The sequence below is a fragment of the Rhinolophus sinicus genome, chromosome 2 (assembly GCF_057876585.1).
Source record: "Rhinolophus sinicus isolate RSI-liver-muscle chromosome 2, RSI-T2T, whole genome shotgun sequence".
Taxonomy (NCBI): Eukaryota; Metazoa; Chordata; class Mammalia; order Chiroptera; family Rhinolophidae; genus Rhinolophus; species Rhinolophus sinicus.
The window spans coordinates 94,867,756-94,939,130 of record NC_142502.1 but is presented as its reverse complement, the minus strand read 5'-3'; the positions used below and the strand labels follow the sequence as shown (position 1 = coordinate 94,939,130).

At 50.3% G+C, this 71,375-nt stretch overlaps 2 long non-coding RNA genes across 2 annotated transcripts; both read right to left on the bottom strand.

Annotated features, from left to right (window-relative positions):
* Nucleotides 1-35,299: 35,299 nt before the first annotated feature.
* On the bottom strand, nt 35,300-37,505 carry LOC141571869 (uncharacterized). Its single transcript, XR_012496922.2, has 2 exons — nt 37,194-37,505; nt 35,300-35,553 (listed from the first exon to the last, which is right to left on the bottom strand). It is a non-coding gene; the product is annotated as an uncharacterized LOC141571869 (long non-coding RNA).
* Nucleotides 37,506-58,626: 21,121 nt separating this feature from the next.
* Nucleotides 58,627-64,482, bottom strand: LOC141571657 (uncharacterized). The gene is made up of 3 exons (XR_012496617.2): nt 64,417-64,482; nt 63,332-63,450; nt 58,627-61,321 (listed from the first exon to the last, which is right to left on the bottom strand). It is a non-coding gene; the product is annotated as an uncharacterized LOC141571657 (long non-coding RNA).
* Nucleotides 64,483-71,375: the final 6,893 nt, after the last annotated feature.

Sequence of the window (71,375 nt, the reverse complement as noted above, 5' to 3'; positions counted from 1 at the left end):
ATGTTAAGGCCAACATTGCAGCTAGCCTGAGGTAGAATACTAGTTGGGGCAAGTAACAAAATCAGCAGAACAACAAGATATTTAACAGGGATATCCGGAATGAGCAAGCCCTAGTGAGCCCTGGTAAGCTGCCACATATCCCTGGGGGTGTGGAAGGCTGTGTGCCCACTAAGAGGAGACTGGAGAGGGCCTTAGCCATCTGCTTGTCCCTGGCTCAGCATATAGAGAGTAAAAGTTGGGGCAAATTTGTAAAATGCCTGAATCTTGAATGTGTTCCCCAACCCACACACAGATGCATTGGCAGAGGGTAGAAGCCTTACTGGATCAAAGTATTTAAGGACAATTTCTGACTTACCATTGGCAGAACACTAAGCTATGCTGACCCAGGGTAATGCTTAGGAAGCCGGGCTTAAAAATAAAAACAAATATTTAAAAAAGAAACTGCGTAGATACATAAGTGGCCTCACACTGTGAGGAAGACCAGACTCCATAGAATGAGTCTAGGCAAGCACCAAACAAACAACAAACACTAAACTAAGCAACAGCACTCCTGGTAGTGGTGGTGGTCGCGCGGTGAATCAGGCTTTAAAATTGCTACAATGTATTATCTAAAATGTCCAGTTTTCAACAAAAAGTGCAAGAGGTGCAAAGAAACAGGAAAGTGTGATCCATTCAGAGCAGAAAAAGCAATCAGTAGAAGCTGTCTCTGAGGGGGTCCAGATGTTGTACTTCGCAGACAAAGACTTCAAAGCAGCTTTTATAAATGTGTTCAGAGAAATAAAGGGAGCCATATATAAATAATTAAAGGAAAGACTCATCAAATGACTCATCAAATAGACAATATCAATCAAGACATAAAAATTATATATTTTAAAAAAGAACCAAATGGAAATTCTGGAGTTGAAATGTACAATAACTAAAATGAAAAATTCACTGAAGGGGTTCAACTGCATTTCTGATCTGGAAGAGTCCATAAACTTAAAGATAGATCAATTGAAATGATCCGATCTAAAGAACAGAAGAAAAAAAAAAGAATGAAGAAAAACTGAACAGAGCCTCAGAAACCTGTGGAATACCATCAAACATACCAATATGTATTTAATGGGAGTTCCAGAAGAAGAGGAGACAGAGAAAGAAGCGGGGGGGGGGGAAAGTTTGAAGAAATAATGGCCCCAAATTTCCCAAATTTGAGGAAAAACATTAATTTACATATCCAAATAAAGTCCAAGTAGGAGGAACACATAAACATCTATAGACATCATAGTAAAATTGTTGAAAGACAGAGCCAGAGAAAATCTTGAAAGCGGCAAGAGAAAAATGATGCCTCATGTAAGAGAACCACAATAAAATTAACAGCTGATTTCACATCAGAAATAATGACAGCCAGAAGGACGTGGGACGGCATACTCATAATGTTGGGAAACAAACAATCGTGTCAACCAAGAAGTTTATGTCCAGTCAAAGTATCCTTCAAAAATGAAGGTGAAATTAAAGGCACTCCTCAAAAAAGATTGAGAATTTGTTGCTAGCACATATACCTTATAAGAAATACTAAAATCATTCAGAGTGAAAGGAAATGACACCTGACAGTAACTTGAATCCACATGAAATAAAGAGCACCAGAAAAGGTTATTGTATAGGTAAATGTGAAGACACCATAAATATACTTTTCTCTTTCCTTCTCTTAACTGATTTAAAAGACAATTGCATAAAATAATAATTATAAAGCCATATAACATAAAAATTGTGTATATATATATATATATATATATATATATATATATATATATATATGCCAAAAATACATAATAGCACCAAGAAAAAAAAGGGGGAAATAGAGTTCTACTGGAGCAAGACAAAGACACCAGATGGTAACTTGAATCCACAGAAGAAAATGACATTATTAGTCATTAGAGAAATGCAAATTAAAACCACAGTGAAATACCACCTTAGACCCACTAATATGGCTATAATAAAAAAGACAGACGATAACAAGTGTTGGTGAGGAAGTAGAGAAATGGGAACTCTCATATATTGTTGGTGGGAATGTAAAATGGTGCAGCCACTTTGGAAAACATTTTAGCAGTTTCTTTAAAAGGTAAACATAAATTTCTCATATGATACAACAATCCCACTCCAAGGTATATATACCCAAGAGAAATGAAAACTTATGTCCACACAAAACTATAATGTTTATAGCATTATTTATAACAGCCAAAAAGTGGGAACCACTCAAATGATCATTGACTGATAAATAGATCAATAAATGTGGTATACACACACAACAGAACACTATTCCGCTATAAAAAGGAATGAAATACTAATACATATTAAAACATGAATGAATCTCAAAAACATTATGCTAAGTTAAAGAAACCAGACACAAAATACCAGACTTTGTATGATTCCATTTATATGAAATGCGCAGGAAAGGCAAATCTGTAAAGACACAAAGTAGTTTAATGGTGGCCTGAGATTGACTGCAAATGAGCAGGAGGGATCTCTTTGGGTGTGTGATGGAAATATTCTAAAACTGGATTGCCATGATGGTTGCACAACTATTATGTTTACTAAAAATCACTGAATTGTACATTTAAAATGGGTGAATTTATGGTATGTAAATCACACTCAATAAGGCTCTTTTAAAATTATATGTGTGTACCGCATATAAAATATACATTTACCCCCAAAAATAGAAATTTTAAAGGATGATATAAAATAAATATCTTAATTTCTAGCCATTTCTTCCTGAACTCTTTCCACTTTGAAAATCACTAAACTACAGGAGGGACGTGTTGCCTAATGGTTAGAGACGTAGGCTCTGGAGCCCGGCTGCCTGGGTTCAAATCTCAGCTCTGCCACCTACTAGTTAAATGACCTTAGGGAAGCAATGTAAGCTCTCTGGGGCTGTTTCTCTTTTTGTAAAATGGGAATAATGAGAATAGTAATAATTAAGCAAGATGTTCAGAGGCTTCTGGGAAGGGGCAATAAATAGGGAGGGACCACTCCCAACCCATCCTTGGGGTGACCACTGGACAGCAGGCCCATTACCCTTTAGGAATCTTCCTCATTCCAACTCCTGGGCAAGGCAGATTCACCAAACCAATCCATAAAGCACCTACTGTGTGCTTAACACCAAGCAGGCAGGTTTGAAGGCTAAAATTCCCCCATCCCAGGCACACATTATGCAGACTGCTTTATTGGTTCACTGAGTCTAATGAAAACTTATCTCTACTGTGAAGATGGGGAAACTGAGACCCAGAGAGAGGACACTAACTCTTTAGAATACCCACAGGACTCTCACTTCCCATGGCCAAAAAGAACTTTGACAAGGAAATGTCAAAGGTGCAATGGCAGCTCTGAGCAACCCAAGGAAGAGAGGGGGTGAGGGGAGCTGATAGGGAAGGGCGGTGCACTGAGGAACAGGGTGTGGATGTGGGTACTGGGCAGCTGTCAGGGCGCCACCAGCCTCTGCAGGGAGAACACAGACTGCCAGTGGGCAGGGCCCCCAACTCCCTGAGATCTCGTCGGTGCCCCTCATCCCTTGCCGGACCCTGGTCTGGAGCCCCATCTTCGCTCCAACAGACCTTGTCCAATCCGTGCTGGGCAGGAGAAGGTGCTGCTAACTCCGAGTTCGTTGACCAGGGGGTGTGGGGGGTGGGCGGGCACCGCCGGGATTAACCAAGGGGCGCGGCAACCCCTGCAGTCTGCAAACGGTTACGGGGCTGGTTGGGCTGACCCAACCTCTCCCAAGTCCTTGCTGAGACGCCGGGGGCCAAGGAGTCACCTGCCTTGCAAACCAGGAGAAAGTTGCACCTGCGTGGACTCTGGCCTGGTGCCCCCACTCTGCGGCAGGAACCCGGGGTGGGGTGGGGGTGCTTCCTGGCGTCTGACCTCTGCCCAGCTTGCAGCGCCCTCTCCAGGGAGCATTCGCAGGCTAAACTCATGATCGCCCTCTAAAAATCCCTTTTACCCCAAGTTAACTTCTAGAGGTCACCCCCTCAGAATTAGGGTTCCAGCCAGAGAATTTCAGACTCTGCCCCAACACAGCCTTCCATCCTGATAACTTCTCGTTCCTCCCAGCTAGCTCATTCTCTGTTCACTGCTCCCCACACCCCCCCAACTTTCCTTCATCTAACTCCCTTTTGGCCAGCTCACAGCCGGTATACGGCAGAGATTCAGGACCTGGTTTGAGTTTCCAGTTCTGCCCTTTATTGTTGTGAGATATTGGACAAGTTGTTTGACTTCTCTGTGCCTCCGTTTCTTCATCTAGGAAGTAGGGATAATAATAGTACCAATCTCTTGGGGTTATTGGGAAGACTGGGGGTGGGGGTGGCATTACTATTAATTCCTTACACACCCTCCCTCCCCCACATCCCCATTCAGCCTTCACCCTCTCCCTGCCCCCCAGTACATACACAAGAATTGCAGAGGGGTGAGACACGTATAAATAACATTTTATTAGAACCACCGCTTTTCTGAGACCTGAGGGCAGTAGTGTGTTGGAGTCAACTTGCTGGCTTGGGCAACTGTAATCCTCTCTTCCCAACTTCTCATTCCTTGATTTCAGGTTGAAATCAGACTGAAATTAACCATGGTGGGGGTATTTACACCACTGATACACTACAAATAAAGACTCCCCCTCCCCCCCCACACGCACAGCCCGTTGTTAAACAATTATCAGCACACACCACTGCCTGGAGAAGCCCTGGAAGGGGCTAGACTGTCCCTCCTCCTTCTTTCTCTCCTCCAGCCCCACTGCAGCCCTGTGCCTGGACCACTAGGGTAACCTGCTAACTAGGATCCTCATACCCACTCAACCCCTCCAATCTCTTTTCCACTAACCTGAAATACAAACCAACCCTAGACCATCAACCTTAGGATGAAGGCAGGACCCCCAGGCTTTGCCGGCTCTGACCCCTTTCCTCCTGCTCTCATCTGACTACTTCCCAACCTTACTTGTACTGCTTATTCCTGCCTCAGGGCCTTTGCACGTGTTGTTCCCTCTGCCTCTGCTGCTCTTCCCAGTTGCCACACCCATTTCTTAAGGCAAATTCCGAATGTGTCTTCAGATCTCCATGTTCCCAGGAAGACCTTCTCTGACCGTACCCCCAGGAACTCCATAAATATTTGCCAAATGGATGAACGAATGAATGAATGAATGAATGAAGTATTCCATTGGAACGCTGACTTTAGGGAGTACGAAACTGCTTTTAAATCCAGTGGGCGGGCTGCACTTGGAGTCATGGCCTGAGCACAGGCTCAGCGTCTAAGTCCCTGTCCCATCTTTGATTCGCTGTGTGACCTGGGAGCCTCCATGTTCTTTTCTGTACGACAAGATAATAAGAATGACAATTCCGTGCTGGGCATAACCCCAAGGTTGCTGTGACAGCAAATGAAACAATGGACAGGAGAGTCTCCTATGAGCTGAGCAGCCAAGTCTGCAGAGGGCTTAGGTTTGATCCCAGCACTGTTGCTTCATAGCTGGATCAGGTTGGAGAAAGCACTTGATGTCTTTGGGTGTCAGTGTCCTCAGCTGTGCAAGGCAATGCCTACCTCACAGGGCAGTGGGAGGGTCAATGGCTCAGCGCCACGTCTAGGACGTGGTCAGCCTGGAACTCAGTGGGTGGCCACTGGAACTATTTCCTTCAGCTCCAAACCCACTTTATACAGGAGCTGTATGGAATTGCTTATTGAGAACCCAAGAACAATTTTATAGTACATGGTTTTATGGTACATCTGGGCCAGAAGGATGGGTCAGAGTTTTGAGAGAGGCCTCCCTGGGCGTCTTTTCTACACAGACAGGGAGCAGCAGGCTGTCTAGTTCTGCCCTAGGTGGTTCCTTCACAGAAGCAGCTCGGGAAGAAGGTGAGACCAGCCACAGTGGGTGCATCTGGGGCAGGCCCTGGCCACAGGCAGGACCCTGGGGGAGTCAGGCCACAGGACGTTCAAGCAATGTGGTTGAACAGAAACAAGGCAATGACTGCTCAGAGCTCAGCTTCAGACCACAGGATAATAGGATTTCCCACTCGGATCGGCTGTGCTGAGCACTTGACCAGGGTTTTGGGAAGTACCATAATCTGAACACTTTCTACAGGCCACGCTCTGGCCTGGGCACTTCATACAGTATCAAAACCATCCTGCCAGTAGGTGTTACTAGCTCACTTTTCAAAAAGAGGAAACGGAGATTCAGAGTCGTGAGGTGACTTGCCCAAGGTCACAGAACCAAAATGTACTCAACTAGAACTCTAACCCTAAGCCAGCCGCTTTCCACTGTTCTATCCTGCCTCCCTGGGGAAAGGGGCTAAGCCCTGGGGGGACCTGTCCTTGGCTGTCTCCTGGAAGAGAAATGGCGTAACAGGTCCCAGGGCCCTGGACACTCCCCCCAAGTTTCTGCCACTTCCAAGTAGATGGGGACCTCTGTGTGCCTCTAGCAGAGTAATATTATTAAGAATATTATTAGCTATAATTTAATGAGAGGTTATTATGTGCCAGTGAGCTTTCATTAACTCAGTTACTCCTCAGAATAGCCCTGTGGCTGGGTCCCATGATATTCCCAATAACAGAGATGAGAAACTGAGGTCCAGAAAAGCTAGCATTGATTCCTCTGGTACCTCTTCCATTTTCTTGGGAAAGAAAAATGTGTTATTGGGGCACTTTGGAACATCAACCCAGAGTCACATAATGACTAAGGGAGAAATGAGTGAGTTGATTGGGAAGTCCCCCCTCATGTCTACCCGAGGTCCCCCAGGCTGCACTGAGAGCTCGACATTCCACAGCTTCTCTGGGCCACCCCCACCACTCAGCCTTGGCCCCTCCTCTGTTGGGGGCCAGGTGGGGGGTGGTTCTCCTTTGTTTCCCAGGCTTAGGGGGAGCATCCGTACCCCAGAGAGGCTGGCTGAGGTCATGGGTCTGTGCCCCCTCCCCAGGCCAGCTTTACCATGCTGGCAGCCCCGTCAGTCAGGAGCAGCCGGCTCAGCAGCCGGCCTTTTATTTCCTAAATTAAAAGGGCTTGTGATTCCTGATTGAATTAAAGGCGGGGAGGTCAGCTCTGAGAGCAGTGGGGAGATTTCAATCACAGGAGACCGGAGGCAGCCAGGGTGGCCCGGAGGGCGAGACACAGAGCAGACAAGGCTGGGGGCAAGCGTGGGGACGCCCCCCAGGACGCCACTGCTTCTCTCCCAGGCTAGACCTAGGCAAAGCATGGTGCTAGAATGGCTAGCCCTCAGCACCCACCCCCCACAAACCTTTTGAGCTTATTGGTTTGAATTAGAGAAATGTCATCCTCCCTCCTGCTCCTCGTGCAGTAGACAACCTGTACCACTGCACTAGGCAGCCTTGCTTGCCTATCTGTTAAATACCCTCAGAAAAGTGAATTCCATAGTGCTTCTCATTTCCTATGGGCAGTGAGTTCTTTCCGGCTTCTCTCCTAACTCCATTTGGACTTTCAGGAAACAAGAAGATGGGGTTTCTTGCTTTGGAGTCACAAAGGACAGTTGCCCAGTTGGCTTTTCCTGCACCTGGGACCCAGACTCTGGGATGCTACAACCCCACCCCCACCTCCCGTGCCTTCCTAAAAACGTGGAAAGACTGGAGACAGGACTGCAGTGAACATCAGGAGACAGACCTAGCTGTGTGCCCTGCGGAAAGCCCCCTGTTTTTTTCTCTGGGACTCAGTTTCCCCATCTGTACAACAGGCAGCATAGCCCTTACAGGGTTCACTAGAGGCCTCGCCTCTCTGCACAGCCAGCGTGAGATGTGCTTTCTTGCCTGGGCTGGCACTGAGTCTCCCTTGTGTAACCACGGGCCCCCTGCCAAGAGGCAAGTCAGGAGCGGTGAGGCCTTGATCCCTGTCTCTGCGGGGTGGATATGGAAGCCCTGGAGGAAGTGCCCCATGTCTCCCAAGGACAGGCAAGAAGAGACAGGCTTTACCCGCAGTAAGTGGGAGGGGACTTAGACATCAAGATGAACTGACACAGGTCATACAAGAGCCCTCTCCTCATCTCGCTACCCCCACCCGCTCGGCCCCTGTGGTATCTCCATGGGCAGCCTTAGATACAGCAATCACGCTGCAGCGGGTGGGACTGAGGCCAGACATGGGAAAGGACTTCCGCGTGGTGGGATAGCTAAGGCAGTGGCATACATCATCAAAGGAGGGGTGCTGTGGGCAAGTTTAAGAACCTCGGGAGTCAACGGCCCCACCAAGGCAGTGAAGGTGAGCCCTGGGTCTGAGTCCAGAGAGTGGGCTTCTCCTCTCATGCCTTCCTGGCCTTGAGCAGGTCCTTTCTGTCTTCTGCCGGAGGGAGGTGTCAATGCCATCGTAGCACACAAAGCAGGTATGGGCTGCCAAAGGCAAGGTGATGTGGGAGACCTCGTGGCGGGTGGCTTTTCTCTGTCGATATGAATGTTGCATGCCCTTCAACAATATCTTACTTTTAATAAACTGTGCCTTATTCTACCAGCAGGCTCACAGACACTTTCCATATACTAGATGCTGTCGCAAGTCCTTTATGCACATTTCATTCATTTAATCTTAGCGATTGTCGTTACCCCCACTTTAGAGAGGAAAGTGAAGCACAGAGAGGTCCTGTAACTTGCCTAAGCTTAGTGGTAGCAGAGCAGCCAGGTTCCAGAGACGTGCTGACACTTGAGCTGGAACTTTCTGGGATGACAGCAATGTTTTGTATCTGCACTGTCCCATCTGGGAGCCACTCGTCCCACGTGGCTTTCAAGGCACTTGGATCTGAATCATGCAACTGAGGAACTAAATTTTACTTTCACTTACTTTTTTCTTAACTTTCAATAGCCACATGGGCTATTTGGACAGCGCCACCCTGCAGAGCCACTAGGCAGGACAAGGGCCATCTAGATGTGTCCCTTTCATGCTCCATCTGCACTCCTCCTGGCCACTCCCAGCCCAGACTTCCAGGAAAGCTCTCTCTTTCTCCCCTGGGAGGGCTTCCGTGTCCTACCCATATCTGCCTCCATGTTCCCTACCTGTCTCCAGAGGTGTCCTGGAAGGCAGGGGCAGCCCCTCACAGGGGCTAGCGCTGGTCCTTGGGGTCTGAGGGAGCCCCCTGTGGGGTCTGGCCCTGTTAGTGATTGTCGTTACCCCCTCTTTAGAGAGGAAAGAGGGGGCACTGCCTCCCCCACAGAAGGGACCCAATGCTCCTTGGTGGACGCTTAGTGACCTGAGTCTGCGGGGGAGACATGTAAACAGGCTTCCCTCCCCAGGGCCTCAAGCTGGAGGACTCCTCTTAGGTCATACCCTTTCCTGGGGTCTGAGGTCCCCCGAGACTCTGATGGGATGTCCTGACAGACCTCCTGCTCCATCCCCAGGGCCCTGATATAGCTCTGGATGCTAGAACCACAAGGAGTCAAGCACAGGCCCCAGGGGTTCGTGGTGGATGAGTGGTTCCATTTCCCTGAAGTGAGCCCTGAGGAGGCCTCAGCGGAGCTCTGGAGGGCTGCACAGAAGAGATGGAATTCACAGCGGGCTTTGAAATTGGACAAGTTATCCACTAGGGCGGCAGGTAAAAAGAAGACATCGCCTGCAGAAGGAAAAAGCAAGGTCAGAGGTATAGAGAACTTTACGTTGGGCTGCATGGCCATGTGGGAAAGAGGCAAGGGGAGAAGTTGCAGGGAGCCTGGCGAGAGGGGACAGCTGGCTAATGCCACTAATACCCCTGTCCACTGAGGACGGCCTAGGCCCTATAGGCCAGCCCACTTCTAGACCCATCACACCTGTTATCTCATTTGGTTCTCACAACTGCCCTAGGGGTAGATACGCCTGACAAAAGGAAATGGAAGCTGCAAAAGGGAAAGTCACTTGCCTGGTCACATAGCGAGCCCGCAGGACGTGCACCCAGGCAGCCTGGCTTTCCCGATGTTACGCACACCTGGCCTCCTTCCTAAGACTCTCGGACTTTACTCTGCAAGCAGCTGGGTTTAAGGGGGGTCTGGCCAGGTTTGTGCCGGCTACTAGGATCATCGAGTGGAGGAAGAATAGGCATGGGCAAGGCAGGGGCAAGAGCGGCCGCATAATTGAGAAACAGGAGGCCTGCCCTGCAGTGCTTAGGAAGCCAAGTCAGCAGGGAGAGGGAGAGGCCTCTGGACTGTGGGGGCAGGGCAAGCAGAGCAATGGGTTAAGGAAGAAGGTGACGAGCTGAGTTTAAATCACGGTAAGTTTGAGGGGTCGTAATAGCTGCAAGAGTCTGGAGCTCAGGGAAAAAGACCTGAGAGAGAAAGGATTTGGAAGCCAGTATTGATGATTGAGGATTTAGATGGGTTCAGGGAGAAGGGAGGCCCGGATCTTACCCTGAGCACTTCTGACCTCTCTGGGACCTGCAGAGGTGGAAGCCATTCAAGGAGATGGAGAAGGAGACCCAGGGGAACAGGGCGTCCTGGGAACAGGGGAGGCTCTGTGCAGTCCAGGAAGATAACAACTCAACAGCACCCAGCAGATGAGTTGGCAGGTCCTGCAGAGAGCAGGAACCAGGGCTGGGCTGGGGGTGAGGAGGACATGGAAGGCAGGCCATGGAGGGGGCCATTTTCCAGGAAGAGGAGAAAGATGGGCAGTGGTTAGAGGGAAGGTAGGGGTGCACCTATGGGGGATCCCAGACATGCCCCACCATGTGTGTAGTCCCTAGGGCTTCAGGTCTGCCTGCCCAGGCTCCCCTGATGAGCGCCGCCTCTGACTTCCTCCCCCCACACCCTCTCCAGAGCACTCAGAAAAGTGCTGAGCCCACTACAGGCCCTGGGAAGGCTTTGCTGATTCACTGAGGTGGAGAGCCAAGCAACCAGAAGATGGCAGAGCTCCGCCCTGCCCCGGGGAGGCCAGCCTGGAGGATGTAAGAGACACAGCAGCACACCCACCATCCTTCACACACATTTTGTGCTGGCATAGAGGTGAGCAAGGGCAGGCCCCAAGAACCACGAATAGAGAGATCCACAGACAGACATCCCCTGAGGCTGAGGAGCAGAGAGGGCCTGATGAGCATTCCCAAGACAATAGTTCTCCAGGAGAGGGCACCATCCCTGCCAGATGGGGAATCGAGGAGGTCTCCATGGAGGAGGTGGCTTTAGCACTGGGCCCAGTGGAGATGGACCTTCCCAGCAGTAAGCAGGAAATCAAGAGGCCTTGTCATTGTCTGGCAAGGGACCTGAGTTGGCTAGCTCCTTGGGCGGGCAGCCATGACGTGTGGAGAGACATGAGACTAAAGGGGGCTGAGTTTCAGGTGGAGAGAGCTTTGAATGTCTAACTGGAGTTTGAACTTCGTGCTGTAGGCAATGAGGAGCTCTTGCAGGTTTTGCACCAGGAGAGACACCTGGGGCCGGGGTGGCTGTGAGAAGGCAACCTGGTCCTCACTGGGAGGAAGGAAGGAAATGTCCATCAGGGTCTCCCACACGGCAGGAACCCCAGCTCCACAATCCAACTCTCCCACAACAGCCAGGCTGGTAAAAATAGCTGGGAATCCCGCTGGGATAAAAATAGCTGTGGGCGGGGGAGTTCACCTGCACGGACAGGTAGGAAAAGTAGGTCATGGCTGAGGGCCACCAGGGAGGTGAGCATCGGGGAGCCGAATCTCTGTTCAGAGCTGGGTCTCCTCCTTCACCCATGAAGACCCAGCCCCACTGGGCAGCTCTGAGCAAGGTCCCCCAATGGATAGGGTTCTGGAGTCAGTCTTCCCAGGCCTGCAGGCCACCTGCTATCTCCCCCTCTGGGGGCAGTCCCATATCCCAGTCAGGGTAAGTCTGGTTTGGGGCATCTTCTGGCACCTTGCCTTCATTTCAGGAATCCACTTCCCAAAAGAATCTAGGGCTTGGTTTCTTGGTGACGTCACTTCCTGGACTCACTGAGTTCATAATTCATTTATTGCTTTATTACTACTGTTTGTATATTGTGCATTTATTAAGTTCTATGCAGTGTGCCAAGTTCTCCACACTCCATAGGCAACTTTTCTGAAATATGAGCTGGTTTCCCAAGAGCCAAGCATGTCTTAGAGCCCTTGTCTCTACTGTTCTTTCTTTTTTTTTTAAATTATCATCCAGTAAAATTTACTTTCTTTTCCTTCTGGTGTACAGTTCTATGAATTTCAACACATGTATAGATTCGTGTAACTGTCACCACAATCAGAACACAGAACCATTCCATCATCCCCAAAAAACTCCCGCATGCTAGACCTTTCTATAATAGTTACACCCTCACCACACCCATAACCCTGGCAACCACTAATCTGTTTTCATCACTATAATTTTATCTTTTCAAGACTGTCAAATAAATGGAGTCATCCAGTATGTAACTTTTTGACTAGCTTCTCTCGTTTAGTATAAATGTCTGAGATCTATCCAAATTGTTGTGTATATCACTATTGTTCCTTTTTTATGGCTGAGTAGTACTCCATTGTGTGGATGTACCACACTTGACTTAACCATTCACCCACTGAAGGACATTTGGATTGTTTCCAGCTTTCGGCTATTACAAATAAAGTTACTATGAACATTCTTGTACAGGTTTTCATGTGAAGGAAAATTTTCATTTCTTTAGGGTAAATATGTAAGAGTGGAATGGCTGGGTCATCTAGTAAATGTATGTTTAACTTTAAAGAAAGTAACAAATTGCTTTTCGAAGTGGCTGCATCATTTTACATTTCCACCAGCAGTATATGAGGGCCCCAATTCCTCAGCATTCTTATCAGCCCTTGGTTTTGTCAATATTTTTTCTTATCACTATTGTAATAGGCATGTGGGATGTTTCATCATGGTCGCTATTTGCATTTCCTTCCTGGTGAATGACGTTGAATATCTTTTCAGGTGTCATCCTTATGTCCTCTTTGGTGAAGTGTCTGTACCAGTCCTTTGCCTATTATTTAATCGGGTAGCTTGTTTTCTTGCTGTTGAGTTTTGAGAGTTCTTCACGTATTCCAAATAGAAATCCTTTGTTCGATATGTAGTTTGCAAATAATTTTTTCCCAGTCTATAGCATGTCTCTTTGTTCCCTTGAGAGTATCTTTGGCAGAGCAACCGTTTTTAATTTTGATGAAGTCCAATTTATCAATTTTTCCTTTTATGGATCATGCTTCTGATATCATTTATAAAGCCCTTCACCCAACCCCAGGTTTTCACAGATATTATTTTCTAAAAGTTTTATAGTTTTATGTTTCACATTTAGGTCTATGGTCCATTTTGAGTTAATCTTTGTGTTTAGGTCACATTTTTTGTTTTTGGTGGGTTGTTTTCTTTTATTTGGGTTTGTTTTGCATTTTTTTGTTTGTTTTGTTTTGTTTTTTGCTTACATGTGACCAGTTGTTCCAACACCATTTGTTGAAAAAACTACCCTTTCTCTATCAACATGACCTTGAACCTTTGTACATATTGATCACATTTGTGTGGAGCAATTTCTTGGATGTTCTATTCTGTCTCATTGATCTGTGTCTATCTCTTTGCCAATACCACACTGTCTTGATTACTATAGTTTTATATTAAGGTTAAAATTGAGTAGATGCCTCTCAATTTTTTTTTTCAAAATTGTTTTAGCTATTCTGGTTCCCTTACCTAATAATTTTTAGAATCTGCTTGTTAATCTCTATCCCCCCAAAAAAAATCCCTGCTGGTATTTTCATTGGTATTGCATCAAATCTACACTTCATTTTGGGAAATTGACATCTTCATGATGTTCAGTCTTCCAATCCATGGACATAGTATACTTTTCTATTTATTTAGATCTTCACTGATTTCTTGCAACAGCATTTGTCGTTTTCAGCATACAGATAACACATATCACACAACGACCTTTATTTGTTCAGCTAATACTGGCCTCCATCAGTTTATCAGCCCCATGAGTATAGAGACCACATCCATGCTGCACACCAGGCCACATGCTGCAGGCCCTCACTAACTGTTCTGAATGAATGACAACACTTCTGCATACATCATCTTATTTCATCTTCCTGCAATTCTTACATGGCAATGATTATACTCCTTAGGTCTTGGAGGAGAAAACCAAAGCTTAGACAGGAGCTGTAGTAGGCATTTTTCTAAGATGATCCCCAAGACCCCAACCCCCGTCACTTAAGTATGTGCTGGACCTATGAGTATGAGAGATTCCTGTGATTAGATCACATTCTACAGCAAAAATTAAGGGATTTTGCAGACGCAATTAAGGTCCTTAATCAGTTGACTTTGAGTTCATCACAAGAGAGATTTTCTTGGGTGGGCCTGACCTAATCAGGTGTGGCTTTTAAATGGGAGTCTAGAGGGCACAGATGGAAGAAGTCAGAAAGATTCACAGCAACAGAGATGCTCTTCTGTGGACATTGAAGAAGCAAACTGACATGTTGTGGAGAGGGTCATATGGCAGGGAACAGCAGTAGCATCTGCTTTGAGGCCCTCTGTCCCACAACGGCAAGGAACTTGGCAGAGGAGAGCCTCAGCTGAGATCATAGCCCCGGTCAACATTTTGAGGTCAGCCTGGTGAGCCCCTGAGCAGGGAACCCGGTTACGCTTCACACAGACTTCTGACCTACAGACACTGTAAGGGAACAAATGGGTGTGCTTTGAAGCTGCTGCATTTATGGTCATTTGTTATACAGCAATAGAAAACTAACACAGGGGCCTTTCTCAGGGTCCCAGAGCTGGCACCCATGGGCCCCCAGACGGCCAAGCTCTTGTTCGCCACCACTCAAGAGTTTCTTGATGCCTCCTCCTTTTGGGGGGCACGAGGACCTTCACAGTTCACCCAGTTCATGCCTTTGGTTTTGCTTTGTTTTCTTCTCCTGCTTGGACTCAAGCATTGAGAATCCTTGGTCTGTGACACTTGTTAATGTTCCAAGCACAGCCCACTTTTATTGACATTGCTTAGTTAATTGGTTTTAGTAATGCAATAAGCATCCATAAACCCACCACCCAGAACTATGGCTAGTTCCTCTCAACAACCACATCTAATCACGGCTTCCCATTCCCCTCCCTATCCCGCCACCTGTGGTAACTAGCGTCTGAATCCCATGCTCACCATTCCTTTACTTAATGCTTTCTAGAGTTTAAGTGCATCCATATGGAGTCCATGAAACTTTTTTTTATTTTAATGGTTTATGGGAAAAGTATCATGTGGTACATAATCTCTTGGGACCTTTTCATCTCAATTTTATGTTGCCAAGATTCCTGCATATTGTTGCATGGAGAGTAGGTCATTCATTTTGACTACTGTATAGTATTTCACCGGGTGACCACACAGCCACAACCCATTTATCCACTCTGGGGCTGATAGGTCTTTGGACAGTTTCCAGATTTTGCTATGGTCCGGAGCGCTGCTCTAAACATTCTCATACAAGTCTTCTGGTTCAGTAACTCACTTCTTTGAGTCCAATTCTGCCTAAATAAACTGAAGGGGTAGGATTTTGTTTCTTTGACATAAGAAAAATGAACCTAACAAAACTTCGGGCTACGGGCCACCCTTGACTAAATGCTCCACTGCACTCACCTCAAGAAGTGCTACTCCCAACAGATCCATCCGCGAGCCATCAGGCACAGGAACTCAGATGTGCGGCCACAAGCCCCCCTGCCACCCACCAGGGGCGCCTCAGGAGCATGCAAGCAGCTCCGCCCCACCCCAAGTTTCAACATCAAGAACTGGATCTGAGGAAGCTTGCTGACCACAGTGGCTGCTGCGGGCAGGGCTCGGAATGCGCTGTCCCGGAAAGGCCCCCAGCCTAGACCACCGCAAAGCATGCAATGACAGCGAGTGTGGTGATAAGTTGGCAAAGTGGGAAGTGAAATGCAGATCCAGGCAAGCCCCTGCCCTGCTGGGTCTCACCGATGACCCCAGTTGAGTCACTGACCCCTCTTGGGCCAAAGTGTCCTCACATAGCCCAGAGGACATGCACACCCAGTAAGAGAGGAGGTCTGACATCTGGTTAGAGGGAAAGTACAAGAGGGTGGAGAGGGCAGAGAGGATGGCCATTTCTGGCAGCGTGTGGCCCCTCCCTGCGAGAAGAACCCTGCCCAGGACTGAATGGAAGGGCTGCTTATGCCCAGGGTCCCCAGGGCCCTTAATTGCACTGTCACCATCAAATTGGAGGGGACAACATCGCCTCTCCAGGCTGTGAGCCTGTCTCCGTGTCCCTTGACTGCCCTCTCAGCAGGACCTAACTGTCCCACATGGGCAGTGTGAGGTATGACAATCCCTGCAAGGGGAAGGGAGCCCAGTGGTTGGGGCACAGCCCTTTGCAGACAGAACCAAATTAAAATCCCAGCTCCACACCTTCTTACCAGCTATGTGACTTGGTGGCTTAAGATCTTCAATCCTCAGTTTCCTTATCTATAAAATGGGGACGATAAAATGCACCATAATGTATTGTTCAGAGTGCACTTCTTCTACCATAATCTTGTCTCTACCACTTACAAGCTGTGTGACCTTGGACAAATTACTTAACCTTTCTGTGCTTCAGTTTCCTCAACTATAAAATAGGATTGAAAATGCTGCCCACTTCGTAAGGTTTTTATGAAGATTAAATGAGTTGATATTTATAAAGAGGTTAGCACAGTGCCTGGCACATAGTTAGTGCTCAATAATGGAAACAAAGTGATGGTCAATATCATTCATTCATATAACTAGTTCTAATGGGGGGTAAGGGAGGAGGGTCAGCTATGAACCAGGCATTGTGTCTACAGCTGTAGGGGAAACACGGTGGAAGAAGAGAGCTCTTGAAGTTCAAGCGCTCACCATTTATTCGGAGAAAAAGGCCAGCGTCCTAATAACTATGGCGCAAGGTGCAGGCTGCATGGAACGGGGCAGAGGAGGGGCTGGGCTGCCTGCACACTGAGCATCCTGCTAGAGGGAAATCAGGGAGCTTCATGACGGAGGTGGTGCCTGGGGCGGGGGGCAGGGCTGGACCTTTCAGGGGAGCGGGCTTTGACATGGAGGACCCGGTGGGCAGCGGGAAGCACAGTATTCAGACTTATTACTGTCCAGCAGCATGGGGAACTGGGCCTCAGGACACAGTTAGTCCGAGCCTGTCACTGTTCAGAGAAGAAACCGAGGTCCACAGAAAGGGAACCATGTGCCTGGCAGCATGCAAGGGCCAGTTAGTGGCAGAGACGTTCAGATGCCAGGCCAGTGCTCTTTTCACACCCACCACAAAGAAGCATCCACCACCCTACCTGGTTATCTACTGTCACCTAATGTATCACCCCAAATCTGAGTGGCTAAAACAACAAATCATTTTATAGCCTCTCTGTCCCTGTGGGTCTACCAGTGGCTTAGGAAGGGCTCAGCCGGGTGGTTCCAGTTCTCTCCTGCCCTCTCAGACGTGGCTGGAGCTGGGCAGAGGGACGGATGTCTGGGCATCTCTCTCTTCACACAGCCTCAGGGCGTTGCCACCTGGTCTCTCCACACAGGCTAGTTTAGGCTTCCTCACAGCATGGCAGCTCCTGGCTTCCAGCAGAAGTATTCCAGCCAGCAAGGTGGAAGTTTTGTCATCTTTTCTGGCCTAGCCTTGAGAGTCATGCGGTGTCTCTTCTGCCACTTTCTATTGGATACAAGCAAGTCATAAACCCACCCAGACTCAAGGCCAGGGATATTAGATTTTACCACTGAATGGGTGTGGCAAGGTTTTAGAACGTGGAGGATGGGAAATTATGTCATGGCCATTTTTTGTAAAATAACACATGCCACTTATACCCTCTAGAGCACCCACCTCTGGCCTGCTGTTCCCTCCAGAAGGGTGTAGGGGCACCAGAGGCTGGACTAAGGCTGTGGGCATGATGATGCCCCAGGACCTATAGATACAGGCAGAGAGAAAACATGTCAGGCCTGTGAAGTCATGGGGTAAAGACAGAACAGACAGTGGAGAAGAGATGGCCCTGGGGAGGGACACTGGGGCAACTGGATTCAATTCATTCCACCCACCATGGAGCCGCTGGACAATCAGAGGCCCCTGGCTTGGCAAGTAGAGGGAACATTCCTGACCCCAGAACAGTCTGAGTTCAGGCAGGTCTCAGTCCCAAAATGTGCAAATCTGGGCTCCCCCTCCCTCCGAAAACAAGGAAGCACTCAGAAAATTCATTTGGTCAACAGATGGATTGAAGAAGACAAATTGAGGTCACACTCGGGAAGGGCCCCTCCCACAGCTGTGATGTGGCCGAACCAAGTCGTCATTCCTCCAGTGGTGACATACAGATGGTGCATTCCTGTGTGTCAGGTCTGTGACAGGTAATGACAGGAAGTGACGGGAACAAGGGGCTTGGCCTTCACGCAAAGGACAAATGTCAGAGGGAAACCCACTGCTCCCCAGCCATCCCCCAGAGGCCTGGGCCTGACCAGAGGGCCCATTCTGATGTTTTCCTGAGCGAGCCCTCTTCCTGCCTTATTCCTGTCAACCCCCTTCGAGCTGGGCAGCAGTGACCCCGACTTTTGGTCCATACCCCTCTCTAGGAATAGACACCCCTGGTCACCAGACTGAAATAGGTAGGACTTGGGTGGGAGAGGACAAACAAGGTCAGAGCCCCTCTATATTCAGTGAGTGTCGTACTGCAAAAAAGACCCTGGTCCCTTGGGGCGTACCCAGTGGAGGGGGGATGAACAAGAAGCCTGGTGCCCATCACCCCAGGGGAGAAGGGTGTGTTTTGAGGTCTTTTATGCTTATTACCTCGGCTACTCTTCAAACCAAACTTAGTGGGGTTCACATTCCTATCCCCATTTCACAGCTGAGGAAACTGAGGCTCAGAGGCCAGCCACACAGCCAGTAAATGGGAAAGCTAACTTCAGACCTGTGTTCTACCAGCTTTTGGCCCAGACTCCACACTTCCCTTCCTTTAAGGAGAGGAGAACTTGAGGTCACCTTAGACACTGTTGTCAAACCCCAATGGGATCAGTCCTTGCCTCCGGGCCAGGCTCCTCCCTGAAAGACAGTGCTCCAGTATTCCAACCTCACAGCATCAGGGAGAGTGCGGGCTGCTCCATACAGAGGTTCTTCCCTTGAGAGTCTGGTTCAATAGCAGTTCGAGCCCAACATTGCCCCCTCATACACACACACACGTATCCACCAAGCAAGTGTTCCCTCACTCCTCCATTCCCTTTCTTCCCATTCACTCAATACACCTTGAGAAGTGCAGTGGGTGGGGTGCCAGGAATTGGGGGATGAGTAGGGCCATTTATGCAGAAGAGGAAGAGAAACTCAGAACAGAGATGGAGAGGCCTCCCCTGAAGCTCCAGCCAGACGCTGCGTGCAGGAAATGAAGGCCTCTGGAAACGGGGAGATCTGGTGACTCAGTGCCAGCCAGAGTCTGGGGAGGGAGGGGACAAGAACTCAGCATTTCTTCATGACCTAAAGGTCAAAGGAGACGTGGACTATCCTTGCAGTGGGGTCAGGGTCAAGGCCTCAGGTCTGTCTGGCTTCCCAGCCAGCACACTCGATGCTGGCCGCAGGCTAGTCTGGCCCAGTTCCCATGGCACTAGCCCTACTGCCCCACAGGCAGGGAGGAGGGACACAAGACTATCTCAGAACCCCCGCCGGGATGGTGTCCCCGGGCCGGGTCTTCACCTTCATGAGTCCCTGCTAATAGGATTCCTGGCTGCACTCTGGAAGGATAAGATGGAAGAGGCCAGGCCCTGCCTGTAGAAGTTATCAATCGGAGGCAGAGCCGGGCAGTCTCCTCCCTACGGGAGGGCGCATGGGAGAGGGGCTGCATTTGCTACCCGCTCCTGCTACAAAATATGCTCATTGTTTGTGGCACCAGCCAAGAGTTTCTTCCTCAAGGTGTCAGGATCTCGGGGAGATGCTAAGGCTCAGGAGGGTCTATGGGGGCAACACAGCCAATACCAAGTCATGATTCCAGGCGTCTGTACAGGGAGGGGGCCGGCCTTGAGCTGTGCCTTAAAATATTACTCTTGGAAGAAGAATAGAAGGGCTTCCTTCCATGGTCTGTGTTCCCACTCGCCTCTCACGCTGGCCTCAAGAATTAGGCTCTTCCAGAGAGGGCATCTCCGTTGTAGCCTGGTTTCCCCTAAAAGTGGAACCTGAGTGGACTTTGGGCTGGGATGCAGAGAGTTTATTTAGGAAGTGACCCCAGGGAACAGGGATGGGGGATGAGGGCAGCGGACAGGGTGACACAGGGAAGGGGTATGACCCAATAAATACCAGGGTGTGTTAGCACATTAGCTGCCCCCGTGGGTGACTGGTGGCCCTTTAGGGACCTATTTAAGAGCCTCATGAAATGTGTCTCAAAACTGTCTGCCCAGGGGTGCAAAAGGGGGAAAGATTTATTGACTGGGTCCTGTCCCTTCTCCGGGCAAAAGGGTCCCTACAAGCCTCCCTTCTGCGGTGTGCACGCCAGAGTGCTGAGTGGTTCCACAGGGACCACACAGAAGCCTCAGGCAGAAGGTGGGAGGCTCTGGGCCCAGGCAAGGCCCAGATTACACGTGCATGGAGCCCAGAAAGCCTGCGTGGAAGTGGTCACTGCAGCAGGGGGTGGAATACGTAGGGGGGGGCATGGAGGAACGTGGACCCCAGTGTCCAGTACAGGCCTCCACGTCGCTGCCTTCACCAAGCCATCAGCAGCAGCAGCAGCTTCCTGCAGGGCCAGCTTTCAGAATGTGAAAAATATTTTCCATCAACCAGAGAAAACTCAGAGTTTGGACATCAGCATGGAAGTGGGCAAATTCTAAGTACGCAGCCAGGTTTCAGAGCTCTGCACTGCTTTGTCCAGCCCAGGACGGGTCTGGCTTCACTCCTTCAGTGCTTCCCTCGCCAGGGGGCCTCGGTCGGTCCGGAAGGAAGCAGAGTCCATTCTGCCTGGAACTACCGCCAGAGCCCTCCCCCCACAGCCTGGCTGATCGCAGCCCCTGCCTGGCCTCTCCGCACGCGTTTATTTCCTGCCCAGCCAGCCTCGCTTCATTTCTCAAGCAGCCCATTGGGGCTCCTCCACTTTCTCCCTGCTCAGCGTCTCAGCTCTTTTCCTGTGCCGCACCCCAGCGCCCTCCTGCCCACCTACAGGCCTCAGACATTGGCACTGGCTCCCCAGCCCCCCCGTGGCTTGGCCCTTTCCAAGTCTGTTTGGGGCCCTGCCTAAATCAGCAATTACAAGTACCCACTTTTCCGTCTCGCTCACACAAGGTAGCCATTGTCCACTGCACAAAGGAGGACCATCCCGTGTTCATGCCGTGGCAGAGAAAAGAGGTTTACCCAGGAGCACCGGCACCACCTTCATACCCCGTCCAGACACTACATGTCACACGCAAGCCAAACACATACCTCACGTAGGCCCACATGGCACGTGTAGAGAACAGGTGTGCCAGGCACAGAACAGGCACGCAGGCTCAGATGGGGCACGCAGGTGGCCCACCACTGGCAGAAATGAGGCCCTAGAAGGTCCAGCCTTTCTTAGCTTCAGGTTCCCTCTTCTCCATTCCTCCTTCCCACTTCTTCGTTTAATCCTTACAACAACCCTGCAAGGCGGGTATTATGATAGCTAGAGACACTGAGGCTCAGAGAGGATCATTAGTTTACACAAGGGGAGGGGAGAAGAGGGGAGGAAGGAGGGAGGGAGCTACCTGTGAGTACCACTTCTGCAGAGAACCCCAGGATGGCAGAGATGGGAGAGCCAGCTGTGAGGAAGTTTCTCGTCTTCCCCTTGGGATACGGGGCAGTGACTTGCTCAAGTTCACATGGAGAATCCCCCACTGAGTGAGAGCTTGGGGATTTGGACCCTGGGGCAGGAGGGGACATCCAGAGGGGTGAAAGGAGTGTCAGGGACTGAGTGTGACATTGTGAAACACCCTCTGCAGAAGAGAAGGAAGATTCTCAGCCAAGACAGACCTGCCCTGGAGGCAGGGAGGTACGTAAGATGTCTCTCGGCCAGCTGCCGGTCCCAGCCAGCCCCACAGCCCATGCCTGCCCTAGTTAGGCTCCCAGGCGGGGAAAGGGATAGTGGGTGTATCACCTGCGTGAAGGCAGAGCTCTTTCCTGATATTAACAGCAGTGTCCTGAGGCCCAGAAGCCCCCCAGGATGGGCCACAGGGACTTTGTCTCCAGGGGCCAAAGGGTAATTCGGGCAGCCTAGATGGGCCACCAGGGCTCAGAAGACAGGCCAGGCACTGTGTGTCTTGGGAACCCCCGTGACTGAGATCCTGGAGGTCCCTTTGGACGTTGGTCAGAAGTGGGGAAGTCCCTCTGTGTGCACCTCCCAGGCCAGTTAGCAGGACAGCTGGGGTGGGCATGGCATCTGAGGCCAGGCTCAGGCCTGCACTGCCCCCGCTGCCCAACACACACACACACACACACACACACACACACACACACACACATACACACCTTCAAGACAGCCCGGGACCAACAGGCTCAGGGGAGGCCCTTGTCCTCTGCAGTGCAGGTCGGATCAGTGTTGTCTCTCCAGTATCCTTGCCTCATAGCCTTCTCTGTCCCCAGCTTCCAGACTGAGCACTGGGCCATTCCAGAGCAGGACACAAGCATTCCCTGCCCCCACTAGGCTCCCAGTGGCCTGGCTGGCTGCTCTCAGTGTTACGACGTCTCGTGACATCTCTGGGCCACATCCGGAACAGAACATTTCATCAGCAACCTCTCCACGCTCCATCAGGAATGTGGACCCCAGTGTCCAGTACAGGCCTCCACGTCACTGCCTTCACTAGGCCATCGGCAGCATCAGCAGCTTCCTACAAGGCCAGCTTTCAGAATGTGAAAAACATTTTCCATCAACCAGAGAAAGCTCAGAGCTTTCTCTCCAGGGCAGGGGGCCTCTCCAGGGCAGGGGGCACACAGAGAGAGGGGACTGACTGCCAGCCGCTCCAGACACCTTCACTAGCTCTGCCCCCTACCCTCTGCCCAGGCCCTAGAGGCTGGGCTGGAGCTGAAGTTGGGCAGAGGCCTGAGAGCTTAGAAGGCAACTTTCTGAGAGGAGGTGATGGGTGAGGAGCTGAGAAGAGGCTGGACGTGGTCTCCTTGGAGCTCAGCAGCCTAGAGTTCACAGTCTTTCCCACTCAAGACCTTCTGTCTGTGAAGTCTGAAATGTGGTGTCTCTCCACACCCCAAAGGGAACCAGCTTCTAGCTAAGCTCTCAAAAGTCCTACCATGTTGGAATCAGAAGCGCCTCCAAGATGCAGCCCTCGAAGGTTTTGATGGCTGCAAACAAGCTACTCCCAAACTTAGTGGCCTAAAACAACAATGGTTTATTAATTTCTCACAGTTCTGGGGTTGTTAGGGCTATTCTCCAGGTCTCACCTGGGATTAGATCACTGAATCAGCTACATTCAACTGGAATGTCCAAGTGGCCTCATTCATAAATTTTAGGCCTCACAGAGAGGTGAGGCCACCTGTCCTGGGTGGGGGGGGTCTGTTTCCAGGGGACCCCAGGTCTCCCTCTCCTCTTCTTCCAGGCGGTCCCTTGTACAAGTGCTCAGCTGTGCTGAGCTGGACGCAGAGGGCCCAGATGCTGAGCAGCCAAGTCAGCCTTCTGAGGACCCATCTCCCATCCTCCCACACCAGCTCCTACATTCCTTGCTTTCATCTAATTTAGTCACTCAGCCATTTGACAAACGTTTATTGAGCACCTGCTATATGCCAGGCACTGTGCGAAGCACAGGATTTATCAGTGAGAAAAATAAAGAAACATTCCTGTCTTCTAGGAGCTCAGATTGAGGAGTGGGAACATGGGGCAGGGGGTGGGGGGAGTGTATTGAGAGACAATAAACAAAATTAATAAGTAAATTATAGAGTGTTGCATTCATTTCCCGTGGCTGCCATAATAAATTGCCACAGAACTTGGTGGCTTAAAACAATAGAAATTTCTCACAATTCTGGAAACTGGAAGTCTGAAACCCAAGGTGTTGGCAGGGCCACGCGCCCTCCAAAGGCTCCAAGAGGGGAGAATCTCACTCCTTCCGGTGTCTGGTGGCCCCTGGCAATCCTTGGAGTTCCTTAGCCTGTGGCTACATCCCTCCAATTTCTGCCTCCATCTTTACCTGGCTGTCTCCCCAGCATCTCTCTGTGTCTTCGCCTCTTCTTGTTAGGACACTAGTCATTAGATTTAGGGCCCACCCTAAATCCAGAATGATCTCATCTCAAGAGCCTTAAGCACATCTGCAGAGACCCTATTTCCAAATAAGGTCACATTCTGAGGTTCTAGAAGGACATGAAGTTTGGGAGGGGGAGGAGACCCACTATGACACTACGGTCTTATTAAATCCACCACAGTCATACTCACAGATCCCAGGGGTAACGATGTGGACATATCTTTTGGGGGGCTGCCCTTAACCCACTATAAATATATTGGAAGACTGAGAGATTTGGAAAAAAATAAAACATGGTAATACCAGGATGCCAAAAGAATGTATACAAGTGGACACTTTGGTCAACGTTGCTCAAGCAGTAGTTCGCCGTCATCAGAAGTGTCTGGACGCTGATGGGAACCACTTTGAGCACCTCTTGTCATTGCAGACGTCAAACGTGACTTGTATTCATCTTTTGTTATTGGTATATATTTAGTATTACAATTTTAATAGTTTTTTCCTTTCTTAAAATGTGTCTACATTTGTTTGGCACCCTCTGTAGATAATTGAAGGAGGCAGGGCTATGCTGGGGAGGGAGGACAGGTTGCAGTATGAATGAAAGTGTCAGGAGCGGCTTCACTTAGAAGGTGATAATCAAAGACCTCAAGGAGTGGTTGCTGAGCCCTCCATGTTGATATCTGCGGGGACAGCATACAGGCAGAGGGAACAGACTGGAGCGTCCCCAGCACGTCGGAAGCTAGAGCAGAGCGAGTGGGCAGTGGAGTGGTAGGTAGTAGGGTGGGATCACATGGAGCCTTGCTGGTCACAGCCAGGATCGTGGCCTTGACTCTGAGTGATGTGGGAGGAGGGCAGAGGAGAAACAGGCCCTGCCTGTTGTTGCAGCAGCACCCTGGCTGCTGGGCTGGGTATCCACTGTAGGGGCCCTGGGCCGAGGTAACTCAGCTGCCCACTCCACTGCCCCCACCAGGTGGCCTGTGAGCATCAGGCCCCCACAGCTCTGGAGTGGCTTCCCAGGACTCTGTGTTACCGAGAGGCGCCTCCCATCTGATCCCCTGCCTCTGGACCCCCTGCCTGCCCACAGAGCTCAGGTTTCCCCTTGTCAGCTATACCCACCAAAGCCTGGGAAAGTCAGCTTTCCAGAACGATTTCATCATTTTCCATTTGGAAAAGTTTGCTGCTTCCACCACTCCCTTTCCTGCTCCCAAGGCTGAGGGTGACAGTTGACATTCTGAAGCTCAGAGGGACATGTGCTGGGGTGGCTAGGCTTCTAACCTACATCATGGCTCCCTGGGACCAGAACTGCCCCATCCGCCAGCTGGGCAGGCTTCCACATGAGGGAGCCTCCCCACCTCCCATGCCTGCTTCTCCCACTCCCCACCTCCTATGCAACCATAGTTTCCTGCCCTGGCACCTCTGCAGCCAGCTAAGGAGCAGAGCACCAGGCAGAGGGCACTGCAGAGGGGTGTGGGAGGAGGGGAGGAGCGGGGAAGGGCTGGGTATGTTCCTCCAGGGCTCCCTCACGAGGGCAGAGCCCCTGACTGGCACCAAGCGCTGCCTTCCCCACTGCTGTGAGTGGAAACTGCCCTTAGCGCCTCTGGACCACAAGGGTCTCCGCCATAATCCTCTTCATTCCCTTGGCCACTGCAGGCCCATCGACCCTAGTGTGCCTGGGTTTGCAGAGCCTGCCAGCTCACAGAACCTGCTGCTATGTGCTGAGATTATTTCTTTTGTTCCTCCAGGCGGCCCCCAACCAATGCACAATGGTGACCAGTAAAGTTCCCTCTCTCCTCCCTTCCCTACCCTGCCCCACACCCCTCTGGGAGGGCTCCCCAAATATCCACAGGGCGTTTCCCCAAAGGCTCCACGATGCAGACCTCCAGAAACCTCACAGCGAAATCGCACACTCCCCGATGGGACTGTGTATAATCAGCTGGGAGTGGGGAAGCTGGATGCAGCTCTGTCCCCGTGTGAACAGAGGGTCAGCTCCCTCCCCAGGTTGGATCCTGAAAAGAACAAGACAGTTTGAAGCCAAACAGAATGGGCCTCTGTCACTTCCTAGCTATGGGGCTTCAGGCATCCTCTCAAGTTTCTGACTCTCAGTTTCCACATCTATAAAACAGGGATGCGTTATGGCCTGTGGCTGTGTGAGATTCACCTGACATAGTGGATGGAAAAAGACGTGACTAAACAAATGCTGCCAATGACAAGCCCCTGTGTGCTCCAAGAGAGGGGCTTGGCTCTTCCACAAAGAATCTCCAAAGGCTAGAGGCCCCAGGCATTTGTTACTAGCTCTTAGTGGTAAAATAAGCCTGCAAGGGTCTGAGCAGGCAGTTCACCTCACCCTGGCCCTGGCTGAGGAAAGAAAGCTGCCAGGAATCTGGAGTCAATGTGGGGACCCTCAGCCATTAGCCCCTCTTCTCCCCCAACTCTCACTGTTGCTGTGACAGTGAGTGAGGCTGAAGGGATAGGTCTCCTTTAATGGCTGGGTCCCCCCCTCAGACGGGGGGCCCCCTGAGGGCAGGGCTGTGTTTCTGCCTCAGACTGGGGCTCCTTTCCCCTCTCAGGCCCCAGGACAGGGTTCTAAGTCTCAGCCTTTCCAGCTGTCTTCCTGCACCACAGAATGACCACCCAAGGGAACAAGGTAGGGCCCTTCTGAGGAGGAAAGTGCTGATAGAGCCATTTCTCTGAGCACTTGGGTTAGGGCAGCTATAGCTGCCGTCAGAGCTTCGGTTCACAGCCCTTAGGCCGCTGGCTTTATTACATGAGCGCTGTATGCAAGGCCCAGGGCAGGAGCTCCTGGAGACACCAGGAGGAAGCCCTACACAGGATGCGCAGGGAGCACTGGGACGGGTGTGCAGGGCTCAGCGAGGAGGGAGGAATGGGCTCCACAGTCAGGCAGAGACCTGCTGAGACCAACTCCTGGGGTAAGGTTGAGGTCAGTGGGCCTGTCGCCTCAGCTTTGGCGCCTGGGGGAACCCCTGAAGGCCCCTTCCCCATCCCACCCATGCCTTCCTCCCACCCCAGGTAGACCCCTTCATTGTCACTTGTGGGGCCCCAGGCTCTCCCAGAATCCTGTTAAAAAGCATTGTTCTCCATGCAGGGGTGGCCTTGCCCTGTCCTGTCAACTCCTTCCCTCACCCCAGAAATTGATAGTGGTGAAAGGTAGGCCCGTGGGGTGAGGGTGTAGAGGAGGCCCAATAAGCTGACCTGCCTCCAGCTCTGGTTTTGGCTGAAGCGGGCAGTGGGCTGTTTGGTCTGTAGGCCTGGAGTGGAGAGGGGACCTGAGGGGGAGGGGCTTCCAGGGAGGGCCAGTGCATCAGAGCGCCTGCTGAGATCCCCTCCTGCCAGCCCATGGCCCCTGTCTGTCCCTTCATCCCCACCCCAGGAGACAAGGGGCTCCCTAAGTTTCCCCCACAGCTTCTGCCACCCACCGAGATCCCTCAGGTCCTGTTACTCTGCTGTCTAGACACCTTGCCCCTGGCAATGGGAAAAAGAGAAGGAAGGGATTGTGTCCCCATGGGAACGTAAGAGGCAGAGGCTAGCAAAGACCTCCCCAAAAGCCGGTCCCCGCACTCCTCAGTGGCAGTGTGACAGAGTAACGGGAATCCAGGGAAGCCTGCGTTCAACTTAAAGGAGTGTAACATGGTCTGCGTAGCAGGTAAGAGGAGGAAATTGTTTTGTTCCGTGTGAGAATGCTAGTTTATTTAGAAAACTGGGTTTTATTTTTTTAGAGATGTATTCTGAAGTGGTTAGGGGTAACATGTCATAATGTCTATAATTAAAATATTTCCGCACAAAAAAAGATGAAGCAAATCTGGCAAAACGTTCATTGTGTCATCTTGAAAATTGGTATGTGCAGGTTCATCGTCCTATTCTCTCACTTTGTCTGAATGTTTAAACTTTTTCATAAAAAAAAAGAACCACCAAAATAAAAGGAAAAAATAAAAAAAAACAAATGTACAAACCTGGGTTTGAATACCAACTCTACCACTTCCTTGCTCTGTCACCTTAGACAAGGCACTTAACCTCTCTGAGCTTCTTTCCCTCTAAAGTTAAATGGTACAACTACACTCCTCTCAATAGGCTGTTGTGAGAATTAAACATAGTAATAGGGAGCACTGGCCCAGTGTCTCAGGACATAGTAAATGCTCAGTTATTAATGGTTGTGAAATAAATGGAGGGGAGGCTATGCATGTGTGGAAGGGGTTGTCGTCTCAATCTCTTAACCTCAGTTTCTCTGCCTTCAATAAGCAATGATATTAAGTTCATCATATTCCTGGGGTCAACTCCACACCCTCAGCCCCCTATTCCACACCTGGGTTTGTGTTGGATGCTGGAGAGGAGAAAAGGTGGGGTGGGGGAGGAGGATGTAGTAGGGCCCCTCTTTATGAGACCAGTGAATACTGGCTCATTACAAGGCACACAGAAAGTATTGGGCCGCCTCCCCACTTGGGATCCAGCCCAGGAGAAGAGCAACCCTTCCCTTTGGTGACATCCGTTTGTCCAGCTCTGAGGACAGTCAGGACTGGTATCGACCCCCTCCATATGGTCCACAGAGGAGCTGTTTGGGGGTGCGTGAGAGCCCCATCCCGAGGACAAGGGCAGTGGGGCATGCAGCTGGTAACAGGAGAAGGCCAGTGATTTCCTATTTTGGGAGGCAGGAGGCAGCAGGTGGCTGGCTGGCTGGGGCTGAGACATGTGAACCCTCCTGTCAGGGGCCATGTGGCCAGCAGCAGGGCAGCCTGGCACTGCCAGACATGACTTAGGCCCCACATGAGCCCACCAGCCAAACACACTTGTGGCCATGCGGGGAGGGAGATCTGGTTTCTCCACCACAAGGCATCCCACTATTACAGCCCAAAAGGAGGAAAAGGCCCCCTGAACCCGCCTACCCCCTAATTCCATGGGGAGGCAGGCTCCAAAGACCGGCATATTCTGGGGAGTTCCAATCTGAGTGGGGAGAGACAACCTTTGCGTTCCAAGAGCTTCTAATCTGATGACAGTTATAGCCTCTGCCCTGAGGAAGCCCCCAGTCTGAGGGAGGAGACACAGCCCCAGTATGGGAGGGCTCCAGTGAACAGCGAGACCCAGTCTGAGGACAGAGGGTGGCCACAGTGCAGGGCCTGGAGCTCCCCATTAGGCTGCTGGCAGCCCACGATGTTGCAGGTTCCTTTGGGAACTAGGTTATTTTCAGGTGGGCAGCTGGAACAGGCAACTTTCCAGATTAAAATAGCCTTCCCTCCTGGGTGTCACTCCTGAGATGTGCTCAGCTCCCAGCTGAATGCTTGTCACACGGTTTTTCCTCCTGCCACTCCCAGACAGGCGGGGGGTTGCGTAGGGGGGCGAGCAGAGATGAGCCTTCTTTCCTAATTGGGGCAGTGTGGAATTCAGCTCCAGCCTCTAGGGCCACCAAGAGCTGTCCACCACTTGCCCAACTCCTCCTTCCTCACGGGGCTGCCAGCCTCCTCCCTCAGGAAGCCTTCCCACACGGACTCCAGCTATATGAAGCCCTCTGGCTCCACCTGTCAGTGCTGTGGCTAGTCAGTGATTTCCTGGGACATGGGACTCCCCCTCAGAAGGCACCCTGGGATCAGTGCTGTGTTACCCCTTCAGTCTGGGACTCCCTGAGGGCAGGGCTGGGTCTCTTCACCACTCTGCTTCTGGTACAGTGGGGATAAAGTGGACCCAGGACTCAAGAGCCTTGGGTTCTAGTGGTGACTCTGGTGTCACTTTGCCCCCAAGGTCCGTGGCCTGGTTGGCAAGGCTTTTATGAGCAGAGATGTTCTGCTCACAAATCCAGGTTCCAACCCCAGCCTGGGCACTCACAGGCTCCATCATGCCAGGCTGCTTGCTTGCACCCCTGGCCGTCCTCAGGGTCGTGAGGACAGCAGCAGCTCCTGCTCCAGGCGGTGGCGGGGCTTAAATGAGATAATGTGCACACGAGAGTTGGCACAGTGCGCGGCAGAGGGTAGTGAAAAAGTAAACCAAAGAAAGGCTAGTGGGTCAATTCTCAGGCCAGTTGTGGGTTGGGTAGAGCCGTGACCCCAGAGTCTGGGGCCACGACTGGCCCTGGAAGGCCACAGAGTGACCTGGGTCACTGGCCAGGCCAGGGATATGCTAGAATTCTGACCTACAGTTCTAGGAACAGGCACCGCTAAACGCTCAGTGGTACTCGTTCTCCCTGCCCGCTTTGCAACTCTCCCTCTGGTCCCTGTCCCCCATCACCCCCTCCCCCACCACAGGGAGGAATCCAGTTACTCTGCACATGTGACATTTGGCATGGCGTGACCTCTCCAGGCTGGGCAGGGGATTGGGGCCAAGCCCAGACAACATAAATATGTCCCAGGAGTTTACATTGTGGGGGCGGGAGTACACACCAGGCAGCCGGCTGCTGCTCCTGTTTATTCCCTGGGGGTTCACAACCAGGGCGCCACTGAGGAGGAGAGCAGAGGCCATCCTCAGGTGGCTGCAGCTGTGTGTCAATGTACTGGGGACGCCAGGGGACCCCAGGAAAGCCTGTAGGCCTCCCAGGCCACCCCTCCCGCCATGTCCCAGCAGCCCCACCCCTCTCCGTGGACCAAGCCGTGGTGCACATGGGCGTCTGAGCACAGAGTGGTCTCCTTGAGCCTGAGGTTAGGGACCTGTCAGCCCCCCTCTCCTTTGCCCCCGCCCTGCTCCAGGAACCCAGCTCAGACCTCAGCGCGTTTTCTCAGGTCAGGCCAAGCTGGGCCTCCCTGGGGTCCATCATTGTTAATGCCGTCCCTGGAATTTCTCCAGGCTCTTACTCTCCTGAGCACTTCCCATCACTCAGCATCTTCTCCATCTACTCTGGGAAGCAGGCTCTGCCGGGATTGCCCATTGTCTGTGTGAGGAAGTTGAGGTCTAAAGGTTATACCAGCTCTGGGTCCCATCCACAGCTACCTGTGGTGCCTGCATTTAACATCAACAGAGACGATAGCCTCACAGTGGCCCTGAGCAGTGATCCACTCTACAGACGAAACTGAGGCTTGAGCTGGTTAAATGATGATTTGCCTATGGTTGCCCAGCTGATAAAGGTTCCAGCTCCCTGCATGGTCCTTCCCAACCCCTTGCCCACTGCTCACCCAGAGAGTTCAGGCACTTTCTGGGAGCAGGCAAAAGTCCACACAGTTCTCAGAAAGGCTCAACCCTTCCCTCCCTCTCAAGATGTTTATGTTGGGAAGTCAAGTGTATCCATTAATGTATTCATTCTCATTGACAATGCAAAGCCTTGTGCCAAAAATTGGTGGTAGGAAGGAATCAACATCATCACCATCATCATCAGAACAATAGCTAATGTTTATTAAGCACTTGCTATCTGCCTGTTTCTGTTCTAAGTGCTATATATACAATATCTCAGGGGATCCTTACTACAGCTCTATGAGACTAGTATTAACTCTATTATTAACCCAATTTACAGTTGGGAAGACTGAGGCACAAAGAAGTAAAATGACGTCCCAGGTCACACAGCTACAAAGTGTCAGAGCCAGGATTAAAACCCAGGCCACTCTGCTACATGTAGGATGCTGACTTTATAGACAGTTTAAACAGTGCGGGTGTGAGCACACGCATGCACACACGCAGACACACACACGCACACACACGCCAACCAGGGAGGGGACAGGCAAAGCTGAGCCATAGTGTACAGACATAACTGGAGTAGTGCAGGGTAGATTGAGGAAGGCAGAGATGGGTTGTGTGTCAGGGCTTAAAGGAAATGAGAGGGTGTATAGTCCCTTCCCAAAGGGTGGGACCCTGGACAGGAGTAATCTCCAGAGGGCTGCTCACATGACCGTGGACATAGTGGGTGCTGAATAAGTGTCCTTGGAGTGACTGAGTGGTGATAACGCCATAGTTGTGATGCAAACACTGACAAAGAGAGCAGTGTGACAGCGCTGACAACACAGAGTGATGTCTGATGGAGGACATGATAGTGGGAAGGAGGCAGTGGCGTGAGGGCGGAGGCGTCTGGGAGGGCAGGGGTGAGGAAGACGTGAGTGCTGTTAATATTAGTGACGGAGGCAAAAGCATAAACACCATCGACTCTACACTCCAGCACAGCCCTTTACAGTTTATACCAGACGTCACACCTTCCTCATCCTCACAGCTCCCTTCAGGTGCGCATTTTTATCCTCATTTGACAATGAACCACAGACAGGCCCCATTCTGCTTGCCCAAGGTCACAAGGCCAGTACGTTGGCCCAGGCTCTCTGCCTTTCAGGGCTCCTCCCCACTCAGAATGGGGTGTCAGGGCAGCATCAGGGTGCCATGGGTGGGTGCTGAGGCCGTGCTGCACCCCCAATACAGCAGGCTCAGCTGTCCTCAGTTTGGGGGAGCCGGGAGTAGCAAGAGCAGATGACAGAGGAAGCAGTTCTAATCCCGGCCCCACCACCGACTCGCTGTGACCTTCTCTGGGTGGCAGCCAAGGCAGATGTCAGCTGCCAGGTGACAGCGGGCCTGCTGGGCAGAGCCTGTGGAGCCTGGCAGGAGCCCCACACACCAAGGGGATGAAGTCAGGGATGAGAAATAATCCTGGAGTCAGAGGCAGACTTGCTTTGGGGTGGCATTCCTGGAAAGTTCTGCTCTGATTGGCTTGAGGTTGGTGCTTCTGCATAAGCCTTTCCAGTCAGGAGTGAGTTTATTAATAAACCCCATCCAGCCCCGTGCCCTCGCCCTGGGGAAAAGGCAGGGCTTCCTGGGGTTTCTGGCCCCTCACCGCAGGGGTAGTGAGTCCCACTGTGGCTGAGGGGAGACTGGGACTGAGCCCTTAGATCTAAGCAGGGGGTGCAAATGCCCTGCAGAGCCCAGACTATCTCCTCCCCTCTGCTTCAGCCACAGACTCTGGGGGGGGCTGAGGAAGAATGGTGAACAGGGGTGGATGGTATGTGTGTGAGTGCTTGGGGCTGCAAGCATGCATGGGTGCCTGCATGCATGGTTGGGTGTGCAGACATTAGTGACTGTAAGGGTTACAAGGGTGACAGTGGGCTCCTGGGTGTACATGCATGCATGGGTACATGTGGTTGCCCTGAAAGCGTGTAAACCTCGTCTCAGCTGCTGGTGAGCAGGTTCTGTGTGTGTCTTGTGAGCCCTGGGTGATGTGTGTGGGCATCGGTGGGGGTCGACTGCATGTGAGAGGTACTCAGGCCTCAGGAGCAGGCAGCCTCCCGCCCAGGCATGTCCCTCTGCAGCTCATTAGCGCCCAAGGCCTAAATTTACTTCCTTGGCTCCCCCATCCGCTGGCTCTGACCTCATTAGGCTTCTGCCCCCCTTTCCTAGGACAGTGGGATGGGGGAGAGGAATGACTCCTTAATCTGCAGTGCAGGATCCCTTGGGGGAGGAGGGAAAGTCCTGGGGGTGGGGGGAAGAGGGGAGACCAGGCACAGAACTTAATATAGTCACAGGGCAGGCAGAGGAGGCTGCAGCTCCTATTACACCTGCCACCTCACCCCCATCATATGATCCAGCTCCTGATACTGAGGCGATGGCAGAGTGAGAAGCACCTGGTCCTGGAAAGTGCTGGGGGCCCTTCTGGCACGGCTCAGCTGGGTGGTCCTGACACCCCGTGGGCCAGGCCAGGAAGGGAGGAAAGGGATGGGGGCTTCCAGCTCTGATCCCAGCAGCCACCAAAGGGGTAGGGCCCTCTGATGCACACCCTCCTCTACCTCCCTTCCTCTCCCCCTAGATCCATGGTCCTAAACTGTAGCGAGACATAGGGGTGGGAGCCAGGGTGAAGAGGAGTGAGGCTGCCAGCTCAACAGCCCCTTCCCAGACACTGCAGGAAAGCAATGTGTGTGCAATCAAAGTCAGGTTCAAGACAAGCTGAGTCCCCAAACCCCTCCTGAGCCCACACTGAGGGGGAGACACAGCCCTGCCTTCAGGGAGCCCAGTCTAATGAAACAATTGTGCCAAATCCCCTCTGGTGAGCTTCCTATGTGATTTTAGAGATTTATTCCACAAGTCAAAGCCTCAGTTTTCTTGTCTGTGAAATGGCAACACTGCCACGTCCCTCAAAAGTGCTTAGTGCATGCCTGGTAGATAGCAAAAGCTGAATACAACGTAGCTATTCTTCAATGTGGGCTTTTTGTAGAAGTCATTATGTGTGGTCTTTACTTGGGGAAGTAGATTACAGTAAGACCCTATGCTCCCCCTCTCCCCACATTTCCACCCAGACATGGGTCATCTCTGGACGGTCTGGCTACCTTGACACCCCCAAGGTCTCCACAGACAGCACCAGGCTCACCATTTACAGTCAACAAACATCCTGGAAAGTCAGTCACACAAGTGTCCTCAGGCCTGAGGACACGAGTGGCAGCACAGAACAAGACAGGCCCTGGAGCTACCCACTCTAGAAGATGCTATCCAGTGGCCTCTGGTCCTTGACTTCCTGGGAACTCAGGTTTGTTTGTTTTTATTTACTTTTTATTGAGGTGTAAGATTTGTGTATCAAATTGCACAAATATTAGGGGTGCAGCTTGGTGAATTTGTTCATAGGTATATGCCCATGTAATCACTACCTACCCATATCAAGCATAGAGTATTCCAGCACCCCAGGAGGCTCCCTCCAGCCCCTCTCAGCCAATCCCATCCTCTACAGGTAACCACCATCCTGACTTGCATCCCCACAGATTGGCTTTCCCTGTTCTTGAACCTCCCACAGATGAACACCTAGAGCTTGCACTCTCTGTCTGGTCCAGTTTGTTCAACATCAGGTCTCCGAGGCTCGTCCATGCTGCGTGCTGTTGCTGCAGCACTAGCTCTTCCTTGTCCCTGGCTGAGTAACCGTCTATCGAGCGGCAAAGCCACACAATGTATTTATCTGTTCCGCTGTTGATGGCCATTTGGGATGTTTCCAGTTTTTAATTAATATGGTTAAAGCAGCGATAGCATTCTTAGACGTGTCTGTTGGTGCACATAAACAGGGCAACCCATTCTCGAGAGCAGATTTCGAGGGGGATGCCTCATTAAGATCCCCAGGGAGGAAAGGAGATATGAAAGATGATTGAAGCCCTCCCCTGGGCAATGAGTTTTTTGGGTTCACTCCACCAGTCCCAGGGGAAGGAGGGCAGAGATAGAGCAGCTTCCGAGAGGAATTCCCCCAACCTCATTACTGAGCCCAGAGCCAGCCGTGTGTGTGTGTGTGTGTGTGTGTGTGTGTGTGTGAGTGAGAGAGAGAGAGACAGAGACAGAGACAGAGAGACAGAGAGAGACAGAGAGAATGTATTCATTTCCTGTGGCTGCCAGAACAAATCACCACAGACTTAGTAGCTTATAACAACAGAAATGTATTTTCTCACAGTTAAGGAGGCCAGAGCCTGAAATCAAGGTGTCAGCAGAGTTAGTTCCTTCCAGAGGCTCTGAGGAGAGTCGGCTCCATGCCTCTCTCCCAGCTTCTGGTGGTTGCCGGCAAGCCTTGGTGTTACGTGACTTGTAGCTCCATCACTCCCATCTCTGCTTCCATTGCCACATGGCCTTCTCTGTGTATCTCCGTACAGCGGTGTCTACAAATCTCTCTCTCCCTAAAGGACACCAGTCATTGGATTTAGGACCCACCCTTATCCAGTAAATTCCCATTTTAACTTGATCACATCTACAGACTCTATTTCCAACTTAGGTCACATTCCCAGGCACTGGAGATTAGGACTTTAACATATCTTTGGGGGGCAGGGGGGACACAATGCAACCAACAACAGTGATTATGACGCTATCTGTTTGTGTACAGGTATATATGAGTGTGTATGTGTGTGAACTTGTCAGCGTACATGCGTGTCTGTGTGAGTATGTATAACTGTGAGGGAGAACTAAGTCTGTGTGTGCAGTCGTAAGGACATGTGTGCATTGGTGTCTGGTTGTGCTTGTGTGGCCATGGGCACGTGTCTATGAGCGTGTGTGTACGTGCTCCTGTGTCTATGGCTCAGACAGCCTGCTGGACGGGCTGAGAAGGATCACAAAGCAGCATGGTGGCAGCAGGCCTGGCTCCCTGATGTCATTCAAGAGGTACTTGGGCGGGGCGGGCAACCCAGGCCTTGCCTTGTGAATCTGGAAGGACAGCAGTAAGAAGCAAGGACAACGGTATTTGTCGAGCTGGGCACAGGCTGGTAGGCCAAGACGGTGGCTGCCCAGCAGCAGCACCTGTTCCTAGAAGGCCCCTCCACCCAAGCTCCCATCCCCTGCACCCCATTTGCGGAGATGGGGAGACACTGGCTGACTCATCCCCTCAGAGGCTGGAAGCCAGCACTCAGCTAGCTGCTGTCAGCTAGGTAAAGGTGGGGCAGGTAGCCAGCCCCTCCCAGGCCCTACCTCCAGGCCAGTTTGGAATAGCACCCAATCACCTGCCACAGCTGGGCTGGGGCTGGACCTCAGGAAATGGAGTAAGACAGGGGTGATCCGATGGCCAGGTAAGGCCCAGGATGAGGGCTACCTGTTTATTTCCCCAGGGCAGCTCTTTTCAGCAAACCCCCCACCCAGCAACAGGACACTGACTGGGGGGGAGGGGGAGGCGGGGTCTTCTTACTAGTAATGTCAGCTCAGGGTCTGCTCTGAGCTGGTTATTGCATTTAAACTTCAAAGCCATATTGAAGTGGTGTTCTCATCGGCCCCATCTCTATCGCTGAGGCCCCAAGGAGTTAAAGGATCTGCCAAAGATTACACATATTTGTTTTTATTGGTTGGAAAGTTTTTATTCTCTCTGGAAATCTGCACCCTTCCCCTTCCTCCAGACTCAGACCATGGCTACTCCCACAGCAGCCCACCTGCCCACCACGTAAACACCCTCGAAGTGCAGTCTTCCACTGGCCCACTGGGAGGTCAGAAAGGTTTGGGGTGGTCTCTTCGCTGAAAGGTTTGGGGTGGTCTCTTCTCTCGTACCACCCTCCTGGGCTCCTCTGTGATTTCCTATGTTTTGTTTTTGGTGTGGCTGCAAGCTTATTGTCTCTCTCAGTATGTCCGTGGGTCTGTGTGCGTGTGTTTGGAAGAGGGGTATCTGGACATGTGGGTGTATATCCGTGGGGGTTCACTCACCAGGGACATGTGAAGGCATACCTTGCATAAGTTGTATCTGTAAGGCCCAGGTGTGTGAGCCCTGTGGGTGTCTGTGAAAAGCCTGCCCCCTTGCTTGTTTGAGTATCTGGAGAGTGGCTTCCCATTTCTCCCCACTTACCAGATAACTGCCACCATCCTCATTTCACATTCTCCAGGGCCCCAGGTAAGAGCTGGGTGAAAACAAACTTCCCAAGACTGGGGACAGAGACACCTGAGCCTCATGCTCCGCCTGTTTTGGCTGTTGGTGCCTTTGAGCCGGGATTGCTCCACCCAGGCAGCAGGAGTGTCCTTACCCAATGGGATGGAGCGATAAGGAGAAGGGGGTGGGGGGAGGCTTCTCCCGCACTCAAGAGCACCCAGCTTCCTAGATGGGAGGCTCATTAACCCAGAACGCAGTAGTCTGGGGTAGCGGGGAGCACCAGGACTTGGCACTGACTACAAAATGTGAGGGGGGGTACTCCCCCACCAGCGCTCTTGCCAGCAGCCGGCAGGGGAGGGGCTGTGACGTTCAGTGGCCTCATGCAGCAGAGAGGAAGTAGCTAATTGCTGACCTGATGACTGGGCGGCCTGAGGAGTGGGGTGATGATGCCACTGGCTCCCGGAAACAGGCACCCTGGCCCAATGAGGGGGCCCTGTAGGGATGGGGAGGGCCAGGCCTGCACTCTGCAGAGGCTGAGGTGGCTGTGGCCAAAGAAGCAGGGGGTGGGGGCTGTTGAGGCTGAGACCGTGGGAAAGGGCTCCTCCTGGGCCTCCCTCAGCTTCAAGGAAAGAGTTCAGAGGCCCTGAGGGGATGAGGAGATTTGGGAAGAGGCTACAGAGGGTGAAGGGGGAGGAGATCATGGCACAGGCTTCTTTGCTCCCCCTCTACCTACACAGCCCCCACCTACACATGTTCTCCACCTCTACCTTTGTCCCATCTTTGGCCCCTGTGGCCCAGGTGGTGAGTAGTAAGGAGGGAGTAGATGCGGGGCTTTTCTCACCAGAAAACATCCGGGCACAAGCAGCCTACTTGGCCATACTTACTCTGCTGCACTTCACAGCATCCAGAAGTGGTGAGGACTCTAGCAGCCTTTGAGGACAGGAAGAAAGGGTGCTTCACGCAGAGAGAACAGCCCAAGCAAAGGCTGGGCAGTGGGGTTTAGTGAGGCTGATGGATGTCGGGGGCTTGGCTGCCATGGTTATGGGGGAGTGAGGAGGAGGTGAGCAGGGCCATTCTGCACCAAGGGCCACACTGCCCCTTCCTGGCAGAGACTGAGAGTAAACAGACTTGGGGCTTCTCCTACATGCTGGCCACAGCCTCTGGCCCAGGCAGGCCTGGCCTCCACTATCAAAGCAAGGGCCAGGACCAGGTCAGGAGCCACACAGGAAGGGAACCCCCACCCCCCAAGTACCCAGTGTATCAACCCCAGAGAACCTGCAGCCCTGAGTCCTGAAAAATAGGACCCATCCATCTATATAGGTCAGTCCTCTGGGCCCCTAGCACCCTCCTCTGGGCAGGGCCTCCACCTGCCTGGGGGAGGAAAAGAAACGGACTTGCCCTTCCAGAAGCACACTGATCCTGCCAGGAAACCCCCTGTGAGATAAAGGAGACCCAGATGTTGACCTCCAAGCTCTAATCTGAAATTCAGAGCCTGTCCTCAAGAAGCTCCTAGTCTGATGGGGGAGACATGTACTGCCATCAGAGCTCAATTCTGAATGGTGAGACAGCATCCAGCTTCAGGAAACTTAGTCTGAGGGTAGAGACACAGCCCAGTTGAATTTTTCAGGAGCCCCCAATCTGTTGCAGACACGGAATTGACATTTCAGTGATTGTAGGGATACTAGAAGAAGAAAAAATACAAGACGTCCAGTTAAATTTGAATTTCAGATAAATAACTAATAATATTTCAGTGTAAATATATCCCATACAACATATGGGGCATACTTATGCTAAAAATTTATTCATTGTTTATTTGAACTTCAAAGTTAACTCGACGTCTTGTATTTATTTGACAAATCTGACAACCCTAGATGTCCCCAATCTGAGGGAGGAGGAAGGATATCACCCACCCACCCCCAAGACACAGAAATGCAGGTAAACATCTCAGCATGTTCGTGCTGGTGCTCAGGACAGCAGTGGTGGGGCGGGAGGGGGGAGTCCTGGCGCGCCGGCTAGAAGCAGTTTAAAATTCCTTCCAGGCCAGATCCCTAATCCCTCCGTGCACAATGGCCGCCTTCTCCCCTGCCGCCCCTCGCCCACGCCCTCCCCCCGCGGGGCCGTGGCAGTGCCACCACGGGCCTCTTTAAGCCCCTTTGAAGCCTCTAGAGCCCCGCGCCGCGGGAGGCCCCGCCGCTATGCCAGCTATGCCAGCTATGTCCCGGCCGCCGCCGGCCACCACCGCTTCCCCATTAATGCTGGCTAATCTGGCTAATAAATAAACTCCCCTCCCAGCCTCAGCCCTGGCTGGCTCCTCCCTGTTCCCCCAGAATTGATTTCAGGGCTCGATTAGAACAGCGTCCCACTCCCTTCTGATGTCTCTGACTTCTTTTTCTTATCGCTGTCCTAGGTCTGTTGCCCGTCTCTGACGGAATTCGGGTGTGTGTGGGGGGTGTCTCTGCCTCGCGCATTGCATCTGAATCTATTTCAGTCCACCTGCACGCAGGGAGCAGGCCACATGGCTGAGTGTAGGGGACCAGACGCGAGGCCCGGGGAAGATCCGCTGGGCCCGGGAGCGCCCCCTGGAGGCGGGAGGAGAAACGGGACACGCTCTCTCGTGGTCACGCCTACTTGTGACCACGCCCCCGGGCCACGCCCCCATCTGCGGAAGTGGGGTGCATCTCGGGGAGTCCCGGGACAGGTGACTCCCCGCCAGCGGAAGGCGCCGGCGCCTCCGGCGGCAGGAGTTTTATGCGGCTTCTGCCACCCCCTGAGTCCCCACCCGGGCTTCTAAGAGTGACTCAGAGCCGAGACCGCATCGCTTCACCTACGAAACACACCCGGAGCGCGCGGGAAAATTACAGGATTGCAGGGGCACCGCTAATGCGTTCTAATTACCCACCGCCGCTCTCATTCCCGCGCTGCGGAGCACTCCACGGCTTTGGGCCAAGGCGCAGTAATTAGGTCGCCCCTCTCCGGTCCTGGAACCCTCTCCTAGCTCTTGGAGCGCTCGCATCAGCTTTCCCTGCCGCTGCCTCCAGCCCCTCTCTTGGATGCCCTGTGGTCCTAGGATAGAGCTATGAGACCCCACCTAAGGTGGGTCAAGGGGAGATGCTGGACTTGGGGAGACAAGCCCCAGGGTCTAAAGGTATGGAAGCCTGCCCTTCCCCTCCCATAAGCCTACAGTTCTCAAGATCTCTGCTGGAAGGATCTGGGAGAGTGGGAAGGGGGCACGGACCCATTTTATTGACATGGACACTGAGGCCTATTCGAAAGTTCACTGTGTGGGAGAGGGCGCTAGGACACCAGGGCAACAATATCCCCATTTTGGATATGAGGCACAGAAAAGTAAAGGCTCTCAGGGAGGGCCACTCAGCCAAAACTTCATTGAACGGTGGCTTTATGATGACCCCACAGGTTCCTTCCCCAGCGGGGGAATTACCTTCCTGCAAAGAAAGGTGATGTCCCCCCATCACAGACCTGAAGCCCTGGGCAGCACACCAGCTGTGGCCTATCGCCCACAAGGGAGCAGGTGAAGAATGGCTCAAGTCTCCCATCCCAAAAAGGGTGGGAAGAGACCCTGAAGACACAGAAGCCAAGCCTGGTGGCCGGGTCTAAGGGCTGTCAGCGTCTTGATCCAAACCTCTCCTCTCAGGAATTCTTTACAGATGTCACGGAGGTTGCAAATTCATGGCCTTGGCCAAGTGTAATCTTTAGTGAGGTCTGGCCTGCAACGAGCATGTGGTTTTTATATTGGATGTGAGAGCCTACAGACGGTGCAGGTTCTCTGATTGCCTTACCGGATGGAAAGGTCAGTGAGGCCAGAGTCATCCCCAAAGGCATTTGGGTTTGAGACCCCTGATTTACGACAGCCTCAGCTGCTACTAGTAGGACCTTAGATTGCACCATTGCCACCCCTTTGGAATCTTTGCATGTTTCTCCGTAAGCCTTGCAGACGTGAGTATTCCTAGGAGCCCCTTTGGCTCCCCACATGTGGTGGCAGTGGTGGCTACATATGCTTCTGGATACCCCTCTGGTAACCCCTCTTTTTCATCTTGAGTTTCAGTTCATCCCTTGGTTATGCACCATATCTTCTCCAGCGTGGATGACCACTAATTTTCTGCCATGAGACCAGAGATTTCTTGAGGGTAGGATATTAGAATTCCCTCAGACTGAGATCTCACTGAGGGCCGAGGAAGTGGGGGTGTGGGGTTAGTATCCTCCATCACAGGGAGCTCTGAGGGCAGGTCTGGGTCTCCCCGGTAAGACGGGGACTCCCTGAGGCAGGGCTATGTCTCCCCCTCAGACTGGGGGCTCCCCGAAGGCACTGGATTCTCTCCTCAGATGGGGCCTTGGCACCCCACTCCACTCCTCTGGCTCTCCTTGGCACCCAGGCATTCCTCCCAGGACACCATTTGTCACGCTTTGATGAATGAAAGCTACTAAGAATAACTCAGTCCTTATAGTCTCCAAAGGACAGAGAGGTGGGGAGGAGGGAGGCTGGGGATTGTGGAGGGTTTGGGGGAGGATGGACGCATCGATTCCTTCAATAGCATTTTCCCAGGTGCCCAGCTGGACTCTAGGGGAGACAGAGCGAATGCTCCCTACTGTGCCATTTCTGCTGTTTCCAATAGGAGGGTGCCCCCAGCACCCCTGAGACAGAAATACTTACCCCCTTCTTCACAGCCTTCCCACCCCAGAAGTCATTACCTCGGTGTCACCCAACCTCGTCCCTACCTGGCCACCAACTCCCTCTACTTGGGAGTAGATGTTTGGGGGTGGAGGGGCTGCTTCCAGCGGGACAGGGCCTGTGGTGGGGAGTCCTGTGGAGCCCCTCTTCCTCGTGTGGACAACTGTCAGTGCCCACGGGGGACAGCAGAAGCAGTCTCCAACTGACGGGAGGGCATTTGGTGCCTTCATTGGGGGAAGGGTATGAGTGACCCAGAGGGTGAATCCCCATCCCCTCCGCTCTTCCTCCCTCATCCTGCCCCTTCCCAGTCCACAACCTTAAGCCTCCAGTTAAGAACGGAGCGACCTTTCCAATGCAACTATTCTCTCAGGCCCATCACAGGGGAACCAAGGGAGGAGAGGCTGTGACCTTAACCCATTTCTCTGGACTGGGCCTTCCTGGGCCTTTCTGGACTCCGCTTCCACCTGCCACCTCCTCAGAGGGACATTTCAGACTGGTCTTGGCCAAAGACACCAGCCTGTGAGCCAGGCAGCCTAATACGGTACCAGCTCTGCTACTGACCCCACTGTGACTTTGAAACGCTCTTTGCTCCCCTGCACCTCAGTTCCCCCATGTATTAAATGAGTTTTATCTTGTTTTCGTGGTTTTCAAACCTTTTTAAAAACTAATGGCTTGTTTTGTGTACGTAGCAACTTATGTGGAGTCTCCAATGGTAACAGAAGAAGTTTGGGGTTCTATGGTCAAAATACGAGCGGGGTCCCAGAGCCCCAGTGTTGGGTCCATCGTGCACGTACACACATATCTGCGTGCATACACACACGTGCACAAAGGTCAGCTCCAGGGCTCTCTACAGAGCATACTCCACAAACCTCTGAGCCCTGAAATCTTTCCCTGTGTAGAGGTTCTGGGGCCCTGCCAGGGCTGGCAGCCCTAGAACTGGGGGTGCTGACAGCTTTGAGAATGAGGTGGTGATTGTGAGCTGCCCAGGTCTAGGGAGCAGGGCTGAGGGGTAACAGTGTGGGAGACTTGAGCTTGTAGAAGGAGCTGGGCAACCCTGCTGAGACTGGCCAGGGGCCTGGGTCCAAAGCTGGGTCCATGCAAAACCCTCACTGCCCTCCCTCGCCCCTGAGCCAGAGTCAAGGAGGCTTGTCTGGCATGGAACCCCCACAGTTAGCGGGGAGGGGTCAAGTGGGGACTGAGAGTGCCCCTCCTCAGTGGGAGGGGGCAGCAGGGAAAAGCCTCTGGGAGCTTTTATCTGGAATCCCTCTCCCTATGCCGAGGACACGGGCTGGAATAGCAGGGTGGGGGCTGGCAGAGGCTCCCCAAAGTGGCTGAGGGGTGGGGGTTGAGCACCAGGAAGTCTGGGGCAGCAAACCCCATTGCAGGAGACAGCAGGGAACCTCACAGCACCACTAAAGCTGGAAGTGTGAAAATTTGGTGCCAACAGAGTGCAGTGGGAGAGGGCCTGTCAGACTCTGGTGACAGGAAGGCAAGAGTGAGGAGAGGAACAAGTACTACAGAGGGAAGAAAAATGTCACCTATAAGATGCAGGCCTGGGCCTGGGGCCCCAGCTTAGGGCAGTGGGGTGGGTCCCTCTGAAGTGGGGGAATAGCAGAAGTGCTCCAGTCTCTCCTTGCTGGCAGATGGACTGTGCTCAGGGGTGCTGACAAAGGTCTGGGTTCAGCCCCAACCTCCCCAGAGCCACAAGGCAAAAAAGGAGCTGGCCTTCCCTTACACCCCCAGGCACCAGCACTTGCACCATCCTGGAAAGACCATTGTTCCCCATTTCCCTCAGGGAACATGTTGGGGGAGGGCAGGAGTCCAGTCTCCACCTCCCTGAGATGTACAGTGAGGAAGGGGGACAGCTACCTCACCATCTTCTATCCCAAACACACATACGTAGGTGTTTATCCCCTAGAGACTTCACAGGCCTGGCCCTGGAAACTGCAGGATAGCGTGCCAGGCACGGTTCTGGACACCGGGGCCCCAGGAATGGAAGAGTCAGCCTAGGTCTTTGCCCTCATGGTGCACACATGCTCCAGAGGGAAATACAGACAGATGGTCAACAAGTAAAAAAATAAAGTTCAGGTCGTGATAGGACAACTATTGGAGTGGAGAGTGTTGGGCGGGTGGGGCTATTTCAGATGGGGTGGTCAAAGAATGTCTCTCTAAGGAAGTGACATTTGAGTGGAGACCTGAGCTACCAGAAGCCAATCATGCTTTGGGGCCAAAAGGACTCCAAAAATGTACAGTATTTTTAAACAGAAAAGAACACGTATCCATAAATGTTAAAGGGCAGGGAAATTAGAACTGTTTCTGGAGCATCTGCTGTATGTCCAGCACAGTGATAGGAAATTCCCGTCCATCCAGTCCCACAGCCCTCGTTAGAACCCTGTGTGTCAGATAGTATTATTTTCAATGTACAGATAGGAAATAGGAAGCCCCCAGAGGTTATTGTTTTATTCATTTAATAAGGTGTGTTGAGTTTTATTTAGCCTCTGGACATACTGTAATAAATCCCCCATGGGCCCTGGCCTCCTAGATCCTACAGTCTGTGAGAACACAGAGGAGACATCAAGGAGGGCTTCCTGGAGGAGTCCATGTCTATGCCGAGCCTGAAAGGATGAGGAGGGGGTGACAGGGGAAATGATGAAGAGAGAAGGGGGGCCAGCAGCAGGGAGATCTGTGGGCAGAAGTCAAGGACTGCCCAGCTGGCTGGTCTGCTCCCCGAGAGGGTTGGGGTGGTACCTGAGGACCCTCCAGGCAGGTAGGAGGGCAGGAAGGCAGATGGGGCCACCTGGTGTGGCTGTGAGGCAAGGCAGGTCATGTAGGGCCCCCTCTGGGCTCTGGTGACCTGGCCACCGCTGATTGACGGGGTAATTCAGGACAAAAGGTAGACACCAGCCGACAGCAAAGCCTGGTAGGACCACTTACACAGGCTCACACACTCCACGCGGACAGACGTGCACACCATACATGCACAGACACACCTGCAGCTGGCCGCACTCCTCCCTCTGCATAGCTCAGGCCTCAGGCCCTAGGCACCTCTTTCTGGAGCCCAAGGGCAGATGCCCTACTATAGCCTCCTCCCAGGCTCTCAGGCCCCTTGCCCCACCCCCACCCCCACACTACAAGCTCTGACAATTAAGTTCCGAGCTCATCCTAGAAAAAGTGTTACATACCTCATTGCTGAATGTCACTACCATCACCTTTCAAAGTACTCCCCTTGGGAAGCTGTGCACCGACGCCAGCGCCTAGTCCACCGTTCAAAGCAATTTTGGAACTCTTTTTTCTGGAATGGCCATCAGAGCTGTTGTCGTATTATCCTTGATGTCCTGAATGTCATCAAAATATCTTCCTTTCAATATTTCCTTTATCTTCGGGTAAAGAAAGAAGTCATTGGGGACCAGACCAGGTGAGTAGGGAGGATGTTCCAATACAGTTATTTGTTTACTGGCTAAAAACTCCCTCACAGGCAGTGCCCTGTGAGCTGGTGCATTGTCGTGATGCAAGAGCCATGAATTGTTGGTGAAAAGTTCAGGTCATCTAACTTTTTCACGCAGCCTTTTCAGCACTTCCAAATAGTAAACTCGGTGAACTGTTTGTCCAGTTGGTACACATTCATAATGAATAATCCCTCTAATATCAAAAAAAGGTGAGCAACATCGTTGCCACAAGTTTGCAGATTTATTTGTCAGACCTCGTCTGCTCTGAGATCTGGCTTGCCGGGCTGCTTGATGGTATGCAGACAGGATGGGCAGACTTCTTGCACGGGGAGTGCAGCCTCGGGCATCACAGCCAGCAATACAATCGAGACTCAGGACACACCCTGCTGAGCTGGAGTGAACAGGCCATATGGAGGAGATGACACTCACAGGGCTAACATAAGGACCCTGACACCCAACAGTTCAGCTGCAGATCAGGGGCGAGCATTCCTAGAAGGGGATTTTTCCCCGGGGAGCAACGAGTGTGCAGACTTGGGCTGCATTAACGGGAAGGCAGCAACCAGCCAGAGAGAGGGGTGGCCCCCAGGCTTGCAGCTGGCCAGACCCTCCAGGAGCAGTGGGTGCAGACCTGCGGATCTCTGCTGGGGACAGGACAAAGAGTGATAGGGAGGGGAGGGGTCCAGAAACCCCATCATATGAGGAACTACCACAGAATGTGTCGTCCCAAAAACGAAAGGCCCAGGCACCTGGGAGTCCCATACTCCAGCCATGGCCTTTTCGTGGGGCGTACCCCGCACTGGTAACTTTCCAGCTAGTTAAGCGCTGTGCGTTCTTCATATCAGCTAAACTTTGCACCACTTCCTCAGGGAAACCTTTCTGACCTCTCTCGGATTGTGTCTCACTTTGATATGCTCTGCCTACCACCTGGCCTTGGTCAACACAGCAAAGGCAGCTTATCGTTATGTGACTGTTCTGTTCTCTGTCTCCCTCACTAGATTGTAAGTGCTGTGAGGTCAGGGGCAGTATGTGCTATCGCTTACTATTGTTTTCCGGGTGCCTAGCGCATAATAGAAGCTTGATCAATGTCTACAGAGGCAGGGAAGGAAGAGAGAAAGGGGGAGAGGGAGGGAGGAGGAGGGAGGGAGGAAGGGAGGGAGGGGAAAGCTGAGTGTGCCCTGACCCCTCCGAGGGCTGCCATAGAAAGGAGGACTAAACTAGATCCTCAGGGACAGAAGCACCACCAGCAGGTCAGTTTAGGGAGTCAGATTTCAAATCATCAACAGTAAGGTTATAGAAGTCAGACGGTCACAATGTGGATTGGGCTGCCCCAGAAGACAGCTCAGGATGAGTTCCAGCGGAACCAAGAGGAACCCCTGTCAGAGGGACTGGGACTTAAATGAACAAAGGAACCAATGAATGAAAGAGAAAGAAAAGGAAGGGAGGGAGGGAGGGAGGGAGGAAGGAAGGAAGGAAGGAAGGAAGGAAGGAAGGAAGGAAGGAAGGAAGGAAGGGAAGGAAGGATTGAGGGAGGGAGGGAGAGGAAGAGAGAGAGAGAGAAAGAAAAAGAAAGAAAGAAAGAAAGAAAGAAAGAAAGAAAGAAAGAAAGAAAGAAAGAAAGAAAGAAAGAAAGAAAGAAAGAAAAAGAAAGAGAAAGATAGTAAGAAAGAAAGAGAAAAAAGAAAGAGTTGATGACATACAGGAAAACACAGTTCCAATCCCTCCAACAATGCCAGACGTGTCACACTGGATGACATTCATAGCAGGGTGAGGAGAGAGGTATCTTGGGAACAGCTCAATCCTAACTCCCCTCCCACACCTCCCAGCTTTCCCAAAGAGGCCACTTTCCAGAACCCTCTTTGGGCCATTCTCCCAGGAGGTGACCCCTTGGCATCAGGCTGTCCTGAGGTCAGTGCCCCTTTGACAGCTTCCTCCTTAGGGTCAAGGGTGGGAAGGAGGAACTTGGCACCTGGCCTCACTTGGCAATGACCTGGTCTGCAGGGGCTAGGGGTGGGCAGGGGGTGTGTGCCCTGGCTCTGGAACCCTCAGCCTCCATGAGCTTCCTGAAAACAGGGATCGTGTCTTACCTGCCTCTATCCCCCCCTGGCACAGAGGAGGTACCCCCCGAGTGTGAGGTGACCCGCACAGGGGCCAGACTGACAGAGCTGAGATAGAAAGGAGTGTTTCTCTCGGGGAGGCAGAAGTACCTTCCTAGAAGGTGTGCAGTAGCATCTAGACAGGGAGTGGGAAGAGCACACCGCCCCCTGCGGCCCCGAAGGCTGGGACGAGGTTGGACTTGTCTTCTGTCCATGCTGGGGGCCTGCCTGTCTCCTGCAGCCCCGCTGTGGCTGATGACCTGTCAGTGAGTCACAGCCAGCTGTGGGCATGAAGGAGAGAAAGTGGTCCCCCACTGAGCTCAGGCAGTCATAATTAGCCCTCGACACCCCCTCACCGTAGAGGACCTCCCAGCATCCACGCACGCACGTCCCAGGCTGCCCTTTCCCGACCGCAGCATGTCTCCTGCTGCTTATTTTAGCCTGATGAAGTCTCTTGAAATGTCAGAGCTGGAACCAAGCTCAGGATCATGCAGTTCAACCCTTTCATTCAGCCAGGGAGAAAATGGGGATTCAGAGAGAGCAAGTGACGTGTTTCAGGTCACATCGCTAATGGTGGTGTGGCCTGAAATTAACTGCAGGCTTTGGGGAACCAAGTCCAGCTGTCCTTAACATGGGGCGGGGGTGACAATCTGCTTCAGGCCACCCCTCCCCAGACTTCTGGAGCCTCTGGAGCCAGCATGCCTGGATTTCAATCCTGATTTGCCAGGTATCAGCTGTGAGACTATTGGCAAATTCCTCAGCCTCTCCGTACCTCTATTTCCCCATCTATAAAATGGGGCTAACCTCCCAGGTGTGGGGATTGAATAGGCACTTTTGCTGAGAGCAGTGCTGGGCACATAACAGCACTCAGAATGTGTTAGCTAACATTTTTAGGTGCTTGGTGGAGTCACAAGACTTGGTCCTTGGTGTGCAAAGTCCAAAAATTTGGTTTTCTCACTTTGCCCAAGGGTGAGCAGATTCCGGAAAGCTGGCCATACAACCAGGCTTGCAGAAAACCGATGCATTACCATGGGGACAGATGCTGCTGTCCGAAGGACCTCAGTGGGCACAGAGGCTGCCGCCCACTCTGGCAGCCACCACCTGAGATCCAGAGACTGCAGACATCACAGCAAGAGCACTTGCAGATTCTCAGGGCTGTGCAAGCCGGGTGAGCCGGAAGGACTGCCCTTCTGAACTCAAGAACAGGCCTCTGGTCATCTGGAAAATGGGGGAAATCGTAGCCTCTAACTCCCGGGGTGGTTGTGTGCATGAGATCAAGTGACACTGTACCTGGCACCGTCTCTTCCAGCCCTCCTCCTCCCTCGCCCTCTACCCTGCCTTCTTCACTTGCTGGAGGCCAATTGTCTCATCTCAATGCAGAGCAGCCTCCCCTGGACCCCGTTGGATAAATATTGACAAATTCTTCTCCTTCCAAGTTCCTCCTTTATCAGTCACCAAAGCTCTGACGCCTCACACCAGATGGACCATGGTTCCAGAACACGTACAAGACTGGGGTGGTCTCATTCCAACCCCAGGGATGCTTGCCGAGTGGCTGGGCTGACTCGATTAATGAATGAATGAAGTCATTCCCAGAACCTCCTGAAATTTCACCCTGAGCTCTCAACATTAGGCAGCACTCTGGTTTCCACAGGGCCCCAGCCACAAACCACCTCTGAGGAGAGGCTGCTCACAGTTGTCTCAGCAACCCTGGCCATCTTTACTCTCTCAGGAGCACAGCCACCTTTCCCTGCCCCCACTCCACCATCCCATCTACAGCCAGGTATGTTTGCAGCCTCCCCCAGCAGGAGTGCTGTCAGAACCATTCCACTGCCCACATGCTCGGTGGTCAGTCTCAAGCCCTCTCCGGCTCCCCAAGGCACAGCTGTCTCCCATTCACCCTACCCAACCTCCTATGGTGGCCTGCATAAGAAAACTGACTTTTTTTACTTGTTATTCTAGCTCCACTGATAGCCCATTGTGCTAGCCAAGCCCCAGCCCTTGCCCTGCCAGCCCCAGCTGGCCCTCCTCCATTGAATCTGGCCAGAGGTGGCCTGCTCCTCACCAGGAAACATCACCTGCTATCTGGACTCCTGTCCATCAGACAGACTGAAACTCCTCTGACTGGGAGGCCAGCCAGAGCCAGCTGGGAGTTGGTGCCCCTTTGAAGGCTGGGACACTGGACACTAGTTCTGTCCTCAGGTGCCAGGACACAGGCGGGGCATTACCTCCAGTTTGGTTCCAGCTTTCCCCCCAACATGGACTCACTGGCCAGGCCTGTGCCACCAGCGTCCTGGGCCACCAGCGTCCCTACACACCAGTCAGATGATTCCAAGAGTCTCCAAGCTAGAAGAGCCTAAGGAATCACCCGGTCTGGTGGAGATGCTCCTGCAGTGTTGAAAAATGTGTTAGAGTCGCTTTCATTGTAACAATGTTTAGGGGTGCTCTGGCATTGGGTGCCGTGAGCCAGAGACGCTAAATAGCCCACAATGCACAAGGCGGTCTGCACAGTGAAGAATTGCACCCCTTCCTTGCTTGGAGAAACACCGACTCTAGTCAATAGTACTGACTGTTGTAGTAAATAAGATCCAGGGAGGATAAGGGACCAGCAAATTTGTCTGATAGGTGGTCCAATGAAGGGGACCCAGGAGTTCTTGAGGTTCTCAATGTTATCGCTTCTCAAACCCACTAGCAGTTACCAGGTTTGCAACCCTATGGGAGTGTCAAAGACCATGAGACATGGGGAAGGCTTCACAGGCCTCATTTGAGCTGAGCCTTGAAGGATGATGGCTCATGGATTTTTGACTTCTGGAAGTGAGAGAGAACACAACGGGCCATGGTGGAGCATACGGATTGGTGCCTGGCAGTGAAGGTGGCTGAGAAACGAGCACAGGCTTTAGGAAGAAAGCAGTGGAGAATAGGGAGTGACTGAGCTAGCTCACAGGGGACTTTGCATGTCAGGCTGAGTAGTGCGATTTTCTGCTGCGGGCAATGGGAAGCCACGGACGCTATCAGGTAGAAGGTGTTCAGTGATGAGCCCTGTTCTTAACAAGAAGGTTACTGACGCTGCCTGCGGAGAAGCGATGGGAGGAAATCATGGGGGCAGGAAACCACTGTCAGAACAGTCCAGGTGAAAAACACACATGAGGTCGTGGATGATGACAAGGTCCAGGGGATGGAATAAGGGAAAGGAGACCACCTCAGAAGCAAGCAACACTGTGGGGATTGGTGACGTCCTTAAAACAAAGGATATCATCTTGTTTTGAATTCCCGTGGAAGTAGACCCTAAGGAAAGGATTTGAACACAGTTTATTTGGAAGGTGATCTCAAGGTATAACAGTCTGCATAACATGCAGGAAAGGGAAGGTAGCCCCCCAACAAGTGTATTCTATCAAGCCAGTTACCCATGTGGGCAACTGGAGATCAATCTTGCTGGATATCTCTGAGTGACAGTAGAGAATGCATAGCTCTGAGTTAATCCTTGAAGAGCAAGGGAGCTGGGGTATTTATCCACTGAGTCCCAGGAGCATTAGCTCTCTGGCACTTTTGGAATGCCCCACATGCAGGAGCAGGCTCTGCAGCCAGAAAAGCCCTGAGGTATAGAGTCCCAGGAGCTTGTAATAAGAAAGTACTAGGTAGCTATATGGAAAAACAGTGAGTACCTATAAAATGGGGCAAGGCATTGATAGTATCTGCAACACACATTCTTTACATACAAGTGGAGTGAGTTAGCCAAGATGGCTCCCTGTCTAAAAATGACTCCATAAGTGAACCAGATAGGATATTTCTAAGAGAGAGCACTGACGCCTGAAATGCCTAGTTTCTGTGACCCCAGGAAGGCAAAGAAGGAATCTAAAGTACAGATGGTTTTGTTCATTTTTGCTTTATGTATTTTGATGCCAAGTTATCAGGTGCATACAAATATAGAATTGTTATATCTTCCTAGTGAAGTAAACTTTATATCATTATGAAGTATCTCTCTTTATACCTGGTAATGCTTTAAAAATCTAGTTTTATTTTAATATAGCTACGGTAGCTTTTTGCTTTTGTTAGTGTTGTATGTTATATCTTTTCCCATCCTTTATCTTTCTTTGTCTCTATATTTCAGATACATCTATGTAAACAATGTATAGTTGAATTTTAATTTGTATCCAGATAAGTCTGAAAAGCTGAAAATCTTTGCCTTTTAATGAGAAAATTTAGTCATTTTACATATAACAAAATTATTTTTATATTTGGGTTTATATCTACCATCTTACTGTGAGTGCTTTCTACATATCCTACCTACTCTGTGTTCCTGTTTCTCTCCTTTCTTTGCCTATTAAAATGATCTTATTCAGTTATACTCCTGAACTGAATTAATGTGGAAGTTACTCATTCTTAAAATTTTTTAGTAGCTATCCAGAGATTAGAGCATGCATTCTTAATAAATCTTAATATTAATGAATTCTTTTATTTTCTTCCCTTGTAATGTAGGCAGGGAACTTAGGACCTTAACTTCCCTCAAACACTATAATATTATATTTCTATTCAGTCAATATTATATTTTTACCATTTCATTGGTCTTCATTCCTTTCTGCATCTCTGAACTTCCATTTGGGATTATTTCCTTCTGCCTGAAAAATATTATTTTAATGTGCGTCTGCTGGTGATTAACTTCCTCAGTTTGTATTAGTCTGAAAACGTGTTTATTTCATCTTAACTCTTAAATCATTTTTTCTGGGTATTGACTAGTAAGTTGGCTGTTATTTTCTTTCAGCCCTCTGAAGAATTCCATGTTTTCTGACTTCCATGGTTTTTGTTAAGAAGTCAGATGTATATCTAATTGTTGCCTCCTTTGTAGGTAATCTGTATTTTTCTCTGGCTGTTTTTAAGATCTCCTTATCTTTGATTTTGAGCTTTTAGTTTTCTCTAATAATAAAGACATACTCTTTAGTTTTACTCTGATAGGCCTAGATGTAGATTCCTTTTTACTTACCCTGATTTAGATTCTTAGGACGTACTGAACATATCGATTGATGTCTTTCATCAGTTTTTGAAAGTTCACAACCATTATCCCTTTATATATTGCCTCTGTCTCATTCTGTTAAACTTTCTCACTGCTTCCTCTGGTCTCTTAGACTCTGTTTTATATTTTCTATCCTTTCATCCTGCCATGCTTCATTCTGGATATTTTTTTCTCATCTTGCTTCTAATTAACTAATTCTTTATTCAGCTTTGTCTATTATGCTGTTAAACCTATCCTTTGGATTCTTAGTGTTGGGTATTATAATTCCCAGTTCTAGAATTTCCATTTAGAAAGAAAAAATAGTTTCAATTCTCTGCCAAAATTCTTAATCATGTCTTTTACCTCCTTGGTCATGCTAAGCACCGTGTTTTTCAAATTCAAAAATCTTCATACATAACTCCAACATCTAGAGAGGATGTTATCTTATATATTTGTTTACGTTGTCTTATCTCATCATGCGTTTGATTTTTGTTTGTAGTTTTGGGGTTTTGTTTTCTGCCAGGGTGTGTCTGTGTGTATGTGTGTGTGTGCACATGTGCACACGTCCTGGACATTGTAATTGCAAAATTATTTGTAGAAATATCTAACACTGGAGGATAGGATTTACAGGAGCCTGAGGGCGCTAGCAACATCGATCACTTTCATCCAATTTGAGGAATTGAGATGAGTCAAAGCTGAGCTGCAGCCCTTGTCAGAACCTGTCTACTTTAGGTTCATCAAGAGCAGCCTTTTGGGGGGCCAGCCCGGTGGCTCAGGTGGTTAGATCTCCATGCTCCTAACTCCGAAGGCTGCCGGTTCGATTCCCACATGGGCCAGTGGGCTCCAACCACAAGGTTGCCAGTTTGATTCCTCGAGTCCCGCAAGGGATGGTGGGCTCTGCCCCCTGCAACTAAGATTGAACATGGCACCTTGAGCTGAGCTGCCTCCCGGATGGCTCAGTTGGTTGGAGTGCGTCCTCTCAACCACAAGGTTGCCGGTTCAACTCCCACAAGGGATGGTGGGCTGCGCCCACTGCAACTAGAAATGGCGACCGGATCTGGAGCTGAGCTGCGCCCTCCACAACTAAGACTGAAAAGACAACAACTTGACTTGGAAAAAAGGCCTGGAAGTACACACTGTTCCCCAATAAAAGTCCTGTTCCCTTTCCCCAATAAAATCTTAAAAAAAAAAAAAAAAAAAAAGAGCAGCCTTTTGGGGTCCCAACCCAAAGAAAGAGGGTTCACCAAACACTCCTCTTGATAGACCTTGTCCCTTATCCCCAGGAGACCATCTTTTCCGATCAACCTTTCGGCCTCTCAGTTGCTGCCTCCTTTCCCAAAGGAAAAGCTTTTCCAAAGCCAGGCTCACCACCCTATTCCCAGTCCTCTCCATATCCTAGCCCAATAATTCCCCACTATCTTGTTTATCTTATTAGCACCCAGGTCTTCAAACATTTTGTTGTTTTGTTTTGTTTTGTTTTAACATATAACTTTTCTAGTTGCCTTCAGCAGGAAGGCTAATCCACATTGCCTAGCTGCTGTTTCTGAAAGCAAGCCCAGTGATGTATAGGATATTTCTGAGACATTTGCAGCAGTGTTTAAAAGGTGGGGTTTTTTTGTAAAAGCCAACAGTTTACATAACACAGATTAACATGATATGGATTATCATAACAGAGTTTATTTTTCTGGGTTAAAAGAAAAGATCCAGGGGCAGCCGGATGGCTCAGTTGGTTAGAGCGAGAGCTCTGAACAACAGGGTTGCCGGTTCCATTCCAGCATGGGCCAGTGGGCTGCGCCCTCCACAGCTAGATTGAAGACAATGAGCTGCTGCTGAGCTGCTAGAGGGGTGGTCAGATGGCTCAGTTGTTTAGAACACGAGCCCTCAACAAGAGGTTGCCGGTTCAATTCCCACATGGGATGGTGGGCTGCACCCCCTGCAACTAAGGTTGAAAATGGTGACTGGACTTGGAGCCGAGCTGCACCCTCCACAACTAGATTGAAGGACAACGACTTGGAGCTGATGGGCCCTGGAGAAACACACTGTCCCCCAATATTCCCCAATAAATTTTTTTTTTTTTTTTTAAAGAAACGATCCAAGATTTATACAATGTATTGGCTTTAATACCAAAGAAGGTTAATCAGGATAATAAATTTAAAAGGAGCAAAGTTAAAGGAGGAGCTGGTTTTGTGTTTTGAAAATAAAATTAGATTCATTGTTCATTTTAAAAGAACCATGACCTGGGAAAATTGACAGGACTGGTGAATGGGTGGAAATTTGTATGAGGGGCTGAGGAGTCCGGATGTTAAAGAGGGGAGAGAGCAGATGGATCTGGGGAGAACATAACAAGTTCAGCACCAGACAGCCTTCCTTTAACCGGCTGGAAGAGGGTCCAGCAGGGGAGGCCAGTCAGTAGCCAGAAGTGGGGTTCTAGCTGAGTCATCTGATAGACGAGAAAAATGGACTTGGGAGCTGCTTGTATGCAGACTGCACTCGGGACCAGGGGGCCTAAATGAGCCTTGTGTGGCGTGTACAGAAAAAGGAGGTAGCAGAGCACTGACCTTTGGGGCGGGACGGAGGCAGACGGGTTCTCGGTGGGGAGGTGGCACGTGCAGGTGTTGAAGAACCTGGGAAGAGACTCTCTTGAAGCCTTGGGGGGTGTAGGGCCAATTTCCCTCCAAAAGGTTGAGGCTGAGCTGTGGGGGAGGCCTCTGCTGACTCTCAGAGCTGAATCTGTAGAGTCAGGAACTCGGAAGCAGCTGAGATAGGGTTAGGGAGCGAGTGGGAGGCCAGGAAGCAGAGGCAGGGTGTACAAACTTCTTTTTTAGAATGTGTGGGGCCCTGAAGGAAGGAATTGAATGGTGATTAAGGGAAGAGCCGGTGAGAGTGACTGGAGGAAGTTTGTGGGCAGAAGGGAAGGAGCCAGGGCAGACAGAGAGACCAAAGCACCCCAACGATGGAGCAAAACTGAGGGAGTCAGCGCCCACCCCAGGGAACCCTGAACTCCACCAAGAGCTCTTAGTAGTCCCATTTTTCAGATGGGGAAAGTGAGACTCAGAGAGGCAGACTCAAATAAGTGACTGCTAAAGAGAGATGGGGCTGGGATGGGACCCAGGTGTGTCAGGTTATAAAGCCCACCCCTCAACCTCAACCTCACCCCCATCATGATTTCAAGGTTTCCGTGACGATGCCCAACCCCGTCACCATCAGGTTGCCACCGTCATCACGCCCACCATGGCCTCCCCCACTATGACCACCACCGTCCTTGTCCACTCCACCACAATAATTACACTCACCAACACGGGATTTCCTGTGCCCGACACATGCAGTTTCTGTCTTTGGGGTCTCCTATTCTGAGAACACGCAAACAATAAAATAAACTAGCTGACATCGTCAGCCCAAGCCTTTTAATCATGTGGCCGGTCTGGGTCACGGATGGTCCCATCGTCAGATGGCCTGCATTTCCAGCTTCTTCCTGGGGGCAGGGGCATGTCAGACACTGCTCTTTCCATGTGCTGGTCTTTTCCCGTAACAAGCTCCACCATGGGCCTCCCCCATTACCCATCCTCACTCCACCCCCAAATCCTCCATTTATTGTCTCTGAGCTGGGAAAATTAAACAGATTTTTCTGAGGGAAAATCCTTAGGGAAGGGAGTGTGTGCAGAGGGATTAGGGCTGGGCTGAGGCCCAGTCATTCTTGGTTCTGCTCTGAGACTGTGCTTCCTGCAGGGACATGCTCCCCACCAGGGCCCCCTTCCCTCGCCCGACTCACCATCCCTCCGTGGTACAACGAGAGATGGGAAGCCCAGGGCTGCAGCCTGGTCCCCAGACCCCCCCACCCAGCCCAGCCCACAGTCCCTCTCCCCAAGCCGCTGGGTCTCGGTTCTGGCGAGATAGAGCTCTGGGAAGTAAAGGAGCTGAGGTGGGGAGAAGGCAAGCCTGGGGACACTCAGAAAAAGTTTTCATGCTGAACAGCTTGTTCTCAGCTACTCTGCCAATTCCCCCTCCTCACTAATCCCGGGATTAGAGTACGTGCAGTCCAGGAATACAGGACCCGGCGTATGGGAACGGCGCGGTGTGGTGAGGGGAACCAGGCAGGCTTGCAACGGAACCTTTGCTTGGCCCCTCGCATGTACCCACTGTGTGGTCTGGGCAGGCCGTGGACCTCTCTGAGTTCCACTTCCTCACTTGTCAAATCATCAAGTCTGACCATGATGAGAGAGGATGTGTGTAAGACGGGGTGCTCGGTACACGGTGGCTGGTTGACTATTTCCATTATGGTTCTGAGCAATAAGGGCAGGGAGGAATGGGGAGGAATGGGTATTTCTTGCCCATGACTCCTGAGCCCTAGAAGGCCAAGTGGCTCAGTGGGGAGAATGAACGTGGCATTGGCATCAGATAAGCCTGTGCGCTGGACCTCTGCTCCATGTTGTGAGCTCGGCAAATGACTCATCCTCATCAGGCCGCCACTGCCACTTGATACACAGGACTTCATAGGCCTGCTTCAGGTACGGAGTGAGATTTAACACAGGCATGGGTCTAGTGCAGTGTCTGCTGTGTCCACCTTGCTTCCTTTTGCCTCTGTCTGAACCCAGTGAGCCCAGGCCCTTGGATCTATCCTCTGCCTTCCTCAGAGGGACACACAAGGGCGTCCCAACTGTCCTTGTCTTGCCTGATTTTTGCCACACCCTTGCTCCTCTTCTCCAAAACCATATCCACTTGTCACTTCCCTTACTCAGGAGCCTATCAGATGTGGTCCCTGTTCCTGACCACATCTAAACCAGCCTTCTCAGCCTGGCATTTAGGGCCCCTGCATCCTACCTTCCAGCTGCATCTTCTCGCCCTTATCTCACCAGACTCCCCTTTCCCGGAGCTGCCTTGGCCCTGACTGACCTGCTCCCCAACCTGTCCCCACATTGCTCATCTCCTGCCACCTCCCTCCTCCCTAGATTTCCGAGCTGGGCCCTGGGCTCATCCATTTCTGAGCTCTAACGGATACAAGAAGTCACAGAGAAACCAAATCTCAAGCAGCCGCTGAGAGGAAGCCTATCAATAATGGGCCCTAACGCAGTTACCCAGCAGATCGGCTTTGGGAAGAAGCAGGTAATCAAATCTCCCTCCGGTTGCCATCTGTCTCCATTTCCTCCCCTGCCTCACCCATGTGATGCCCGCCTCGCATCCGGAGGCCCAAGCAAGAGGGTCCCGAGCCATAATACAATTCTGTTAAAGAGAGCTTGGGTTCTTTGGGGCCAAGGGGAAGATTTTCAGAAAGATGAGGAGGAGAGGACAAGGCCAGAGTCAAGGGCACAAGTATGAGAAGAGCACACACCCCAAGACCCCTCTGGGACGGGCAATATGGACAGGAGCCTGTTGTCCTTACCATTCTTGTTCCTTTTGTACTTTTATCAGTATTTTCTTCTTTTCAAGTTTCTACACTGGCAGCTTGATGAAAGGGTCTCAAGTACATGGAAGGTACTTAGCCACGTAACTCCCACCCTACAGGGCCGAGAGGCTCAGCCCCAAACTCTGCCCCCCCGGGATGGGCTCCCCACCCTGTGCCTGGCCAGACATGTAACCTGGGATGGCTATTTCACCTCTCTGTACCTGCGTTGGCCCCTTTGTGAAATGCAGGTGGTGGTAGTAACACCCAGCTCACAGCTGGCTGTGAGGACTCAGTGAATGGATCCAGGGAAAGCCTGAGAACAGGGCCTGAGCTGTAGGATGCCTCCCATTATGTGAACTCACACAGTTAGCACGCTGGCTGGTGGAGAGAGAGAACGGCTGCTCCTCAGGGGCCGCGGGGGCCACCCCAATTCTCCCTAATTGCAGCACCGTGGGGTGGACATGATAGCTTTACAGCTGTCAGTGGCCAGCAGCAGACCTACTCTCAGGGTAGTAACGGAGCTCCATTCCTCGCTGTGCCTCAGTAGAGCATAGGGGCTGCAGGCAGCCTGGTCCCCGCCTGCAAAGCCGGCACACCCCAGAGCTTCTCATGCCACTGGTGTGGAGTGAGTCCCCACGTGAGGCTGACAAGCAGCCAGGAGTGGGGAACACCGCCTCTGGCCTGGGAGACACCTGAATGTGGTTGCAGGGCCTGGCAGAGAACTAGAGGGACAGGTCAGCAGGAGTAGGAAACACAGGGGCTAGAGGTCCCCCCACCCCCCCAGACCCTCAGAGGGAGCAGTGGGTGGCATCGAGTCTCTGGTTGCCAGTTTATCATTCATTTATTCCACAAATGTTTACAGTTGGCCTGCTCTGCGCTGGGGCCAGGGCCAGGCCCTGGGGCTCCAGAGGGGAAAGACACCGTCCCTGCCCTCCAGGCCACAAGTTCTAGTGTGGGAGGCAATGGCAGTCACGCGTGAATGGTGGCTGCTGCTGGGGCTCCTCCTGAGAGAGCTGGAGTCAGAGAAAAGGGGGTCATAATATGTACTTTTGACAAAATTGAAACTATATTCAACATACTCATAATTCATATTTTTCAGCAATAATGTCCTACCTTAATAGTCATCCACAACACGATTTCACTAGGCAACGTCATATGGTATAATGTGGCCATGCCACAATTTATTTAGCCCTTCCTCTGCTGTAGGGTATTTCTCTTTTTTTTTTTTTCTAGCTTCCACTGGTATGCGTAGTGCCAGGGTGCATGAATGTTCTCGTACAGAAACAGATTTTTTTTTCATTTCTTTGATTAGTATTCTAAAACAAAGTCCTAGAAGCAGAATTGCTAGGCCTGAAAAAAAAAGAATTGCTAGGCCTAAAGGGAAGAACATTTTCTTTAAGTCCTGCTCTGTAGGGCAGGACATCCTACTTCGGGCCACCCTATGGTGAGTACAGAAAAGGAAGGGCCGCCTCAGCAGGACCCTTTCAGGAATGGCTAGCTGGGGTTGGTTGCAGCTAGTGTTTATCCATTACAGGTGTATTAACCCCTATTGCTTCCTAGGGACACTACAAAATTTTACAGCCTTGGAGCTTGTTGAGCCTCGTGACACATGGGTCTACAGCCCAAGCTGCTCATGCCTATGGAACAACATACTCTGCAGAATCCTTGAGTTAGAGTATCACTTAGGGTTGCATTCAGCGGCAAGTGTCAGAACCTGACCTCAGAGGCTTAACCAAAAGGGGCTTATTTTCCTCACAGAATGAGAAGCACAGAGGTAGCAGCCACCCCAGACTGATATTATCCATCCACACTTGCCCTCCCTGACCCAGGCTCCTCTAGATTTCCTTGCCTCCAGTCTGAGCATGTGGCTTCCCCTCATGCTCAGAAGATGGCTGCCAGGCCTCCAGCTATCACATCCACGTTCCAGGCAGGTAAAGGGAAAAGAGGAAAGGGCAAAGCATGCTGCCTGCTGAGATCACCTTCCCCGCCCCCACTTTAATCAGGAAAGCCCCAGTCAAGATTTACTTACATCTTGTTGGCCACAACATGTCACAAGGCCCACCTCAGTTTGTGAAGGAGCTTAGAGAGTCTTGCTTTTGCTAGGTGCATGACTGCCCTGGAGAGAACTGGAATCATATAAGTAAGGAGTGTAGAGAGGATAGGTAGTTGGTGGGCACCAATTGCTGTCTGCCACCGCGCTCAAGTAGTACACAAACTGCACGGGTACTTGAAGGATTCTCTTTGGAATGTGCAGCCTGGGGGCAGTGAGACCCCCAGGCCCGGAGATACTCAAACAAAGGTTAAATGATTTGGCCAAAATGTCCTGGAGGAGAGTCAAACAACAGAAATAAATCAAGCGATTCCCCAGCTCTCCAGCCTCAGGGCTTTGGGGGAGCATCCCACTTCCTTAATTTTGTTATTATATAAGTTTGGTTTAATTCAGAAAGTATTATGGTCAAAATGCCTGGGTTCACAACCCTAAAATGACTTGCAATTTTTAAAAATAAATTTAATAAGAAACCTGAGGAGTGCTGGTTCACTTCCATTACCATTGTCGGGCGATTTCATGGCTTAGATAGATGCATTCTAAGAAAAAGAAACATCGTAAAGAAAAGGAACAAAAAACTGAAGTATTTAAACAGCTAAGAACAAAGACCGAGCACCAAGATCTATTAGATACATTTATCTATTAAACAAAATTAGTAGTTGTTCATTTATTAGCATGCTTTCATGCAAGGCAAAATTAGTTATGGTAAGTATTTTGGAAAATTCACTTTGCTGTAACGTATGTAACTAAATAGCAAAGTTGACTATGTAGCAAAATTTATTTCAAGCTAATTACATACTTCTCCCATTATAATTTCCCCAGTGTTCTTCCCCATGACAAAATTATCATCAGGGATTCAATTAGCCAATAGAAAACTATCTAGAATTAGAACTGATGTTAATTGTTCCCTACAATAAAAGAATATTCATATTAAAGTTATTTGGGCTAAGCTCTTGGTAACAAGAAATGGAAATACCTCATTCATTTGAAGCCATCAGTGTAAATGACGTTGTTATCACAATTTTGAGGAAACTTACAATTAAAAATATCTTCTTACACACACACACACACACACACACACACACACACACACACACAAGTCCAGAGTTCAAACTCACTCTTCTCCTTACTGTGTAAACTTTAGTAAATTCCTAAATTTTCAAAGCCTCAGATTCCTCTACTAAAAATTGGGAATAAACGAGCTTGTAATAATTTAGTGATTAATAGATTCCAAGCACTATGCAAATTATTTTAATTCTCTTATTCAGTTTTCACAACAATCCTATAAGCTGGTTGTTATTGCAGATGAGAAAACTACCGCACAAAAGGGTTAACAGTGAGGCAATGCTCTTCAGCCTGCACCATCCCTGCTTGTCAGTCTTCAGGTGAAGTGAGATCTACGTTGTAAATTGTAGTGTGCTCCACAAATAGTCCACATTGGAGCCTTACGCACTGTCTCAGGACTGTGGGCTAGAAGTAAAATACCAGTTCATTTACTCACTCAACAAATACTTATCCTGTGTCTGCTCTTCCCAGTACTCTTAGCGTATACTTCAATGAACCAAACAGATGGCGTTTCTCACCCTCAAAGAACTCCCATGTTAACGGGAGGAGACAGACAATAAATAAAATAAATGAGTTTTATATTCATATATATTTGATAGATGGTGATATGAGCGACGGAGAAAAGTGAAATAGAAATAGGGAGTGTGAGGGTGGCTAGGGGTTGTCACTTTACGTGGGGTAGGGGCATCAGAGATAGCGTCACTGCGGAGACGTTTGACCTGAGGAGGCAAGGAAGCCCGTCATGTGGACCATCTGGGAAAGGTGTTCTAAGCAGAGGGGGCAGCTGGTGCAGTGACTCAAGATGGACGCTTGCCTGGAATGTTTGAGAAACAGCAAGAAGGCTCCAGTGGCTGGAATGGATTAGATAACCAGAGAGTGGGGAGAAGGAGGTCAGAGAGGCAATGAGGAGGGAGTTGGTGAAGGTTTTGCAGACCGCTCTCAGGATATTGGCTTTTATTGCGTGCGATTGGAGCCACTGGCGGGTTCTAAGTAGACAAGCTATGTGATCTGGTTCATGCTTTAACAGGATCACGCTGGCCACTGTTGAGAATAGACTAAGCAAGGAGGGAGGGACAGAGAGTTTTGTAGTTAGGAGGCTATTGAGGTGACCCAGCTGAGAGAGGATGGCGGCTAGGACCAGGTGGTGATGGTGGGGATGGTGAAAAGTGGTTGGATTATGGATGTATTCTGAAGTTAAAGTCAGTAGGATTTGCTCATGGGTTGGACAAAGGGTGCGAGAAAAAGGCATCAGGACGACTGACTACCAGGTTTTTTGGTCTGAGCAACTTGGAAGAAGGAGTTACCATTAACTGAGATGGGGAAGACTGTGGGGAAAGCAGATTTGGGAGGGAAGATCAGAGTTCAGTTGTGGACCTACTGACGTTGATATTCCCATTATATATCCAGGCAGAGACATTGAAGCAGGTAATTTGAATACACAAGTCTGGGATTCAGGAGAAAGGCTTGGGCCTAAGATATAAATAAGGAGTCATCAGCATATGAATAGTATTTAAACCAATGTGAGTGAATTAATTTACCAAGGAAGTAAGTGTAGATAAAAAGGAGAAGACATGCAAGGACTGAGTCCCAGGGCTCTCCACTGGCTAGAGGTCAGAGAGATGGAAAGGAATCAGACAAGGAGACAGAGCAGCACAGCCATGGAGATGAGAGGAGAACCAGAGAAGTGGGGTTAATGCTCTGTCACTAAAATTACACTTCAAGTATATATTCTAAGTAAACACTCGTAGCTATGCACAGAAATTCATGGCCAAGGCTGCTCTTGACAGCATGGGTTATAAAAGTGAAAACCAGGAAACAACCTAAGTGTCTAACAATAGGGGATTGGCTAAATCAATTATGATATATCCATATGATGGGCTAGTACACAGTCATGGAAACCCACATTTTATTGAATATTTTAAGAATATTGAGTAACCAATGGGCAGATTTATCTTTATGATCTATTATTAAGTGGAAACAGGAAGTTATAAATAAATTGTGATGGTCAACAAGATCCCTGTGTCAGTCAAAGAGGAGTACAGAAACCACTCTAGTCATTTCACGCAGAAAGGGGCTTAGTCCAGGAATTACCATGTTTCCCCAAAATAAGACCGAGTCTTATATTAAGGTTTGCTCCAAAGGGCACATTAGGGCTTATGGTCAGGGGATGTCCTCCTGAAAAATCACCCTAGGGCTTATTTTCCGGTTAGGTCTTATTTTCAGGGAAACACGGTAGGTGTGTACAAAACTGTGGAAGGTTCATTGTGGAAGGCTGTCAGGTTCATTGCTAGCTTTTAGGGCATCGGGCAGTTGCTGTAACCACAGGACACCTGAGCCTCTAGCACCAGAGCAGAGAAAATGCCTGAAGGCTACTCCTAAATCTCCTATCTGCTGAAGCCCAACATGCTTACCCACCGCTGCCAGGAGAACAATGCTATGATTTATTTCGTCTCTTCCACCTGCCAGATCTCATGGAAGTGCCTCTCGTTTTCTGGCGGGGTTTCTGAGAACTGTAGTTCCGTGGCTTCCAGCCCCTGCTGGGCAGAGAAAAACATGGAACCAGGGGAAGGAAATGATATTGAGTTGCCAGCAAGCAACACTGCACACGTTTACAAATATTTCTTTACAGAGATAATGCGCCTGGAGAAAAGGCTGAAAGCTTAAACACTGTGGTAGGCCAAATAATGTCCCTTCAAAGATGTCTGCATCCTAATGTCTAGGACATGGGAATATATTATGTTCCCTGGCAAAGGGGACTTGGCAGATGTGATTAGGGTTCTGGACCTTAAAATAGGAAGGTTTTCCTGGATTATCTGGGTGGATCCAATCTAATCACATATGCCCCTTAAAAGCAGAGAGTAGTCTCTGGCTGAAAGTGGAAGAAAGACTTGGCAAAAGAGGAAGACAACAGAGGTGTAACAGAAGGAAGTCAGAGAAAGTCTAAGCGTGAAAAAGATACTCCATGCCGTTGCTGGTTCTGGGATGTAGAGGGTCACATGCCATGACCAGGGAGAGGCCCGTAGGAGCTAGGGACTCCCAAGTGACAGCCAGCAAGAAACAGGTCCCAGCCTCTAAACCAGAATGGAGTGCAGCATCCCATGGCCGAGGCACAGACCCCGGAGTGCAAGGCTCTCTGGGCCAGGCCAGGGCCTTTTCGACATATTTTAAGATTCAGAGTTCAACGTATAAACGGCCCTTACTCAAGCCCCATATGTACAACAAACAGATCAAAGCAGAGGCGCATCTTTGGTTGTAGCTGGGGTGGACTGGGGTGATACCCAAGCCCTTCCTGCTCAACCTCAGGAGGCTCCATAGAACCCCTGAAGCCCCCCTGGAGGACAGTGTAGAAAGGGCCCCTCCAACTCGGAGGGTCTCTGGCCTTAGGGAAGGGAGGGAGAGCTCTTCTGGTCTCTAAACTGCTAACACAAGGTGGTGTCTACCCAAAGGAGAAGGCTTTTCTGAGGAAATTGCATTGTTATTCCAAAAAGCAGTCATCTTACCATCTTGGCTCCATCTCACACCACACATCTGGGACATATTTACCAGCAGCTCCCGCCAGGGGCCTGGGCCTGATGCAGAAACCGAGAAGACTGGAAATGAGTAAGACGTGCCAGGGCACTTAGCAGGACCCACCAGTGGCACCTACTTTTCCACAGGAAGCCACATCAGTAAAGAATCCATCATGCTTTTGCAAGGCAATTCTAGGGAAAGCCCTCTTGGGTTGTGGCTGATAGGGGCCAACTCAAATGCCTCAAGCATTCCTCATTCTGCCATGCACCCCTCCATGTTGTAGAAACCCAGGTCCCAACTCCGGAGCCCATCTTGCCTCTTTTCATCCAAGGCCCTGCTTCAAGTGTCTTCCCAGCGTCCTGATTCCCCCAAGGCTGGGCTCTGCCTTGCTCTTGCCGTCTTACAAGAGCTGAATTTCTGCCCTGCCCTCCAGTCTGATGGCAGGAACCCCTTCCTGCTGACCGACCTAAACTCCCCACTCTATTCCAGCCTCCCGTGGCTGGGAAATGGGGTTAGCGCCAGTGGACCCTTGGGATATGCCAAAAGCAGCAGGAAAAGGCTTAGAATCCTTTAATCCTCACAGTGTCATCAGCCTCCAGAGGTCATTGCATTTAATCTCCTGCCTCTGGGCAGGTTGCCCACCATTCACTCTCACTGGCCTCCTGTCAATGGCTGACCAGGCTCTCTCCCACTTTGCCTAAAACTCGGTTTCCCCCCACACAGGTCTGTGTGCTCTTGGTCTTCCCTCATGAGAAAAGAGTGAGGCTATGTCAATACCCCATTTGGGTAACATTAACACAGACACAAAGTCACCTCCTTTCCTCTTAAATGACTGGGTTAATTAAGGGCAAGAGGGAGTTTGTGAGCCTGGAAGACGTGGCGATTCTGGGTCAAAGGCTTGTTCCTTCTGTGCTCCTGGAGCTGACAGTTGTAGTAAGGAGAGGGAGGCCAGCTCAGAGACGATATCTGAAGGGCCCTCTTATCTCTTTCTGGCTACTTGGCTTCAGCCCATCACCTACACAGGAGCCCTTAGCCACCTCGTGGCCCACACTAGAAAGTCTCCTTCCTCTCTCCCCCAGCCCTGTCCGCTGTCCAGCAAACCCTGGGCATAGCAACGTGCACCCAAGGGTAATAATGAAGTTAGCCAGGTTGCTAATAAAGGATCGTGGCCAGAGGACCCCAGACAGCATCAGGAAATGGGGGGAAGGTGAAACAAGGTCATCTGTTTAGGACAAAAGAATAGCCCGCAGGACCCCTCAGAGGATGGGTAGAGGGAAGACATGCCATTGCTTCAGGAGCTGCTGAGTGACGTCCAAATATTGAGAAGTAGCCGTACCAGGCTGGACATCTTCCTTGATCTGATCGCTTCAGAGGACTCCTCTAGCTGGCTTCGCATCTCTTAACATAGGAATAACCACCCACGGCTGCATCGAGTCCATCAACCGGAGAGAAGCCCAAGGTTCAAGAACCACGTTTCCCCCACAAAGAGGAGGGTTCAAGATAGCCCTGAGTGGGATGGAGGGGCAAACAGAAGATGCTCTGATTTTCTTCCAAGGCCCCCTGCCCCCAGCTCCTTAGTCCTCACTAGCCTTGCTTCCTTCCCTGGCCCTCCTCACCCCCTGTTCAGCTGTTTCTTCCCTCAATCTGGGGGCTGAGGGGGGGTCTTGTGGATCCCCGTTCCCTTGGGGACAGGAGGCTAAGAGCTCACATCCTGAGCTGCAACTCTTCCCTGAGGCCACACCCCCATCTCACCCCTTCACCTGCCTTCACGCCTCTACTGCCAAGGGAGGAATCATCAGCTAAGGAAGACGTTCCAAGTTAAGGAAGAATGTATTTATAAGGACTGTGTGAATAAAAGCAGAACACATTAAGACTAAGTATGGTTCTTTCCAGAAGAGCAAGAAGGCCAAATCCTGGGAACCACAACATAACCCACTATCTTAATATGTAAAATAAAGGTATGAATGTTACTCGAACATGTTTAATGGAAGACTGTAGACATAATCCCATATTAAAGACAATGTCAGCTGCCACCACATATTACCACTAGTATTTAATGTCTTGGATGTACTTGACAATGCAATTAGAGAAAAGAACAAAACAAGAGGTATAAATATTGTAAAGAGACAGCATAATTATTATCATTGGATGATGGTATTCCATACATGGATATACCAAGAGAATCAGCCAAAGAACTTTTAATAATAACCAGAGACTTTAGCAAGGTAGCTAGTTCTAAAAGCAAGATTACCTAAACGCAAGAAATGGGGTCCCATCCACGAAGGTAACAAAACCATAACACAAAACAGAAAAACAAATGTGCGGGTCTACGTGGGAAGAGCTGTAAAACATAAATGAGGGGCTTAAACATAGACTTGAATAAACAGAGAGAGAGAGACAGACACCTGCTCTTGGATAAAAGGTCAATAATATTGTAAACATGTCAGTGTCCCCATAACGAAACTATAAAATTCAATGGAACTTTTTGGAGATAACTTGACAGAATGATTATAAATTCATCTGGAAAAATAAAAGAATAGCCACAAAATTCCTGGAGGGAAAAAAGTAAACTAACAGGGGATGAGTAGCCCCATAAAACACTTTTTAAAATATTACACAGCTACAATAATTAAAATAGTATGGAACTGGTACAAACAGATAGATCAGTAGTAAAGAATGCAGAAATTTGACATAGACCCAAATAAATACCGGACTTCAATTCAATAAATTGAGACACTAGCTAGATATTTGGAACAAAGTAAATAACTCTGCATTCCCCACCTGAAGTAAATTCCAACTAGATCAAAGATTTAAAGAAAAAAAATGTAATAAAACATTTGAAAAATAAAGTCATAAAAATGCCAGAAGAAAATGTGTGTCAATGTTTTGTATGACCCTGGAGTAGCAAAGGCTTTTTCAGTCATGGAACAAAACAGAAGTCGTAACAGAGAAGATTAATAAATATATCCACATAGAAATTAAAAGAAAAAAACTCACAAGCAAAACCAAAGGACATAATAAGAGAAAAAAATGCCTGCAAGATATATGACAAAATGCTCATTTTCCTAATTTAAAAAATGACATATTTTACAAAACAAGAAGGAAAGAACAACAAAGCAGTGGGGAAATATAGGCAAAGAATATAAACAGGTCACTCACAAACAAATACAGCTGGCTAATAAAATTATACAAAATGTTCCATCTCTCTAACAATTTTAAATGCAAATGAAAACAAGATATAATTTTTCCCTTATCAGATTGGCAAAGATTCAGAAGATTCCTAACTCACGGTGTGTGGCAGGTGCGGTTACACAGGCTAATGGAAGGAAAGTTATTACATTCTGGAGAGCAATTAGGTCTTATCTATTAAAATGTAAATGTTCATACTCTTTCACCTAGCGGTTTAACTTCTAGGATTTTATCCTGCAAAAGCACTGACATCAGGGCCAAAAGGTGAACGAACAAAGATGTTCATTGGAACATTGTTTATAATTTTTTTAAAAAGTAGGGGCAACAACCCAGAGGTTCATTTATAGGATATTGGTTAAGTAAATAAAATTATATACATCCATAGAGTGAAACACCATGCAACAACTAAAAAGAATAAGGTAGCTTTCTACATATATTATTATGGAAAGGTGTCTAAGATAATAATTGAAAAAACAAGTTGTTAAATTTACATGTAATATAACCTGCATTTGAAAATAAAATGTAAGATAATATGCATTGATCATGCCTTGGCCCAGCCACTCCTCCTCCTTCAGAGGTCCCTCAGGAAGCCTAATGGATAAGAACAGTGGTAAAGGGAGGCACAATATCATTTTTAGTCCTAGCTGGGTCCTGGCCTCAAACCCAAGCTCCTCTAGCAGCAGAGGACCCAGCGGTTCACAAGGCTTGTGCCCCCTCCACGTTTATACTCATCACTCCACCTGGGGCCATACCCTTGATCCTAATGACAGCCCAGTCATATATGGGCACACAGATTGATCTGCTTTGCTCAGAAGACCCCCACCTTCTAGTGGCTCCAGCACCTCTCCCTTCTGGGTGTGAGGACAGAGGGAGATGGACCGGGGAGAAGCAGAGAAAGGGGTTGACCCCACTTCTGGGGTCAGAGGTGATGAGCACTCCCGGATGCAGGGGGTGGACGAGAGCCAGGAATTGCAACAGCTGGCGGCTGGGTTTGTGGGCAAGTGGGCAGGCGGCCTGCTGTGGTCAGGAGGGGAAGAGTTTGCGGGAAATATGGTTGGCAGAAATAGCCAGGATGGTGTGCACCAGCAGCCTCTGGGGAGGGGACCCTCGTCCTCAGCCTACTCCCTCAGGGTCTGTCCCAGGGCACCACAGGCCATGTGTCTGCCCTATAGGCCTTGAGTCACTTCCTGTGTTTTTCTTTTTCCCCAGGTAGGCTATTGACTCACAGCCTTCCTTCTTTCCTTCCTGTCCCTCTGTGACTCAGGGGCAAGGATAAACGGGACCCTAGTGTGAGAGAAGTGGCCCCCTTACCTTAGCTTGGGATAAGTACCTCCCGCACCTAGGTCCCCTGTCCCTAACAGAGCTGGTCCCAGCACTAGGAGAAGCCCAGTTCAAAGGTCTCCTCGGTCAGTCTCCTGCATCCAATCTAGCACAGAGAGAAGGGCTAGAGCACTTCCTGTCTCCAGTTTCAGCAGATGCTGCCTTCTTTCCCTGGCCCTGTTGTTTCCTCTCCTGCATGACAACAAACACCCTCAAGAGTGAAACCATATTTCATTCCCTCAACAAGTGTTTTCTAACTGAACCAGAGACAAGCTAAGTCTCCAGAGCAAGAGCCACAGGCCGAGCTCGCTGAGAAACACAGAAATGGAGTCCTCACCACTGGGGAGACTTTCTCCACCAACCAGCATAATAGATACTGTGGAGCCTCTGTCTCCATGCCCCGTTTCTCCTTTAAAACCCAACCAACCCCTTCACAGAGCCTCACAACTCACCAACCAGGGAAGCCTCATTCTCCCTGTTAAGAGTTAACCAAAGAATCAGCATGAGCTCTAACCATAGCCGATGAGAGCTGAGGGTAAGTTTGTACTTCAGGGAAAAGTTTTCTTGATCTTAAAAATAGACGCACAGAAAGCGATGGCCCCTCTTCAACCTCCAGACATATCATGTCTGGATGTGACGTGTGGAACTTCAGCAGCCACCTTGTAGTCATGAGGGGAGCTATAGCACCTGAGGAGTAAGCCAGCACCTGAGGAGAGCAAAGCAGAAAGACAGAAAGAACCTGGGTGCTGGATGATGTGCTAGAGCCACTCAGTTAACTTTCCCGGAGCCACCCTACCTCGGGACTTCTTATCTTATGAAATAAACACTTTCTGTATTGTCTAAAGCATTTGGAGTTGGGTTTTCTGTTACTTGCAGTCAAAGGGTCCGTATGATACAATTGGGCGTTTGAGAAGCCAAGCTGAAGAAACCAAATGAGTTGTTATGAGAAAGGAAGGGATGTGGCCTGAGGAGGAAGGAGATCACATTTTCCAAACCTCTGGCTCATATTTAGCCCCATGACATGAGACCCAGACATCTGGGAGCTGAGAGGAGCAGGAGGAATGTGGACCATGTGTGGATAAAAAGACATGAGAAACAGGAGGTGGAATGAGGGGGACCTCTGGGAATCAACAGCTCAAATGTGGTAAGAGAGAAGATGTTCATTGCAGCATTGTTTATCATTGTTTTTAATCCTTTTAAAAAGTGGAAACAACCCAGAGGTTCATTTACAGAGAATTGGTTTCATCATCCTTAAAGTGGAAGCAGGGTATCCACATGGCCCTAAACGAGGCGGTGACAGCTAAGCAGGGGCCCTGGATGGGGTCATGTGGTTCCCCTCATGGAGGGCCTCCAGGGCAGCCAGGTCCTCTCCTGACCCAGCCTGGGGAAGGAGCCTTTGGCTGGGTTCCGGGCTCAGTTCCTGTCACATAGTCCTTTGTGTATTCCATGCCCTGAGTCCCCAGGACAGTGCGGACCCCCAGCACAGCTGTTCCTTTCTTGAGGGCAGGGCCCCCCTGTTCTGCGTATGAGGGTTGCCCTGGGCCCAACACAGCACTTGGGGCCTGAATACAAGGGGCCCAGGAAGAAAAGAGCACTGGGGGAAGGTTAGAGAGAAGCAGGACAGTCCACAAAAAAGAAACAGCAAGTGGAAGCACCAGGGTTTCCCAAGGGAGATCATTTCTCTGGAACCAGGAGTGTTACAGAGATGGCCAGAAGAGGAGATAAAAGAAATAGACCCTCGAGGGAGGGAAACGAGGCGCTCAGATGGTGAGAGTGGCATCAGAGAGCAGGTCCCGTTCACACAGCGCTGTGGGGCAGGGTACCCGGCCACGGCTCACGTGATACACAGCTTTCAACTCAGCACAAGTACACATATGTGTGCATACATCTGGAATAGATGTTTCACAAAACCATGCTTTCTCTACTACAGGAAAGGCTCTATATTTTCTATTCTATTCTATTTCATGTTTTTAAAATGCTGGTCCCAACCTACTGAATTAATTTCCCTTCCCAGTAACAGGTCATCTGCAGCTTGAAAACTCTGTTCTCGGGCAGGGACACTCAAGAAGTGATCTGCCTTCCAGGGCCCACCCACACTGCTTGCTACCGGCCTGGGACAGGATGTGTGCAGAGACCAAGCACAGGCATTTAGAATCTCTAATACAAACGTGACAGAATGATTTTATGTCTGTTGAATCTAACAACAAAATATTGGGGCTTGTACTTTGTATGTCTGATTTTATCTTCCTAATAATTCCTTTGTATTTTATTTTATAATATTGTTAGTCTATGATAAACTAGAATTAAAAAAACAAAACAAAACAAAACTGTCCTTCCCTAAGGTAGTCTGAGAAGCATTGCTTCAGAAGAAACTCACAACCCAACATGGAAGACTCCTCTGGCCTTTCTACACTGGGGAGTGGCCTAGAAGTACTCCCCT